This window comes from Dipteris shenzhenensis, chromosome 11, assembly GCF_047967505.1.
Source record: "Dipteris shenzhenensis isolate YYH24624 ecotype China chromosome 11, Dip_SZ_1.0, whole genome shotgun sequence".
Lineage (NCBI taxonomy): Eukaryota > Viridiplantae > Streptophyta > Polypodiopsida > Gleicheniales > Dipteridaceae > Dipteris > Dipteris shenzhenensis.
The window spans coordinates 42,730,189-42,789,208 of NC_141606.1; the positions used below are offsets into that span (position 1 = coordinate 42,730,189).

The 59,020-nt window shown below is 41.6% G+C and overlaps 2 protein-coding genes and 1 pseudogene across 2 annotated transcripts; 2 read left to right on the top strand and 1 right to left on the bottom strand.

Moving 5' to 3' along the window:
• Positions 1-19,367: 19,367 nt before the first annotated feature.
• On the top strand, positions 19,368-19,984 carry LOC147897029 (uncharacterized; annotated as a pseudogene).
• Positions 19,985-20,321: 337 nt separating this feature from the next.
• Positions 20,322-20,979, top strand: LOC147897030 (uncharacterized). The gene is made up of 2 exons (XM_087381200.1): positions 20,322-20,579; positions 20,695-20,979. The coding sequence occupies exons 1-2, from the start codon at positions 20,322-20,324 to the stop codon at positions 20,977-20,979; spliced, it is 543 nt and encodes a 180-aa protein (XP_087237326.1).
• Positions 20,980-22,828: 1,849 nt separating this feature from the next.
• Positions 22,829-24,619, bottom strand: LOC147897031 (putative polyamine oxidase 5). Its single transcript, XM_087381201.1, has one exon. The coding sequence runs from the start codon at positions 24,617-24,619 to the stop codon at positions 22,829-22,831; it is 1,791 nt and encodes a 596-aa protein (XP_087237327.1).
• Positions 24,620-59,020: the final 34,401 nt, after the last annotated feature.

The following is a 59,020-nucleotide window of genomic DNA, read 5'->3' on the forward strand; positions in this document are numbered from 1 at the left end:
ACTGTGACTAGAATGTCCACCACGATGATTTCCTCTGCCTCGAGAATTTCCTCAACTACTTCTGGATTGATCGCCTTGGTCGTACTGCTTCTTGCAGCAATCTCTTTCATAGTGTCCAAACTTGTGACCGTAGTTGCACTAAATGTTTGACACATTGGTGGATGAATTCCATCATCCTTGAAATCTTCCTCGGTTGGAATGATTTCCTCTTTGCTGATTCTGATGTTGCTGAGGATGATGCTGATGCTGATTTTGACTTTGATTTGGTGGATGATGACCACCTTTTTGGTATGATCTACCTTTGGCTTTGCCTTTGCCTCTGCTTCTGTCTGAAGCTATGAATTCCTGATCATTCGAATGACCTTTACGTGCTTGAATGGCTCGAGTCTTGAGTTCTTCACCAAGTAGAACTGACTGAAGTTCTTCCAATGTCGAAATTTGCCATTGGATGGCAATACTCTAGACTAAATTCTCATATCCCTCTCCTAGTCCATTCAGAATGACTTGAACCATTTCTGCGGGGGTTCATAATCTCTCCTGCTGCTGCAAGTTGATTGTTGTAGTCTTTTATGCAAAGTACATAAGCATGACCAGTTTCACTGCTATTGTGGAAATTCTAGTTGATCTAGTTTCTCAGGGTGAGAATCTTGGATGTGTTCTTGGACTCATAGAGTGCTGCAAACATATCCCATGCTTCTTTTGATGGCTTGACTATGTTGAGTTGTCCTAGCATGACATCTTGCACATTCTGCTTGATCAAGTGATAGGCATACTTGTTTTTCTTATCCCATTCTGCTTGAGCTTGGGAAATGGCAGGATCTGCTACTGGTGCAAAAACTATTTGTGTAGATGTAGATCCTGATGTAGATCCCGTTGCTAGTGCTGTGACAACAGATGGAGTAGAGCTACTTGTGGCTGGATCGTCCAATGGTCTAGGTGTAGACCCATCGACATACTCCCATTTGTCCTGAAACACAAGAATGGTCTCCATTCGGTATTTCCATGTACCGTAATTGGAGTTATCTAACTTAGCAGATGCCTCCAGATTGAGGTTGCTAGTGGACATGGTGCAGTTCAGTGAGCAGACTTCAGAGTTCAGAGGCATTGCAAATTGTTTCAGTGGGCAAATAACATTTGATTTCACACACACATGCCACCATTGTAAAGCCTATTTGGCTATCTCACGGCATCGTGCACATCATTTCAGCCTTGTAAAGCCTCTTGGCTATTCCCAGCATCATTGCCACAAGACTTGTAATACAGATCATATTTTATATACTTGCAATTCTATCTTCACCGACGGTACAGAGATTTCACTTGGCATAGTCAGTGTATTTGCAATTGATTCATACAGAGATCTTCACGACACTTTTGAGAACATTTATAGTCGAGAATTTTGGGCATGGCTTAGATTGGCAACTTGGGGAAATTCAAATCGTCCCCTCTATGGCGATCTAGTCTACTCTGATCTAGATCTAAACCAACCGTTGATTGATGAAAGAATAGAAAATAATTCCTTTTCTTTTGTTCTTTTTAAGTGCTGGGTCAGATGCATCGATGTAGAGGCAAATGTGCATGAAGGAAGTGGTTTTGTCGACAAGACTCAAATGTGAGTGTAACTTGCATCAAAATGTGCGCATGATGTGACGAGCACGTAGAGCACAAAAAAAACGAGCGACTTTCCTTTTTGGAGTGCCCTCAAATTCTTCCTGGATCAAGAGATACGACTTGATCTAGGTGGAGGGGTAAAAGGAGTGCAAATGGTGCTCAATGATGATGTGTCACTATGAGTCACATGCAATGATGATGTGGCATTGTGCCTAGCAAGAGGTGTGCTAGTGAAGCTCTGTGCTGAGGTGGTAGAAGTGGTCACATGCAGTGATTATCAAGCATTGTGTGTGCCTGCAGAGGTCAGTGCTGACTGGACGTGCTGACTGGACAGTTGAGGTGGCACAAATGATGGTCAGTAGATGATGTGGTAATGTTGACATGGCTGTGATGATGTGGCATTGATGACATGGCCAGATGATGTCGTAGTGGTGATGTGTTCTAATGACATGGTAGTGGTGACATGGCAAGCTGATTACCTTGATGACATGGCATGATAAGGTTGCTGATGTGGCCAATCGACTACCACATGTCAGCTGGATGATGTGGCAAGTGGATAAGTGCCACGTGGTTGATTTTTGACCACCCTTTCTTGAGTAACCCAACCTTGGGTTAACTTGATTAGGGTTCACTTAACCACAGTTACCTAACCAGAGTTAGGGGACCCAACCTTATCTGCCATGTGGTAGATAAGATGATGTGGCACTCGAGCCACGTGTGTCTAGGAGACACACCAAAATCTTTATGATTCTGAAGAAATCTAAAAAGATTTCGTCCGCCTATGGATTTTCGTCAATGTTGGTTGGATGTGAGGTCGGTGTGCAGCGTTGATGAAGGAGCCGATTGTCCGTAGGTCCTTGCTCGTTGTCATCCGTTGGAATCATGGTGGCTGCGCATTTGGAGATTTTGGGCTTTGAGCAGTTGAGATAGTCAGCGTTGCAGGCTCGTTGCTGGAGAGGCTCGTTGAGCGGTGCACATTGTCTCGATGATGGAGACTCTGTAGTTGGAGCTATGGCAGCCGATCGTGAGCCTTCAGTGGACTGCCTTAGAGGTGCTAGGAGCTGCTGCCATTCACTGAAAGAGTCAGTTGTTGATTTAGGTTGACGGCCACTGGGAGGTAGGAGTCGTAGGTATCTTGCCCGTGGAGATTGGTGCTGCTATTGATGGAGAGGTTTTGGCGTTGGGGCTGCAAACTGGCACTGTGGAGTGCTAATGAAGGTTCTCCAAGAGCCTTTGAAGTTTGCAAGCTATGGAGCTTTGGTGACAGGACAGGCTGCTTGCATGTTGCGCATTTGGAGCTGGGCTTACAGAGGATCACAGTTGCACTGGCTGCTTGCACTTATTACTCCTCATCATTGTGAGGTGATGGGTAGTGAAGCATTGGCTTGATGTGAGTGTTGGGAGTCTTGTGCTGACAATCATTGGAGAATGCTATGGGAGGCTTGTTGCAGTCCTAGAGTCTGCTGAAGCTTGCTGAAGCGGATTGCTAGAACCGTTGAGCATTGTGTGATGCAGAAGATCGATGGAAGGCCTTTGCTATCGTCCATCTACTGTAACTCTTTGTTGTGGGTGTTCGGTTGCTGCCTAGCAAAGAGGCTACGGATCCCATCATGCTAGACCCCAAGTTGTGCCATAATCACCTGGAAGCTCCTACTAATTGGCCTTCGCACGAACCGTGGGTAGGAGCTACTGCTACGAGAGCCTTTGGTAATGCTTACGGTATAGCATGTGCTGAAATCGAAGCTTTGCTTGCAGGAGCTTTGCTTGAAATCATGGCTATCGGTTGGCCACAAAGAGCTACAGATGAGCCGTGGCCCATGGATGGTAAGCAACCCGTAAAGATGCGCTGGCCTTTGCCTTGGTGCTGGGAGTAGTCACTTTGGAAGGAGTCGAATAGAGGTCGCAGGTGTTGTGAGCAGGCTTTTCTCAAAGCGAGAAGACTAGCATAGCTTTTTCTGAGGAGTCAAAGCTCTACTAATGACAAAAATGGAGTCTCTCAATGAACAAAGAAGACGACTCTCCCAGTGGGCAGTTCCCTCTTTCAAAATAAGAATCTCTCTCTCATAGCAACAAGATCTCACAAAATGAATTGAAATCCTCACAAGGAAATCTCAAGAAATGAACAGAAATCTCTTAAGGAATGACGGAAACTTTCTCTCAAACGGACGGAAATTTTCTCTCAATGGAAGTGGACTCTCACGGAGAACACTCAAGAGAACTCTCAATCTCACAATCTCTCTCACACTCTCAATCACAATGCCTCAGCGGGAGGCAAGGGAGCTCTGATACCATGACAAAATATGAAGAAGGAGAAGAGTGGAGATGAGGAGAGAGGGCATAGCTAGAGAGCACACCACAAATGACTAACTGTACACTAGATTTAGTTGAAAAAATAGAATATATACAAACCCTTTTAGGGTTAGGGTTAGGGGATCTAACCCTTTCCTTTATAGCACTCTATAAGGTTAGTGCTATGCACATATGATCACGTGATGGTGCTATGCACACATGATCACATGATGTTGAGCATGAACTCTCAACAGGATGTGCCTGTAATCTATCTAATATGTCTCTCTTTGCTCCACTATCCATTCCAGCTGTTTGTTGAGAAAAAAACATTGCCACATCGTGACAAACTTTTTTCCTCTTTCTTTCATCAATAGTGAGATTGGACTCTTGAAGCCTTGTTTTGTTGCATTGTTCCCTTTTTCTTCTCGCTTCATATTCCCTTATAACTATGTGCTGGTCTGAAGCACAATGGGTGCACATTGAGGATGCAAGGATGGAGCATCTGCACAAATCATTGTGGCTTCTTGAAATCATCTGCGTGCCCTCCATGTTAAAGAAAGTATGCAGTGAACAGTGCAACACAACAACAATTAACTAAGCAAGAGGATCACTGAACAGATCATATAACAATGTGTTTATAGAGAAATAAAACAACCAAAGAGAATGAGACAGATCGAGAGAGAGTGTGCAGGATATGGTTGCTTAAGAGCATCAATCAAGAGGCACTTGATAGGAACTAAACCCACAACCATGTTTCTTGTCTTCAGATAGCTGGCCAAGCAGAGAGCATTACCAGAATTTCAGAATCAGCACAACACACACATGGCTCAAAGCACCTTCCTCTTGTGCATGTGAAAGACAAACAAACAGAGCTCGGATGCAAGGAAGGAGAACAAGAGAGACAGAGAGAGAGTGACAAAGATAGAGACAGAGATAGAGAGGAGGTCATGGGGGGCAGAGACACGACATGGAGGTACAAGAAGACATGCAGCTGAATTCAATTATGGGCTATGTTTTTAAATTTTCATACACTGTACACTGCAAAGCACTATTAAAAGCACCAACATAGCAATGTCCCAGACACCACTTTTTGTACCACCTTATCATGCATCCAACCTTGGATATGAGGTGTAAGCTGCTTGGAGATTAGTTCCTCTTGGAGATGGGTATACAAGGTGAAAGGAATGCAAGTGCGGTGGAGTGAGGAAATGAAGTTCATGTAGGTTTAAAAACCAGTTAGTGCATCAAAAAATGAGTCCATTGGCACATCTATACTGTATATTAAACTCACCTGTAGACATGTTTCATAGTACAGATGCGTTACATAGTTTTGGGGTAAACATTTCAGGGGCTAGCTTCACTAACATTTTGGACTTTCATTTTGAGTTGTTATTATTTGAAGGATGTCTTCATCTTCAACAAGGACCTCGAGTGAGGATGAATCTCTCTGTCTCCACCATTGAAAAATGTGGTTGGAGCAAAAAATCAAATGTATGTGTGATCAATGTCAAAGGAACATGTATCGTGCATGTAGAATTACACTCAGTCACATCTCAAAGTACGGAGAATGGGATGCGACCATATCCATGGGAAGTGTTAAAGCATTGAGGTTGATTGAGATACATATGGGTGTTCAAGTGTTTGATATATGATACTTTTCTAATTTGATATAGGATGCAATGCCACACCCGCATATGTTGCCCTATGCTCATCGTGAGGAGGTGACGCGTCGTACGATATGAGGTGGGATCTTCAGGAGGGACCGTTATGGATCCATGGAGTAATGGTGATAGTAGACCTCCACCATTACCTCATGAGGTCATGGAGGAGGAGGTATTCGATGATATGGTGCAAGATTTATTTGCCCATCACTCCTCATGTAGGGATGATAGCATGGAGCAGGATGATCTTTTTACTCTAGCGTCGACACCAGTATTTGAGGGGTGTACATTCTTTGTTCTATGTTCCTCCCTTGAGTTACTAAACTTGCAGACCATTTATGGATGGAGCAATGTAGGTTTGAATATATTACTCAAGTAAGCTTTCTGTTTTGCAAATATGGTGAATTATGATAAGGGATCAATTGGAATACTTTTTCTCATTTACGGTCTCCACATGCAGGCTATTATCTAAAATGCTTCTAAGGGAGAATAAATTACCGACCTCAAGAGATATGGCGAGGAACTATGTGACATCTGTTGCATGGTTGGATTACAACAAGTGCATCCATGCATGTGTCAATGATTGCGTTCTGTTTTGTGGAGCACATAAGGAGGCTCGAGAGTGTCCTACTTGGCGAGGCAAGATATAGAGCATATCTCAAAACTTTGGATGTGCCTCAAAAGGTTTCGCGACATTTTCCCATAATCCCTTGCATCCAACATATGTTCAAGTGCAAATCCATCATGTCATGGCATTCCTCCCATCGATCAACCAATGGCAAGTGGCGATCTCCCACAAACACTCCTGTGTGGAAGTATATTGAAGACATGTGGCCAAGCTTCAAGGAAGAACCTAGGAACTTGAGACTTGGATTAGGTATGGATGGTGTGAACCCATTTCTCTCAAAAGTGCCTCTTATTGTATATGTTGGCTAGTAATATTGGTGAATTATATTCTTCCACCCTCTATGGCAATTAAGAAAGGACATGTTATGTTATCCCTTCTGATTTCAGGGAAACATCAAGTCAAAAACATGGATGTTTATCTAGAGTCTTTGATTGATGAGCTGGAGATACTTTGGATAGGTATCAAGGTGCATGATGTGAGTAGGCCTCCCTAGTCACAAGACTTTACATGCAAGGAAGTGTTGATGTGGATGATGCATGACTTCCCAGGCTATGGTGAGTGTTCATGTAAACATTGAACTTTTAATATGAGTAGGCAATCGATGTGGCATTGGGTACCCACCTTGCTTACGCAATTGTGTCTATTGTTTAGGTCTCACTACATTTGGTTACCATGCATGCTATGTTTGTGGTACTTTGCTAGTTGCTTCATGGCCAGAGGACTTGAAGAAAGGTCATTTATGAGAATCACCATCGATTTCTCCCACCTAATCATCCTAGATATGTCACCCCTTGGAATGAAGTCCCCCCACAGTCACTCAATGTAAGAGATTGGAAGCAAATTTGGGACCTTTCCATGATGACTCCTCCACATGGTATGAGTCAATAAGGGTTCGTAACTATTGTGTGCTATATTGAATGGAAATAAAGATTGCATGCTAACACCATATTTTGTTTAGATACTCCATCTTTTGTCGGCTACCATATGGGTCCCTCCTCAATATCAATCACTTGCTTGATCCCATGCATATCTTCAAGAATGTGGTGTCTACCATTTGGGAACATTTGATTGGGGCATAGATTCCTTGAAAATAAGGGAGGATCCACACACCATAGGGAGGATGTGTGAAGCTTGGCCACAAGAGAAGCCAAATGGGTGTGTCTTTTTACCCCATGCACCATGGACACTATCAAAGAAAGAGATGGCGGTGGTGAAGCGGGCTATCACTACAATTCATACCCCCCTAGATGCATGAGGTGTTTAAAGGGGGCCTTCACAAAGAGCAAGAAAAGAGGTGCAGAGCAATTATACGGCTTGAAATCTCATGATTAATGGCACAAGATGCTCCAAGTAAGTATGATTTGGCATAATCTCTTTTTCCTTCCAAATTTATGAGTGTAGAACTTTAGAAGCAACTAATCAACCATCACTCATGTGTTCAATTCATACTACCTACTAGCATTTCTCATAGTGCATCGAAGGATGTGAAGGATTATATTTACAAGATGGGCGAGCTTGTGAGGTACTTCACACTATACAAAATGTGAAGTGTATCAATGCGTGATGCAAGGTTTTCATATTGCTAATATGGTCCACTTTTTTCTGTCTAGGTATGTGAGCTCAAAGGAAACTCGATCCCACCACACTTGAGGATGCTTGAGTTATGTCAGTGGAGGTGGTTTTTTTAGTGGAGGAGACCTTTCCAAGTTCTATTCTCACTAGCCAACTACATCTCATAGTGCATTTGGTGGATGAGATTGCTATATACGGCACTATACATGCACGATGGTTGTTCTTCCTTGAGCGCTTCATGAAGACCTTGAAGGGTTTCATGAGGCAAAATGCAAGACCTGAAGGTAGCATGGCTAAGGGTTGGTTGGTACAAGAGTCACTTATATATATTTCTGAGTTTCTTGTGGATAGCTCTCTCCCACGACTATGGAGAGATGAAGAAGACCTAAGGATGACCTCTATTGTGCCTCAAGGGAAAGGACAGAGCAAAGTAATGGACAGGGAGTTGCTTAAGAATCTAAACCTCTATTGCATGCTTAAAAGTGATGTGATGAAAGATGGGTGACAAGATATGAGGATGCAAAGGCAAGAAAACAAGGAGAAAGGGCCCTCTTTCATACACACCACAGATCTCGTGTGCCATACCCTTAGCATCTAAGAGCACTTCCAAAGGATATTCATGTGGATTGGCTACTTAATGAAATGGAGAGAGCAGAGAGATACGAGGGGATGCATATCATAATGGAAGAATGGGAGTATGCTAGGGGATGCATGAGCAAGGTTAGTATATAGAATGTTATGCATAAGTTAAGAGCTTTCAACAATTTAGATTGCTTATTGTGCTAGATCATCATCACTATGGCACAATGAATGCTTTAGCTAGTATAGATCTCAAAGTTGGGGAAAGAACTAAACATAAACTTATTTGGCATGATGGACTTGATATTAGATGAAGTCATGTATATAAATACTACTTCATAATTAATTATCTTTAGAGGACTTTTCATTCTTTGGCATGAGATATGTACTTGTATATGAAGGTATTTTAATGCTCTATTTCATGTGGACATGCTCACTGTTTTTAGATATCATATGATATAAAGTGTTGGAAAATGTCATTTTGGAAATATAAGAAATTACTTTTTATAGAGTTTTTAGTACCAACACCGGTATATTTGTACTACTATTTTCATTAGAACTTTCATTGATATTGTCTATATATTAGTCGTTATATTTGTTAGTATTTAGATGATAAGCTATGAGTAATCTACTTTATCAGACACATATAACAAAGATAGTATCAAAGAAAATAATGACAAAAATACCAATAGTTTTCTCGTAGACATTTCTAATGGTCCATTATTTCATACTAAATATAATTCTAAGTGCTCCAAAAGTGTCAAAAGAGAGCATTAGAAATGGACCCATGATAAAATGTTGAGCATTTGTGGTTACGAAGAAGACAAAACGAAACAATAGAGTGATGACTAAGTTAAAATCAAATCCTATAAAGAATCAATCTTCAACATAATGTCCGATTGAAAGGGAAATGTTGTTGACACTATTTATATATTATTTATTGTTAAGTATTGTAACTATAAACTATATGTCCTCCTATCTCTAGTACTATTGGTGTGTCTAGGGAACTTGATGTCGCAATTAGATTAAGCTGAAAATATATTTTACAATCAGTAGCCCGTAGACGGGATCAAACATGACTGTCATATCAAGGGACGTCATATCAAGGGATGTTAGAAGATGCGAAGTGTGCTAGCTGCTTCCGTAGAGGCTACGGCTATACAATTTCAAAAGAAAGCAACTTGGCCCTCGCGATGGATCGATTTTCTATCAGGACCTATAACGTCATAAAGAGCCTCAAGCAACGAAGGTGATCTATATTCTGAGTTGCGTAGCTTCTTTGTAGCGAGCGGTAGCTCATCTTGCCGGTCGTCTGGTGAACAGTTTCGTAAACTCAAGATTGCATAACCTTCCACAATTAATATGCATTGTTCTGATTCAATGGGAAAAGAATAATCCTCCCAAACATCCTAAAAATGGTGACCTGACGTATGGGAAGCAATTATCTGCGAGGAAGACGGAACGGCAGACGATGATTGCAGCGAAAGCAAAATTGGTGAAGGAAACAGAATGGGCGCTAACCTAGATGGCGCCTTGCAAGAGAAGAGGTTGTCAAGCCTTGATTTGATAGATTGAGTCATCGTAATAGCGACAGGGAAATAAGTAATTAGCAATGCGTATAGACATCAAAGCTAGCCGACCCGACCAACCTGCACGAATAGAATATCCGAGCTGATCTAGGCAAGATGAGTGCAATGCACATACTTTCGTTGGCGATTTAATATATTATACTTTGAGATCTAGCCAAGTCGGGTCGCTCCACGTGAAGGACTAGATTGTTTGTCAGTTGGAACTTGATCCATGGAATTTGTCAAAGGGTCCATGCTGTCCAGGATTTGCAAGGAAACAGATTGATCAACCTCACATAAATCTCAGACCTGTACACAAAATTAAAGTAATTAGCCACTTCCGGTCGGGACGTTGAGTGGCAATCGCTTGATGTAGATAGCCACGATATCGCGTCTATCAATTTCTGATAATTTCAGAGGAATCAATTATGCTGATCTTTTGTTTAAGCTAGAAAGCGAACTATCAATTTCTGATAATTTCAGAGGAATCAATTATGCTGATCTTTTGTTTAAGCTAGAAAGCGAACGTTCCGTTGAAAACCCGGGTCGATGTCCCCAGCCCTGAAATTTGAAGGCCTGCCCTGAAGGACAAAATCTGTCATTGGCCTTCAAAAGCAAGGAAATAGGGGTAAATACATGTATTTGTATGCAAAAATTTGCAACCTTGTTCAATTGTTGGCCTTCATTTGCAACCTCAATATTTCCAATGGCCTTTCCTAGAATGCCTAAAGGGCTTTAAAGGTCGTTTGAAGGCTTCAAATTTCAGGGCTCGATGTCCCCACTCCAATTTCCGAACCTCGAATCGAAGAAATACCTAATTTGTTGAAAATCGAGATCATCCCGTATCAAAGATACTTGCATGATATGCACTCAAGGGCTCTGAATTCTTCCGTTCATGACAGTTAGGATCAGCCAAGAGGTATCAAACACACAAATTTTGATTGATTGTCAGGATTTTCCTTGAAACTATTCACTGTACTCAAAAAATATATATAATCGTTGATTCTACAAATAGCTCCTCGATTCCAGTGGTTCAATGAATGCCAAGCATGCACTTGTTTTGCTCGACTCAGTGATCCTTGTTCTATTGTCAATTGTAAATTGAATGCCAATGAGAACAAACTATTCTAATCACGCATAGCATAGCCACGGGTTTTCAATTTTATATGAAGAAAGAACAATGTTTTGATGAGAGCAAATACTATTTTATACTTTTAAAGAACTAAAAGAAACAAATAATGCTAGTAAGCATTCTTGAATAGCATAAGTAGTTATTATATACATGTATATCATTGCCTTTAGGCAAATTCAAGGGAGGACAAATACAAATCCCATCTTGTGTGATCTATCTCGAAGTCCCATCAATGGACATTGATACATGTGCCTTGATAAAGCAACATCGCTAACCGCTAACTGCATAGCATTTTTTAGACTTTTGGACTTGAAACCTAGGTACATGGCATAATAGAGCGTGTTTGTATTCGAAATGTCATTATGTTAGATCATGCCCTTGATTGCCTTTATTGTAACATTTAATAGTTGGGTTTATGTAGTAGGATGTAATAATGTCATGCCTTTTCCAAGTTTGATACAAGATAATAGGAAAAAGTTAGATTTTGAGTGGTCAACACCAATCATGGATAGTTGTTTCAACATTTGGAATAATCAATGAAAGAACTGATTGCTTGTTAAATGGTTTTAAATATTTGATTTTATGACTTCGGCACTACATTCAAGGAATTGTATTACAATGTATGAGAGAATAAGGGAATAAAAGATCTTTGAAAGCGTAAGCATAGCCAGAATCATTATGATTAAAGTTACAATGGAGGATTTTAACAAAGGCAACAAGTAATATTAGAGATAGAATCTAATTAATGTTATATGTAGTATATAGAAATTGAAAATGGCAAGTAATTATATATATAGATAGCATTAATAGCCATTCAAGTACATGGATGATTTGAACAAGGTATCAAATGGTATTAAAGACAAAATCTTCGTATGAAGGTACAACAAATAATTGATACATAATATATAGATATTGTCAACAATCTTTTAGTTAGATTGATTCTTTATACTCTTTAAACATGGTCATCAATCTACTATTCTTTGTTCTAACCACAAACTACTCTTTTGGCTCCTCTCTCTCTCTCTCTCTCTCTCTCTCTCTCTCTCTCTCTCATCCATCCACCCATATATCTAACTATCTAACACGTCTTTTTCATACCTTTTTTGTCTCTTTCATTTCCCCCCCCTTAATGCATGTTTTTGATTCCTTTCCTACTCTTTTCCTATTTTATATTGTAGCCATCTCCTTTTAATATAAACTCTCTTTCCTTAAAACATGGCCCTCTTGGATCGTAAATTGATTCATCAAAATCTTTAGCTAGTACTTTTTAGCTATTGCCGATAGTGGCAATAGAATCTATTAATTTTAGTATTAGTCTATAGAAACTAATTAAGTGTGTGTGTGTGTGTGTGTGAGAGAGAGAGAGAGAGAGAGAGAGAGAGAGAGAGAGAGAGAGAGAGAGAGAGGGGAGCGTGTTTAGTGTCACCATTTTTGGATGGTGTTATTGATAAACAAACTTTTTTCTCTAAGAATTGAATGTCTATATTTGCATTAATCTCAATACACCAATATAACTGTTGGTGACTCACATAATTGACAATCAGATTTTATGTATTTCACACAGCCATTACAAACAAAAATATTGATTTTGTGTCTTTTTTATAAAAACATTTGGGGTAGAATGGGGCTTTTGAAGGCCCCATTTTACCCCACTATAACATCGTATAGAAACACAATGGAGATGCATAACCAAAAATCCCTTGAAAGGGGGATACATGACCAAAAACCATTTAAACATGAGATAATATAAGTGAAAACCTCTTTGATCGAAGCAATGAGGAGGAAAATAATGTGAAACTCAAAAGCCTCTCTCATCCTCAATGATGCGTCTCTCATAATCCATGTCATATGGCAATGTAGGAGTTTGAGAGCCACATGGTTGATAGACTGAGGATGAGATGTTCTACCTACTAGAGAGAGAGAGAGAGAGAGAGAGAGAGAGAGAGTATATGGTAATTATTAAAAATGATCAAATAATTATTCAATATTTTGAGAGAACCAACACTTAAAAAATATAGTTATTTTTAAATATGGCTTGAAACCATTGCTCAAGTGTGTACTTCATGGTCAACAACTTTGTGTGTATTTTAGAATCACAAAGACTCTATAGACAAGTTGTGAGCTTTCTTAGTAATAATAAAACATTTTCTACCACATTATAGTGTTCAAGGTGTTGGTTTTTTCCTTATCTGATTTGGGAAGTTGCTTCTTTCTATGTTTATTAAAGTGTTTCTTATGGGATTTTCTCTGCCTCAAACTTTTTTTGTGACAAGACACTTTGAAAGGAGAATATTTATCTCTTTGTAACTATTGAATCCAAAGGAGAATATTTGATTTGTGTTAAGTGTAATAATTTTTAAAAAATATATTCAGGTATTGATCATGGTAACTTTTTAGAGAATATGATAGTATATAAGAAAAATAAAAAGGTGATTAATCACTAATTTTAGATACTTTTATATTAAAAATCTCTTGATGGCATGTTAATGATGCTTGAAGCCTTAACCCCCAAGAAATAGGCACCTTAAGTCCATTTGTGAAGGGAAACTTCTTGAAATATATAAAAAAAGGGCTTAAACAGAAGAGGTTGCGTGAGAATATTTCATCAATAGTGAAGAGTTTATCAGGAAGATTTGATTGCAAACATATTCATGAAGCAGACATTACATGGGGTTAAGCCCTCCAGTTGTGCTGGATTATAAATTGAGACTTGATGCATTTTTTAACTAAGATCGAGGGGTGTGTTTTCTCTATGGCCAAGGGGAAATCTCTTGGTCCAAATGGTATCCCCATAGAGTTTTACTAGCACTTTTGGCAGATTTGTGGAAGGGATATGATCGCGTTGATAAAATCATTGGAGACCACTATTGATGTTGAGCTATGTTTACAAGGTAAGGGCAAAAGCCATAGCAATAGGATAAAATTCATACCTAGTAGAATTATCAATACTGAACAGTATGGGTTTGTCTTTGGTAGAAACATTCATGATGTTGTTTTGAATCTATCGCTTGCAATAGATTATGGTATAATGTACGATGAAAAGTTTGTGTGACTAAATCTAGATCTAGAAAAGGCTTATGATAGAGTGAGTTGGAGCTTCATAATTGTTGTCATCAAGGAGCTCGGGTTTGGACAAGGGTTTTGTACATTATTATTTTCAAATGCTTATGCTAGATTATCACTAAATGGGTATTTGAAGGGTTCTAGGTCTAAGGCAAGGATGCCTGTTGGCTCCATTGCTCTTTACCATTTTTACGAAGCCTCTGCTGTGCCAACTAGATTATTATCAGAATCAAGGATTTATTAAGGGAACGCCTTTGCCAGATGGATCTCATTTGTGTGAGATTTGTGCACTCAGGTTTTCGCTGATGATAATACTAGTATGCTTGTGGGGAGGGAGGAGAACATAAGAAACTTCTTATCAATGTTTGAAAAAATCAGGTGAAAATGGGCCCTCTGACCTCGCCGTGCCCACATATGGTGTTAGATGGGATTCAAACTTTTTAAGACCATGAAAACCATAGGGTTTAGGATCTGTGCAAATTTTGAGCCCTATCAGACACATACACATGCAAATTCTAATGACCCATTCCTTATTTTGCTCCTTCAGTAATGCAACGAGGTGATGCTAGGATTAATCAGGGTAAACCAATTGCAATTTGGTTAGGTTGGGGTGAGCTGCCAGGGTGGATTGCACTATTTCCTTTTAAATGGATTATAGAGGGGGAAATTGAAGATATCTAGGATGCCCTATTGGTTTTGTAATTAATATGAAGTAAAAGGTTGAGTGGTGCATGGACAAATTGATGTAGAATAAATATGCTGTGTGGGAATGTTCTAAGTTAATTCGTTGCTAGCAGGATTATTGTTGTAAAGCTTATTATGATGTTTGTCTCTGTTTATGTAATCTTTGTCTCCCCGTTTTTGGCTGGTGCATTGAAGAAAATGGATAGAATCATAAGAAACTTTATTTGTGGCATGCCATTGACAAGAGTTACATGGTGACAAGAAAGTGTGAGGGAGGTCTAGGGCTGGAAGAGATTACAGAAGTGCAGGCTCTTAAAACTTCATTGCAATCAATCATGGGCAATAATTGTGAGATATTTATTAGCCACCATGAATGGACCTCGTAGTGCTTGTGCCCATGGCAAGATGTAGTGCTTTGCAGCATCCATGAAGTTAAAATCCTACAATTGGAATTACTTAGTAAGTTGGTTACAAAATGGAAAGTGTATTTTGCAGATGCCTCTTGGGAGGGAGATGTTCAAATGCAGGGTGGTGCCTGTCTAAGCAGATCTATACGGCCATAAGAGTAGGCATATAGAGGCTTGTTTGAGCCTCTTGTGGTTGCTAGTAATCAGGTTAAGAATCTTTGTGCCAAGGGTTTAGTAACCTTTAAAAGCATATGGGATCCAGGAGGACAAAGATGGGTTAATGAAGTATTGTTGGTGAGGCAGTATAGATTAAATGAAGTTTAGAAAGTGATAGTATTGCGGATTATAAGTAATGTGAAGATTAATTGCTCAGGGGGTGCACTACTTAGAAACCCTATGTATCACATGCGTTCAAGGGGTATTTAAAAAACTCCTCAACTTAAATTTTCCCCCCAATTAAAACACCCGTCTTTACTTATGAACTAAGTGATTTTTTTCTATAGTTCAATTAAAAAACCTCTTGTGTTATTGTATTTACATGCTAAAATTTTCCCAAAAGTTAAATTAAAATACCCCTCCTTTTAAATGCACGTGGTACACTAAAATTTTATGAGGTGAACCCCTCGAGATTAATTGGCCCAATAAAAATCAAGTTTGTGTTGGCAGAGGCAATTTGAGGGGCTTTATCAATGGAGCGGGCAAGATTTGAGTAGGTGCAATCAAAAAGATTTGGGTATGCCATGTAGAGGGTTCCTAGTCACTCAGATCTTCAAAAAGTGGCAAAGGGATGTGCTAAGGGATAAAATAAATGCAAGGAAAATAAGATTAAGCAGAGTTTGGAATGCTACACCGTCTTTCAAATTTAATTTGCTATTGTGGAGTGTATTGATTGGTAAGTTTCATGTGAAATAAGATTTCTAAGTGGAGTTTGAAGTATCACCTTTCTGTGTGTTTTGCAAGTCAAGGGAGGAGAATATTAAACGTGTTGTGGGAATGCCCTATTATGGAAGAAGATTGATCGTTGGTTTAGCGGCATGCAAATTGCATATACAATAAGGTGGAAGGTTGCTCTCTTAGGCGATAAGGGAGGAATGAATGATAGTTTGTAGAAAGTTGGTATCTGATCCGAGCTATCATCATTAGTTGCATATGGCGATTAAGAAATAGGTAGGTTTGTGAAAAGCATGTTGCTTTACGCATGTGGTCTCAAGAGGTAGAAGCTTCTTTGGGGATGGCATTTAAGGCTTGGAGGGTGGATTATCCACGAGTTGTAAGCACTAAAGTTGAGGAAAAAATGTCTCCCCTATAACTCTCTCTATTGAGACCGAATTTTCTTTTATAAAGAATATATATTGTGTATTTTTCGGGGAAAAAAGGGGTCTAAATTAATGGTGTCTAGTGGGAATACTACTTTCCTAAAAAAATTTGTTGCATGATTTTTAGGGTGCAATCCAAATTGAAAATACATATGGCGTGTACTCTTTTGAAAGATTATGAAGAGAGAAAGAGATCATAATTGTAGGCTTAGAGAATATACATCACAATGCAACCATTTGGTGTGATGCAAGTTCTTATTAGGACCACTTTGCACATAATAGTAGACAATAGTAAATAGTATCCCATTTCGTGGGATGAAAGTTCTTATATATATATATATATATTTTGATAAACTTGCCGATTTCTATTAATCAAAATGAGGGGGGGTTTGACCCTCAAAAAGCAATTGTGTCACCATGGCCTCCCAGCCTCTCCTCGCAGGTCGCATTGCCATCGCTATGGGTGGCTCTCGTCGTATCAGCCGCTCCATCTGCCTCGCCCTTTCCCGCCATGGCGCCTTCGTTGTTGTCTGCTACCAAGAGCTACGCTAGTGATGGAGAGAGGCATTGGAGGTTCTTTGTCACCGCTCGATATGGCAGCTCCCAGCCGGGAACCGAAGGCCCAACAAGACCCCCCTACATCCAAAGCCTATCAAGTCATTCCAACAGAGCAACAGACCACCTTGGTGAAGAAAACAACCACAGACTATGCCATTACTTCGATGTATGGGCGGGTCATCGGGTACTCCCCTTCACGAGCAGAGGTATGGGATTGGCTCCAGGAGACCTTGCTTCTGGAGAATAGTCACATAGAGGATGTTGCCCTCATGGCCCAGATCATCTTTTGGCTTCGACTTTCTGACCTGAGAGCCACAAGAGCCTTCCTAGACATCTCTCCAATTGCTGTGGATGGAAGGCTCATCATCAACCTAGTCCCTTAGTATGGGGGGCTTCAGTGCAGCTGATTTCGACGAGCGCTTCCACATACCTTACCATCCAGTCACGTTACAATTCCCAGGCCTTGCAGCGGAGCTACGTCCTATTGTCAGAGACCTGGGGGCACATTTTGGGTGGGTCATGCAAGATATGTTCATAGATGTGGTGGCTATCGTGGGAGTCCCTTGAGTTAGAGTGGCAGTCTTGGACCCACATAGTATCCCTTCAGAGCTAGAGATCGTGACGGATGCAAGCGTGGTGACACAGAGTCTTATAGTCACAGGTCTTCTTGGCCAATTCCTGAGATATGTCATGGTTTTGGACATCAGGCACGGACTTGCCCCCGTTTCATTGCCCCTGTTTCACTAGGACAGAGCCCCCTGTTGCCCCTAGCCTGGCCTACCGGTAGCATAGGACTCCACTTGCCAGACGACTACCCCACCAGGGGAGGAAGGATGGACAAAAGTGGAAGGGAGAAAGAAAAGGCCGAAAAAGAAGAAAAGGGACAAATAATTGCAGACGAATACTCCCCTGAGGGCAGTAGGTAGCAACAACTCGGAAAGGGGAAGGAGAAGGTCATTCAGATACCACAGTAGAATACTCCTCCTCCCCTCCGATGCCTCCTCCCCCCCCTCCTTCGAGACCCCCTCCCCCCCAATCTCAGAGGAGGCCGGGGCCCAGGGGACGATCTTGGCGTCACCCACGCCAGTAGCTAGCATCCAGTTGGAGAAGGGGGCCAGGAGCCACCACAGGTAGCCAACACACCCCCTGACCCGCAGGTTGCCAGCACCCCTCAGTCACGATCCTCTTCATCCTCATCAGCGACCCCACTCCCACAACTAGCCCCTAGAGCTTTACCTCTAGAGTTCTACTGCTGCGCAGGACCGTGGGACTACTTGCATCGGTTCATTTCCTGCTTGCCTGGACATCAGTATCTTCTTCCTCGAAAAGGGGGCGGAGGGTAAGGTGTCTGCCCTCTCCCCCCATGATGGCCCGAGCTACTCCTTCCCACTTACTAGTGATGGGACAGAGTAGTGGGCTAACGCTAGTACTGTATAGGAGACCATCCGCACACAGTCCCAGAAGCAGGTTCAGAGATGGATTGGTAGCAAAGCAGGTGATCTACTTTGGCAGCAGTGGTAGGAGGGGGATGTCCATTTGAGATGGCGCCACAACAGTAAGCGGTTCTGCTTGATGGTTATTGTTTGACCACAACTGAAGTGGATCTACCCTAAGGAGGTCCGCCATCCCTGGAGGACCTCAGAGGTAGTGAGCTTCTATGGCATATCATTGGCAGAGGTTTCGAGCTGGCTGGAGAGGACCTACCATCATGGGACGAAGGGACTTACCCCATTGCTGAAGCTTTTAGGGGATGGGACAGATGATCCGGCCTCTCCCTCTAAACCTTCACAGAAGCATCTTCGTCTACACACCGGACATCCACCGTCAACTTTGACATCGACTGCAAGTAGACAGCTATTCGTGGCCCACCACTCGTCCTCATGAGTATATGCATCATCTCTTGGAATGTCAATGGGTTCCATTCCTTTGAAACCCGTGGTCCCAGGAAAATGATTTTGAGACGAGCTTCAGCCACGGCTTTGGTTGGGCAGGTGGACGTGCTCCTGTTACAGGAACACAAGCTTTTGATCTCACAAACCAGCAGGTGCGGGAAGGTCCTCTCAAGACGTTCACACACCTACTGGGAGCCCTCGATTGGTGAGCAAGGGAGGAGTGGAGGTGTCAGTACCTCCATCGACGCTCTGCTCTTACAGCACATCTATGGTCATGGCACATTAGTCGAGCATTATGGGTGGGCTTGGACATTGAGGGTTCCAGGATTGGAATCCTCAATATTTATGGCCCGACTGATTTGAGGCGGAGAGCCGCCTTTTGGAGCACGTTGACAAGATCTTTTCGAGAGATGGATTCGTGGATTGTTGGAGGGGACTTCGACAACCTTGAGGCATTAGAGGACCAGCACGGCTGGGGCCCAGAGTTTCCCAGAATCGCTCATGCAAAGCAATCGGAGTGGGAGTCCTTTTTCTTTCCGACAGGAGGGAGGGACAGCTGGAGAGAGCCCTCTTTCAGTAGGTGGCCGGGGAGCTTGGACTTCTCGTGGGGTTACAGGAGGGAGGGTGGTAGACTCTTGGAGCGGTTGGATCGCTTCTATGCTAGTGACTGGGCGATAGGTAGAGGTGGAGCATCAGGGGTGGTACCAAGGACAACACTTTCCGATCATGCTCCTATCATTTTATCCATCGATACAGCTACCCACTCCCTAGCCCCCCGCTCTTGCAGGATCCCAGACTCCATCTATGCCAGGGCAAAGGTTCACAGTAGGATAGTGGACCTATGGGATCGGGAGTGGGACCTCGAGGGGGATTTGGCCGCTGCAGGTGTCACAGTCTTTGGCCGAGTCCAGCAGTATCTGTCAGGAGGAGGCGGTTTGGGTCAGGCAGTAGTGGTGGGCGAAGGAGAGGGGCCTCTAGAGAGACTTGGCCTCGATTTAGCGCATGTAGCAGACATCCCCAGGTTTAGAGGAGCTCAGGCTTCAGGAGATTAGGGCACGAGCCATTTGGAGGAGATCACACAGACACGATCAGAGTTCTCGTTCCACGCTTCCAAGTCCTTCTGGGCTAGGAAAGGTGACCGGATGTGCAGAGAGTTCTTTAGGACTCATGGTCAGAGATCAACAGGGGAGCAGATCCATTCTCTCAGGTCACAAGATGGCATCATCAGGGCAGGTCCAGAGGAGGTCATGGACATGGCGACGGACTACTACAGGACTTTATTTCAGCAGGAACCCGTAGACCCTCGAGCTCGCTGCTGTAGGTAGGAGGTGTGGAGGCACACACTGACCCTTTTGTAGCCGAGCATGGGAGAAGCCCTCCTAGCCCCGTTCACGATCACAGAGATGCAGGAGGCAGTGAGGGACATAGATGGGCAGAAATGCCTAGGTGAGGACGGGCTATATCCAGAGCCTTCTTCACCACATTTGGGGAGCAGATCCACCAGCCCCTCCTCGCAGCCTTTCAGCAGATTTTTTCCAGTGAGAGCAGATGCCAGAGAGCCTCGCGTCAGGACTGATTTGTCTCCTCCCCAAAGGGGGAGATGGACAGGAGATCCGACAGTGGTGCCCCATCACCCTCCTCCCCACAACCTACAAAATCCTCGCCAAGATGATCAGTGGTCGCATCCGCCCCCTCTTACCTCATTTGATCCATGACACACAGACCGGATTTGTCCAGGACCGTAGCATTCTGGACAATATATTCACGTTCTTAGAGGCGACAGAGTGGGCTCAACACAGTGGGCAGCACCTAGCCATAATACTCCTTGATTTTGAGAAGGCTTATGACAGGGTGGACTGGTCATTTCTGGAGGGCACACTACTTCGGCTAGGTCTCCCAGAGGCATGGATCAGAGGTATTGCAGCCCTCTACAGGTCAGAGCCTCCAGCTGTGTCATCATCAGAGGTCGGATGGGAGAGAGGCTCACTCTTGAGTGCTCGGTATGACAGGGGTGCCCGCTAGCGCCTTATCTTTTCCTTTTCTTCATAGAGGCCATGCCTCACTTCCTCCGAGGCCGCACAACTAGACTTCGAGGAATGCGCCTACCTATCAGGGATGATATAGAGCTCCTAGACTCCGAGTATGTAGATGATATGGCCCTTTATGTTTAGGATGATGTAGAGGCTCTGGAGAGAGTGAGGCTAGCTCTAGAGGTGTTTTGTCTAGTAGCAGGGGCGAAAATCAACTGGCATAAGTCAGTTAGTAGACTTTGGATATGGGAGGGTCGCACCCTGGCAGAGGTGGAGTGGGATCCAGGGGAGTGGCGTTGGCCACCGCTTGACTTGTCGGAGAGCTTAGTTCCTTTCTTTTCCTACAGCGCGCGCATTGGCAGGCGTGTGCTTGGGCCTTGCAGCGCAAGCCACCTACCCTGGCGCACAGATGGTATGCTCAGGGGGTCTCACTTGTCTTCCTTCGTGCTTTTTGGAAGACCCTCTGGGCAACCCGGTGCCCGAGGAAGATTTCCTACTTCCTCTGGATGGTAGTCCATAAGGGGCTACCGGTGGGGAGTTGGCTGCGTCAGATGGGACAGGACGGGCGGTGCCAGATTTGTTCGCAGGACAAGGAGTCCCTGAAGCACTGCGTTTGGGGTTGTACACATGCCCAGGCAATGTGCAAGGGAGCCATGGGGATCCTAGCGCAAGCTACACCTGAGCTAGGATCGATCACTTGGGGAGCCTTATATTGGTGCAACACAGAGATGGGGCATCACATGGCCTACGAGTTCTCGCCATAGGACCCGATTTTCCTCATTACCCAGGGTACATGGGCACACATGGAGAGCTTCCCCTGGCAGCTGATAGAGATAGATGCAGGTGCGATGACCTGACACCCAGTTTGGGAGATCATCGGGAGCATTGTGAGCTGGCACATTTGGACCTCCCGATGCTCACAGATACTCGGAGACTAGGCACCATCTGCGACACAGATCCTAGGTGACACCTGGAGCACGATCATACATACGCTCAAGGGTCAATGGGATTAGATCCAGGGAGACTCCTGGGCAGCGAAGGAAAAGAGACGTCGTTTCCTTCGAGACTGGGATCATTAGGAGCTCTTCTTCCAGCACACCGCTCAGAGTCTTCAGTGGCAATACTCGCTCCCACTGTGGCTGTTTATCCACACCCAACTGATTACGCCCTAAGAGGCTTGTACATCTGTTTTTGAGTTTCTCCAGGGTTGCATCCGTTTGGTGATAGCAGCCCACCGGCTGAAAGGCCTTCTTGTATTCTTGTCTTCAAAGTAATATAATGAGCACTACTTTTTGCACAAAAAAAAAAGGACCCTCATAAAGCTTGTCGCACTAGGTTAGAGGTGTTCTGCTCTTAGCGTAGGCTTGGGGAAAAAATAAAAACTCCCCTGTAGGCCAAATTTTGTACGGGGCTTTTTTGTGATGAAAGTTCTTATTAGAACCAGCTTACGCAAAGATGGAATTGTGTTGTTTAATGTATGTTACTAAATACTTATGTTACAGTTTACGAACATAACATTCGGTACTAGGTTAGAGGTGTTCTGCTCTTAGCGTAGGCTTGGGGAAAAAATAAAAACTCCCCTGTAGGCCAAATTTTGTACGGGGCTTTTTTGTGATGAAAGTTCTTATTAGAACCAGCTTACGCAAAGATGGAATTGTGTTGTTTAATGTATGTTACTAAATACTTATGTTACAGTTTACGAACATAACATTCGGTCCTGTTCACATCTAACGCGCAATATTACAAAGACACGACATGATACGCCAATACTTTACACGCAGACGAAACGTACGCTAAGCTAGTAGCCAAGCTGCAAGGCAGGGAGGCGAGTCCTCCAATCGTTATACTTTCTGTGCACTATGGTTTAAACCGTAATGCTGAAGCAATCGATTGGCTTCACGCACACCGCTGTGATGGGCTCCATGGGTGGTGGAGTAAAATTGCCTGTCCGTAGCTTCGCCTGCAAACATGAGTTGAAGGGGAGAAGCTACAGCGTCTCCTGCTTCGACATAGCAAGTTTTGGGCAATGGTTCCGCCAATGTTTCAAAATCCTCCCCGCAGGAACCCACGGCCACGTAGCTGTATGAACCGCGGAACAGTGGATTTCTTCCCCAGTTGCTTCTCATTACTCCTCCGAACATGGCGAGGAGTTTGGACGTCTCTTGCACATCCTCCTCACTGCTCCCCTCCGACTCGCTGGTGCTGCTTGACTCTCCTCCGTGATCATAGTTTGCAATGTCTCGCGACCTCACTTTGTCCATCCGGTTATGAGCTAGCCCAAACCTTGCAAGCGTCTTCGCCACCCCGTACATTACTTCCTCATCCGACTTCCCCTCCATCTCCAACGCTTCATCCCCCGCTAACCAGCACAGAAGAACGTCGGATCCTTTGTATATCGGTGCTACCGAGAAGGTTTTCCTCATCCACCAAGGACTTGCTTCTTCGCCTACGCTGTCACCCTTGTACATGAGCTGAATGTGAGTGCGCAGCTGCGGTTCTGCAGTTGGGTGCAGCAGGAGAAACAATTTATCCACCACACCGTAACCGAGTCGGGAAATTGCTTGCAGTTTGCACGGCGGAAGAGGAGGCTCAAAGAGCGAGCGGTTTCCGTCTTCAGAAGAAAGCTTAACTGACTCGAAATCGCAGATAGACCTAATTACAGGTTTGCCTTCCGGGCAAGCGCAAGCAAGGTCTTTTTTCGAGTCACCTACCGTCAAAGCGCCCGCCTTGAGCACACCGAGGGAGACTGTGATAATCACATGATCAGCTTCAAACATAGACCCGTCATCGCAGTGGATCAATACTGGAGCAGTAGAATCCCGCGAACGATTCCAGACAATTTGCGTGACTTTCTTCCCGAACTGAATCGTGCCAGCAGGCAAACAATTAGCTAGTTCATTCAGAACACTTACGTATCCCTTGCCGATTGTGATTTGTTCACCTGGGTACTGCCTATATTCCTTTTCTGCTTCCAGGTCGAGTTCATAAAGAGAGTTCGCAGCGGTGAAAACTCGCTCCATGTTTTCATTCATAGAGAAGGCCGCGTCCTGCAGGGACGTTAAGTTCCATCCTGCAGATTGAGGCTGCAAATTCATGTGCTGAACCTGTCCTTCACCAACTCTATCAGAGATAAGCTCGTCAATCTGCGGCTTATTGGCTACCTGAGACTGGAACGCGATGAAACCTTGTCTCAGAAACGTACCAATGCTTTGCGCTTTCTGGACATTGTCAGCCTCTCCTGTCCGGATTTCGGACATCATTTTCGAGTACAACTCCGTCATACGCTGAACCACGGAAGAATCCACGACGAAGCCTCCTTCAGCTACGACAACAGGCAGCCCAGGAAAGCCATCCTGGCGTTCCCAAGGGGTATCGCCTTTCAATGCACCGCTGAGCCGGGCGATACGGTGGACGGGGCTTCCTTGGATGCCATGAATCCAGGTAGCCCCGAGCTCGATGCAATCATTAGCGAAGAGGGAGGAGGAGATACGACCGCCAATGCGGTGGCTAGCTTCGAGGAGGGAGAGGTGGAAGGAGGAGGGGTGGGAGGTGTGCAAGCGGGAGGCAGCGGAGAGGCCAGCCATGCCTGCGCCGATGATGAGAACGCGGGGCCGTTGGGCAACAACACCCATATTGCCAAATTGCGCAGAAATACGAGAAGGCAGACGACGGAAGTTGGAAGTTTGCCTGTCGCATATTGGCTTATATAAACCCTCTCTCCATGCGTTCTTCTTTCTTTAATATACGCTTTTTTTTTCCCACCGTCCTTCTGACGCAGTCAACACTGGGAGGAGGGGAGAAGTTTGTGTGTTTTTAGCCACTATGTAGGGCATTGAATCCTAAGCTGTGAAAAGCAAGGTGCAAAAGCATTCCGTTTGTATTATCTAGGCTATCCTTGAGCCACGTGTACACAGTTTGATCTTCGATTGATTGTAGAGAATTTCCTCAAAAATCTCCTTCCAAAACTCTAAAATTGTACAAATTTGTGCTTTTCAATGTATCCCAAACTCCAAAGCCTATGCAAGTTTTTGAACTATATCGAATGGAGGAGGTAGCAAGGCTTTTTGAAGCCTTTTATCAACATACACGTCTCCCTACCTTGAACAAAAGGTTGTCTCCCTACCTTGAACAAAAGGTTGTTACAAGGCTTACGCAACATAGACCTGGGGCTTTAATTGCATTTAGAGCTCTGATCTCTCGGCAGAAAGGTCCCGCGTTTGTAGAATTCAGACAAACCGTTTATATTGAACCTAGATTGTAACATGTATGTAAACAACTCCAAAGCATTTAGGCTCTCCTTGAGCCACGTGTACAGTTATCAACCCTTGATCTTCGATTAATTGTAAGGGCTAGAGAGTTTTATAAAGAATCTCCTTCCAAAACTCTAAAATTGCACTAATTCATGCTTTTTAATGTATTCCAAACTCGAAAGCCTATGCAAGTTTTCGATCTATATCTAATCAAGAAGGTAGCGAGGCTTTTTGCAACCTTTTGATCAACATACACGTCTTCCTACCTTGAACAAAAGGTTGTTACAAGGCTTATGCAACAGAGACCTGGGGCTTCAATTGCGTTTAGAGCTGTGATCTCTCGGCAGAAAGGTCCTGTGTTTGTGGAATTCTGACAAACACCATTTATATTGAACTTGGAATGTGACATGTTAGTAAACAACTCCAAAGCATTTATCAAGCGATGTGCTTTTTCATGGACCCAGAGATCAACAAAGAGACGGCTTTGTCTAGTTCTCACAGTGCTTTAGAGGCTTCAACAATGATGACGTGCAGGGAGCTCAGGTCAGTTTCGGACATAGAATGCATGAGGGCACTTAACGACACTTCTGAGATGTCAAGGTATTGGCGATCTAAATGATCAGTTGGTTCGATTTAACAGCTTTTAGTGGAGTAACCCAGAGAGCCCCATGCATTCGATATATAGAGGATAGGCTGCACAACAACACAAAGCACCCATAGACGTGCACACAAGTACGTTTCCTTAACTAAGAAAAAACTTATGGGCGTGTCTATTTGCACGTCTACAAACCCGCATCTATAGACGCACCTATATAACAGACAAACGTGCCTATAGACGCTCTGTAGAACTTAAAAAAAACAACAAAAAGACGCGTACATAGACGCGCTTATAGATGTTCTACAGAATCTTTTTTTTAAATAAAAGTTGAACAAAATGCTGTGTATGTTGTGTATGCTATGTGGTTATAAGAATCCCATTTCCACATTGTGCAATTCAATTCTTACAGCCAACTGCATTTTAATTAGCACGATTCCAAGCATGCCTATAGCCGATGATTACAATTTCGAATAAAACATTACAACCCCAAAACATTTAGTTCACAAGGCATTCATTAATAGAACGTTGCAGAAGGAAATTGAAAGAAAAAAAAATAAAAGGAGTGTATATTTATTCATAACCCAAAAAGTGCTTGTATGTACATATAGCATGAAGCCAAGCCATGTCCTGTGGCTTCAAGTACAAAAAATAAGAGAAGTGTATATACAAGAGAGGCATGAAGCCAAGCCAATGGCTTCAAGTACAAAAAAGAGTAGCTAGCACTACTTCTATGACCAATCTAAGTTCTCTGCATCCTCACTCCCTTCTTTGCTCCCTTCATCCTCATCTTCTTCCTCTTGATCAGCCCTAGGGCCCTGCAAACGAGGGACAACATGTATCAATGTATGAAAAATCAAATATTTATTTACAATATTGACATTATTTAATAATTACTTTTAAATACCTAGGGGGCGCTCCAGTAGCTCGGATATACTGCTCCTCAGTAATCAACCCGTCATCATAGAAGTTCCTCCATATATCTCGTCTATGATGGTGGCGGTGGTAGGCTATCTTGATAGGAGTAGGGTAGCTACCCATGATATCAAGCTGCAAGATGACACAATTTGTGGAGGTGTTAGTACAAAGAAACAATCTCCTAATAAACCACATAAACACAATATAATTTGAGATCGATACTTACAAATTGGGCCTCCCATGATTCAACACCCCCTACTCCAAAATGCACATTTCCATATTGCTCCATTTGGATCCTTCGTGCCTCCACGTGCTGCAGACTGGGGTCCTCCTTCGCTGCCTTCATTGCTTTCCTCCACTCACGCTTGTGAGCGGTGTGGGGCTAGCCCCTTGGTGGTTGACCTCCCTCTCTCCTGGCAATCTCGGCGAGTGCTTGCCTCTTAAGTGAAGATCTTTTATTGGCAAATATCATAACAATTTTTGAATTTGCCCATTTATCTATGAACTGAACATTGGGGGGATTGGGATGCCTAGAGCAAACAGCAGCGATGGTCTCATCAGCCAACTTTTTAGATTGCTCTTTGTAGTGAATAAATCAATCTCTGTAGTTATTAGCAATTACAGAGCGCATGAAGGCCATGATGTCCTTCCCCCGTGCACCGAACAAGATGCCTCCTGACTGATTGATGTCATAGAAGATCGTACCATCGCCCTATGGCATGTTTGCATCATCTGAATCATCCTTGCCCCCACCATTACCCCCTCCAAAGCACTGTGCCATGTATCCCCCACTGCTCTCCTTGCTACTACACCTGCTTCCCTATCATGTCGACCTAGTACGCTAGCCACTCGTATCTGGAGAAGTGACTCTTGGAAGCACGGGAGTATGCTGGCGGCTCTGCGAGGTAGAAGGGCCTCTTGATTGCTGCAAGGGGGGAGAAGGAGCTCCAGACCACCGCAAGGGAGAAGGAGTGCTGATGATTGGGGAGAAGGGATTCTAGACCGCAGGGGAGAAGGGAGTGCTGATGATTGGGAAGAAGGGGCGCGGCTCTATAGCCTGCTGGGATGTCTCGACTCCACTGGAGTAATCTCAACCGGTGTGGGGTTGGGGTGGTTTGAAGTCTGCACTACCAACTCCTAGGGTGTGTTTAGAGTACCCGTCATGTATGTGTCTAACTCCCCAGGAGTGGGGGGTGCCCCAAAATGTTATATAACTCCCGAAAGATGGCATCTTGAAGATCAGGTGAGGCTAAAGAGCTTCCTAGCCACATGATGAATTGAAGAAAAGAAAAGAAGAAGATTATCATCGAGCATGCCCTCTTTCCATCATGCAAAAGAAAAAATAGAGTGACAGCCTGACATTGAGCAAGCATTTATAGACTCTTGCATTCTTTGAATTAGAGTGACAGAAGTCTGTATCTGCTTGCTCAATGTCAAGCTATTGAAGCATCATGTGGTGAAAAAGAGAGAAGGAAAGAGAGGAGAAAAGAGAGGAACAGAGAGGGGAAAAGAGAGGAAAAGAGAGGTAAAAAGAGAGGAGAAAAAAGAGAGAAAAAGAGAGGATAAAAGAGGGAAAAAGAGAGGGAAAAAGAGAGGAAAAGAGAGGTAAAAAGAGAGGAGAAAAAAGAGAGAAAAAGAGAGGAGAAAAGAGAGGAAAAGAGAGGTAAAAAGAGAGGAGAAAAAAGAGAGAAAAAGAGAGGATAAAAGAGAGAAAAAGAGAGAAGGAAAGAGAAGAGAAAAGAGAGAAAAAGAGAGGAGAAAAAAGAGAGAAAAAGAGAGGATAAAAGAGAGGAGAAAAAAGAGAGAAAAAGAGAGGAGATAAGAGAGAAAAAGAGAGGAAAAAAGAGAAGGAAAGAGGGGAGAAAAGAGAGGAAAAGAGATGACAAAAAAAGAGAGAAGGAAAAAGAGAGAAAAAGAGAGGATAAAAGAGAGAAAAAGAGAGAAGGAAAGAGAGGAGAAAAGAGAGAAAAAGAGAGTAAGAGAGAAAAAGAGAGGAAAAAAGAGAAGGAAAGAGAGGAAGAGAGATGAGAAAAAAGAGAGAAAAAGAGAGGAGATAAGAGAGGAAAGAGACGAAAAGAGAGGATAAAAGAGAGAGAAAAAGGAGATAAGAGGCAAAAAGAGAGGAAAAGAGAGAAGGAAAGAGAGGAGAAAATTGAGAGAAAAAGAGAGGGGAAAAGAGAGGAACAAAGAGGAGAAAAAAGAGAGAAAAAGAATGCTCCATCATGCACGCCCTCTTGCTTTATCCCACCCTCATGCTTCAGTCCAATTTTCCTCTTTCTTGGACCCGCCCTCATGCAATCACTTATTTCCATCATTCATGAAATCCCTTATTTCCTCACGAATGCTTAGGGCATTGAAAATTTGACTTAAAAATGCATGCAAAGGAGAAGGGAAAGAGAAGGAAGGGGAAGGGGAAGGGGAAGGGGAAGGGAAATGGGGAAGGGGAAGGGGAATGAGGAAGGGCAAGGGGAAAGGGAAGAACACACAAGAAAACATAAGAAAACTTTCGGAGTGCGTCTATAGATGCACCTATAGGCATAACTGCCTATTTTTCCAAAAATTAGACGCACTGTTAGACACGTCTATAGACTTGCTCTGACAGACGCCTTTTTAAAAGAAGATGAAAAGGACATGCGCTCGACCCCAAAAAAAACAAACTAGTATAAAATACATCCCTTCCCTACATACGACAAAGGACGAATCCAAGGAGAGCAACTTCCAAAGAAGACCAACTGCCAAGAGACTTACCTTGGATAGAGGTATGGAAGCTTCTTGTCCTTCTTCAAAGCTGCTTCTCCTTCTTCTTGTCCTTGTTCACCCTCTTCTCTTATATGCTTCGGGATGATTGTGTAAGCCTGGAGATGAGTATGGGTGCTTGGAGATGAGTGTGGATGCCTAGAGCTGTGTCTGTTAATAGGAAAGCAAGCCGCGCGATGCTAAAAGTATGTGAAGGAAAGCAAGCGTGCTAAAAGTAGGTTCGAAAATCAGCTTGCAGTCTAAAAGTGCGTCTATCAGTGCATTTACACTGTGTTTTAGATGCACCTATAAACGTGCTCTAAAGTATAGACGTGGTGTTAGACACGCTTTTAGATGCTACACAGAGTTTTGACATTTACAACTCATGCAAGAACATATTTTTTGGGTTGTTTATCTATAGGATGTCTTCATCTTCAACAAGTAGCTCCAGTGAGGATGAATCCCTCTGTATCTACCATCGCGAAATGTGGTTGGAGCAAAAAATCAAATGTATGTGTGATCGATGTGAAGAGAGTGGGAGAGAAGGAAGGAGTCTCACTTGCAGCTTTCTCACATACACAATGGGGGAATATACACAAAGGTGGAGGCTAAAAACAATTTTCCTCTTCTTAGTTGTGAAAGACAAAAGAACTCTAAGTACAAAAGAATAGGTGAACCCTATATGTGGGTCTCAAACCAAACTCAGCTAACTAAGGTGGCATACTAACTGAGCCACTAACTAGAGTACATAAAGATAGCTACCATCCAGCTATTATTCATGGGTGGTGTACCAACCACATCTGCAGCTAACAAGTCGGTGACATAAATGCACAACGGTCACCCTGCATATCACGAGTGGAGCTCGATATCTCAACATTCCCCCTCGAGCTCAATCCCAATTCGTACACACCAAGCATGTCTCTGAACTTGCGCAGCTTCTCTGCACCCAATGCCTTCATGAATATGTCAGCTACCTGATCCTTTGTGCTGACATAAACTATATCAATAAGACCTACTAGAACCTTCTCCCGCACATAGTGCTCAAATCTGGCCTGGTAATAGTCATATAAATCAAACTTCCTACTATGCGTCTGTACATAGTAGGGTCTTCTAGAAGCTCACCTGCATCTACGCTCAACTTCACATTCTGCTCCAAAGGAACTGAAATAGGCTTACAGCCTGTCATCCCATATTTGGACAGCATGTCCAATCCATACTGCCTCTCCAAGATCCCACTTGTGGATCTAATCACCTCAATGTCCAAGAAGTAATGCAGCTCTCCCAAATCCTTCATCTCAAACTTTTGCTTCAATAGCATTTTCACATGAAGGATATCTTCATCACTATCACCTGTGATGATCAAATCATCAACATAAATGACAAGCAGCATAATGCCTTTCTCTATTTTTCTCACATAAAGTGAGAAATCTGCCTTGGAAATCTGAAAGCCAATAGTGACAAGATACTATCCTATCTTGTCAGACCATGCTCTGGGTGCTTGCTTCAAGCCATACAAGGATTTCTTCAACCTACAAACAAACTTAGGATGAACAGCATGAACATAACCTAGTGGCTGCTCCATATAGACCTCTTCTTGCAAATCACCATGCAAGAAAGCATTCTTTACATCCATCTGATGTAAAGACCATCCCTTTGATGCAGCCATAGCAATGACTGCTCTTATGGTTGCCATCCTTGCAACTGGACTGAATGTTTCTTCATAATCAATGCCATATGTCTATGCATACCCCTTGACAAATAATCTTGCCTTGTATCTGTTCACAGAACCATCTGCATTGTGCTTCACCCTGTAAACCCACTTGCAGCCAATTGCATTCTTATCTTTAGGAAAAGGCACCAATTCCCATGTAGCATTTGCTTCCAAGGCATCCATTTCTTCATCCATGGCTTTCTCTCATTTTTCTTTTCCCATGGCTTGCTCAAAAGAAGTGGGTTCTGGTTCATGTATCACTTTGACCATATAGGCATAGTGAATGGCTGTAAATCCATCATATTTCAGCCTATCCATAGCATACCTAGCTCTAGTAGACTTGTGCGAAATAGGCTCACTACGAGGTGCTCTCAAAACATCCCTTGTCTTCCTTACTCTAGGTGTAACAACAGCAGGAATACCCAACTCATCATCAAGGCTCTGTTCTGAGCCACTGGATTCACCATCCACATAAGAGTGACCTACATTCACATCAACCATGGGCTGATCTACTTTCTCTTTTCCTTTTTGTGATACTTGCATACCACTATCTGCATTGCTTTGAGGAGATCCTCCTGATCTCAATCTGCCTATCCATGGCGAAGTATGTGAACCATTGCTAGAGGACACTACAGGTCCACTATTATTTGATGATTGTTGCTATGAATTTTGTGCAGCATTACCGTTTTATGCATCTACATCATCAATCACATTTATTGGTTTATACCAGCTGCTCAAGACTCATCAAAAACATCTCTGCTTACTGTAAACTTATGAGTAGAAGGGTTATAGCATCTATACCCTTTCTACTACAGAGAATAGCCAATAAAGATGCACTTCTCAGCTTTTGGATCCAACTTGGATCTCAACTCATCTGGCACATGAACATAGGCAATGCAACAAAAACTTTCAAATGAGAAATATTTGGTTTCCTACTAGTATACCTCTCATCTGGCATCATGCCATGTATTGCTACAGTGGGAGTCCTGTTCATTATGTAGACTGTTGTAGCAACTACTTTAGCCCAATAATAATCTGGCAGGTCTTTTTCGTTGAGCATGGCACAAGATACCTCTCCAATATGCCTGTTTTCTTTTCTGCAAGTCCATTTTGCTATGGGGTATGACTGCATGAATATTGCTGCTTTATGCCATGCTTCTGTAGGAAACTTGCAAACTCATTTGAGAGGTACTCTCCCCCTCCATCTAACCTTAGGCATTTTATTTACAGGCCTGTTTCTTTTTCAACCATAGCTTTAAAAGCTTTGAAATGCCCAAACACCACTTTTCTTTTTCATAAAATACACCCAAACTTTTCTGTTGTAGTCATCAATGAAAGTGACAAAATAATGACAGCCTCCAATAGATGTAGCTTTAGTAGTCCACACATCAGAGTGGATTAATTCCAATGGCCTCTTACTCTCTCGAACATGTCTAGGAAATGGTTTCCTTGCTTGTTTTCCAAATTGACAGGCTTCACATACCTTATGCATTTCTGCAACCTTGAACTTAGGCAATCCTACAACAATATTTTGGGCTTGCATTAATTTAAGTCGCTGTACATTAACATGACCAATGCGTTTATGCCAGATATCAATATCTACAACTATACCGATCCCATGTGCAAACATTGTTGCACTCAATTCAGGCATGTCCGCATCTAATGTAAACATCCTACCCTTCTTCTTTCCTTTTGCTATCAAGCGACCTTTATTTTTCATATCCTCAACAAAGCATCCATGAGGATTAAATTTGACCTGCAAGCCTTGCTCAACCATTTGACCAACAGAAACCACGTTCTTGGTGATATTTGGGACATGAAATACATCAGACAGGTATTTCTTTTTTACATTCTGCATCGACAAAGGAATTTTATGAATCTGCACAATAGGATGTGCAATATCATCACTAGTCTCCACAAATCCTGGTCTCTCCATTTTCCTTGCATATCCATTCTGCATGACTTGTCATGTGGTTTGATGCACCTGAGTCAACATACCACACATCATTGCTTTCTTCTGCACTTGTCATAGAATTGGTCATGTGCTGCACCATAAACAGATGCTCATTTCTGTCATCACCCTGTCTACTAGAGGATGCATAATTGCCTTGCTGCAATTTTTCAGTCATGATGCCATTCTGCTTTTTATAGTAGTCTTTAACCATATGACCCATTTTACCACAGTAGTAACATTCAATATTGTTGTTTGCATTTTGGCCTCTCTGCCATCCACCATGACCTCTTTGGCTCCCACTTCCTCTAAAGTTACCACATCCTCCCCAAATCGGCCGACTCTACCTTTGCCTCTACCTCTTCCAGCATTTGAGTAGAAGACAGCTTCTTTTGAGGTTCCTCCTGAAGAAGATGCACCACGATTTCTCTGCTCTTTAGAAATTAGAAGAGCAATCAACTCCTGAAAATCAGGAAAATTCTCATGGACGGCAATGGATGACCGAAATTGTGCATAATCCTTTCCTAGACCATTCAAGGTCACAGAAACTAAATCATCATCTTCCATTGGCGACCCAATAGAAGCAAGTGCATCTGCAATCTTCTTCACCTTCATGTGGTAGTCATTGATGCTCATATTTTCTCTCTGCACATTATGCAACTCCTGCTTGAGCTGCATTTTCCTGGCTTGCGTATTTGTGCTATACATTTTTGTCAAAGTATCCCATGCCTCCTTCGGCGTGCTTGCATCCTGAATATGCACAATCATAGAATCTGAAATAGTGATAGACAGCCAGTACATAACTTTTCTAGCTCTCTCATGCCAGCCTTTAAATGCCTACAACTCCTATTGATTGGGAACATTAGGAATAATTGGTTCTTGTTCAGCTCTAGTAATGAACTCCCTATAGGCTTTTCCCTTAAGGAAATTCATCATTCTAAACTTCCATGCTTGGAAGTTGTTCTTGTCAAGCTTTTTAGTGACAATCTATGAAAGAGCATTAGATGCCATTACAGAACACTACAAAATATTCTGTCACTACAAAAAAACACAACTTCTGCCTCACAAGGGAAAATCTGCAAAACTGACGAGAGTGGTATTTGACCACACAGTCACTTCCTAGTGACGATTATGCATCAACAGGAAATAAGAATGATTCTATCACTCCCAATATCTCTATGCACAAACATACGATGTAATTTCTACGATAACTTTTCACTGACCTGCAGAACAATGGCTGCACAGCAAAAACAAGGTACATTCCCCACTACAAGGCATAGGCCATTTTCCGACGGAAATACCGACGCTTTTTACATTAAAATTTTTTTTTTTTCACAGGCGCAAAGGTCGCTATAAAAGTCGTTAAAATCGTCGGAAAAGGAGCGTCGCTATAAACCGTCGCTATATAGCGACGCTGTTAATCGTCGCTATATAGCGACGATGTAAACGTCGCTATATAGCGACGATTAAAACGTCGCTATATAGCGACTTTGTTAATCGTCGCTATATAGCGACCCTGGTAAACGTCGCTATATAGCGACGATTAACAGAAGGTAAAAAAAATGGTTAGTGGGGCTAAACAGGGCCAAAAGGAAGCCCTGTTTAGCCCCACTAACCATTTTTTTTTTTTTGTAATTACAAAAGAAAGTTTTTTATAACAAAATTTCCCTTGCTTGCAGGGTGATACAAAATTGTTCTTGTGAACGATGAGGAAGAAATGCATATACATATACAACTGTGTTTGAAACAAAATTACCCTGTGAAAGGGTGATACAAAATGGCTCTAACGAAGCGCTCGAGGAAGAACAACCATCGTGCATGTACAATGCCGCATATAGAAATCTCATCTACCAAATGCACTATGAGATGTAGTTGGCTTGTGAGAATAGAATGTGGAAAGGTCTCCTCCACTAAACAAACCACTTCCACTGACATAACTCGAGCATTCTCAAGCATGGTGGGATCTATTTTCGTTGAGCTCACATACCTAGGAAGGAAAAAGTACGCCATATTAGCAATATGAAAACCTTGCATGGAGCATTGATACCACATTTTGTATCCTGTAAAGTACCTCACAAGCTCGCCCATCTTGTAAATACAATCCTTCACGTCCTTCGATGCACTACGAGAAATAATAATAGGTAGTATGAGCTAAATACATGAGCAATGGTTGATTAGTTGCTTCTAATTCACTCACAAATTTGGAAGGAAAAAGATATTATGCACATAAAATACTTACTTGGAGCATCTTGTGCCAATCATGAGATTTCAAGCCATATAATTGCTTTACACCTCTTTTCTTGCTCTTTGTGAAGGCCCCCTTCAAACACCTCATGCATCTAGTGGGAGTACGAATTGTAGTGATAGCTCGCTTCACCGCCACCATCTCTAGCTTTGATAACCTCCACGGTGCATGAGGTAAAAAGACACGCCCATTTGGCCTCTCTTGTGGCCAAGCTTCACACATCCTCCCTATGGTACGTAGATCCTCCCTTATGCCTGTGGAATCTTGTGTCCCATTCAAATGTTTCCAAATGGTAGATGCCACATTCTTGAAGATATGCATGGGATCAAGCAGGTGATTGATCTTGAGGTGGGACCAATATGGTAGTTTTGATAAAAGATGGAGTATTTAAACAAAAACTGGTGTTAGCATGTAATCTTTATTTTCATTCAATATAGCACACAATAGTTACAAACCCTTACCAGCTCATGCCAAGTGGTGGATGAGTCATGGAACCATCCCAAATTCTCATCCAATCTTGTGCAGTGAGTGACTGTGGGGGGATTCATTCCAAGGGGCGACATATCTAGGATGATCAGGTGGGAGAAATTGATGATGATTCTCATAGATGACCTTATTCAATGCATTTGCCCATGAGGCGACTGGCAAACGACCACAAACATGACATGCATGGTAACCGATGTAGTGAGACCTGAGTAATAAACGCAATTAAGAGTTCAAGGTGGGTTCAGGGTGCCACATCAATTGCCTACTCATAATTAATAGCTCAATGCTTACCTGAACACTCGCCATAGCCTGGGAAGTCATGCATAGTCCACATCAATACTGCTTTGTAGTTGAAGTCTCGTGACGAGGGAGGCCTACTCACATCACCTCGATACCTCTCCAAAGTATCTCTAGCTCATCAATCAAATGCTCCAAATAAACATCAAGATTTTTGACTTTATGTTTCTTTGGAATTAGAAGGGATAACATAACATGTCCTTTCTTAATCGCCATAGAGGGTGGGAGATTATAATTCACCAATATCACTGGCCAGACACTATAAGAGGTGCTTTTGAGACCAAATGGGTTCACACCATCCATACCCAATCCAAGTCTCAAGTTCCTAGGTTCTTCCTTCAAGCTTGACCATGTGTCTTCAATATGCTTCCACGCAGGAGTGTCTGCGGGAGTTCTCTACTTGCCATCGGTTGATCGATGGGAGGAATACCATGACATGAGCTCTTGCACTTGAACATATGTTGGATGCGATGGATTATGGGAAAATGTCGCAGAACCTTACAAGGCACATCCCAAGTTTTGAGATATGCTCTATATCTTGCCTCTCCACAAGTAGGACACTCTCTTGCATCCTTATGTGGTCCACAAAATAGAACGCAATCGTTGACGCATGCATGGATGCACTTGTAATATAATCCTCTGAGAGAGGTCACATGTTGCCTTGCCATATCTCTTGAGGTCGGTAATTTATTCTCCCTTGGAAGCATTTTACACAATAGCATGCACGTGAAGACCATAAATGAGAAAAAGCATTTAAGTAATTGACCCACTAGCATAATTCACCATGTTTGCAAAATAGACTTTAAAGCTTACTTTAGTAATGCATTCAAACTTGCATTGCTCCATCTATAGATGGTCTATAAGTTTAGTAACTCAAGGGAGGCATGTAGAATAGAGAATGTGCACCCCTCAAACAGTGGAGTCGATGTTGCAGTAAAAAGATCGTCTTGCTCCATGCTATCATCCCTACCTGAGGATTGATCGACATATAAATCCCGCACCATATCATCAAACACCTCCTCCTCCACGGCCTCATGAGGTAATGGCAGAGGGCTACTATCATCATCACTCCATGCATCCGTAATGGTCCCTCCTAAAGATCCCACTTCATATCGCCAACGCTTCACCTCCTCATGATGACCATATGGCAACATATGCTGGTGTGGCACTACATCCTGTATCAAATTAAAAAAGGATCATATATCAAACACATGAACACCCATAGGTATCTCAATCAACCTTAACTCTGTAACACTTACCATGTTTACGATCGCATCCCATTCTCCATACTTTGAGACATGATTGAGTGTAATTCTACATGCATGATACATGTTTCCTCGACATCGATTGTTGAGATATTGAGCTCCACTCGTGATATGCCAGGGTGATCGTTGTGCATTTATGTCACCAACTTGTTAGCTGCAGATGCGGTTGGTACACCACCCATGAATAATAGCTGGATGACAGCTATCTTTATGTACTCTAGTTAGTGGCTCAGCTAGTATGCCACCTTAGTTAGCTAAGTTTGGTTTCAGACCCACATATAGGATTCACCTATTCTTTTGTACTTAGAGTTCTTTTGGCTTTCACAACTAAGAAGAGAAAAACTATTTTCAGCCTCCACCTTTGTGTATATTCCACCATTGTGTATGTGAGAAAGCTACAAGTGAGACTCCTTCCTTCTGTCCCACTCTCTTCACATGGTATCAGAGCTCAGTTCATGGTAAGGAGCTCAATAAAGCAAACCAAGTTCACGGTGTCCTAGTAAGAGGATCAGTGTTGCTTTCCTTTTTTTTTCGAGTTTGGGAGCAAATCTCTACAGGTAGCACAGCCAGAAAGTGCAAGAGTGCACTGTCTCAGATTGGGATGCTCTTTGCGGTGTGGCAAGAGAGAGTATATGCTACGGTAAGGGCAAAGCCCTTGGTGAAATTATTTTTTTGATTCGAGGCCATTTCGGGGCCCGTTTTGATGGCGGAATTTTTTCACAGGCCCGGCCCGAGTGCCTGTGAAAAAATTCCGCCATCAAAACGGGCCCCGAAATGGCCTCGAATCAAAAAAATAATTTCACCAAGGGCTTTGCCCTTACCGTAGCATATACTCTCTCTTGCCACACCGCAAAGAGCATCCCAATCTGAGACAGTGCACTCTTGCACTTTCTGGCTGTGCTACCTGCAGAGATTTGCTCCCAAACTCGAAAAAAAAAGGAAAGCAACACTGATCCTCTTACTAGGACACCGTGAACTTGGTTTGCTTTCTTGAGCTCCTTACCATGAACTGAGCTCTGATACCATGTGAAGAGAGTGGGACAGAAGGAAGGAGTCTCACTTGTAGCTTTCTCACATACACAATGGTGGAATATACACAAAGGTGGAGGCTGAAAATAGTTTTTCTCTTCTTAGTTGTGAAAGCCAAAAGAACTCTAAGTACAAAAGAATAGGTGAATCCTATATGTGGGTCTGAAACCAAACTTAGCTAACTAAGGTGGCATACTAGCTGAGCCACTAACTAGAGTACATAAAGATAGCTGTCATCCAGCTATTATTCATGGGTGGTGTACCAACCGCATCTGCAGCTAACAAGTTGGTGACATAAATGCACAACGATCACCCTGGCATATCACGAGTGGAGCTCAATATCTCAACAATCGATGTCGAGGAAACATGTATCATGCATGTAGAATTACACTCAATCATGTCTCAAAGTATGGAGAATGGGATGCGATCGTAAACATGGTAAGTGTTACAGAGTTAAGGTTGATTGAGATACCTATGGGTGTTCATGTGTTTGATATATGATCCTTTTTTAATTTGATACAGGATGTAGTGCCACACCAGCATATGTTGCCATATGGTCATCGTGAGGAGGTGAAGCGTTGGCGATATGAAGTGGGATCTTTAGGAGGGACCATTACGGATGCATGGAGTGATGATGATAGTAGCCCTCTGCCATTACCTCATGAGGCCGTGGAGGAGGAGGTGTTTGATGATATGGTGCGGGATTTATATGTCGATCAATCCTCAGGTAGGGATGATAGCATGGAGCAAGACGATCTTTTTACTGCAACATCGACTCCACTGTTTGAGGGGTGCACATTCTCTATTCTACATGCCTCCCTTGAGTTACTAAACTTATAGACCATCTATAGATGGAGCAATGCAAGTTTGAATGCATTACTAAAGTAAGCTTTAAAGTCTATTTTGCAAACATGGTGAATTATGCTAGTGGGTCAATTACTTAAATGCTTTTTCTCATTTATGGTCTTCACGTGCATGCTATTGTGTAAAATGCTTCCAAGGGAGAATAAATTACCGACCTCAAGAGATATGGCAAGGCAACATGTGACCTCTCTCGGAGGATTATATTACAAGTGCATCCATGCATGCGTCAACGATTGCGTTCTATTTTGTGGACCACATAAGGATGCAAGAGAGTGTCCTACTTGTGGAGAGGCAAGATATAGAGCATATCTCAAAACTTGGGATGTGCCTTGTAAGGTTCTGCGACATTTTCCCATAATCCATCGCATCCAACATATGTTCAAGTGCAAATCCATTGCAGAGCTCATGTCATGGTATTCCTCCCATCGATCAACCGATGGCAAGTAGAGAACTCCCGCAGACACTCCTGCATGGAAGCATATTGAAGACACATGGTCAAGCTTGAAGGAAGAACCTAGGAACTTGAGACTTGGATTGGGTATGGATGGTGTGAACCCATTTGGTCTCAAAAGCACCTCTTATAGTGTCTGGCCAGTGATATTGGTGAATTATAATCTCCCACCCTCTATGGCGATTAAGAAAGGACATGTTATGTTATCCCTTCTAATTCCAAAGAAACATAAAGTCAAAAATCTTGATGTTTATTTGGAGCATTTGATTGATGAGCTAGAGATACTTTGGAGAGGTATCGAGGTGATGTGAGTAGGCCTCCCTCGTCACGAGACTTCAACTACAAAGCAGTATTGATGTGGACTATGCATGACTTCCCAGGCTATGGCGAGTGTTCAGGTAAGCATTGAACTATTAATTATGAGTAGGCAATTGATGTGGCACCCTGAACCCACCTTGAACTCTTAATTGCGTTTATTACTCAGGTCTCACTACATCGGTTACCATGCATGTCATGTTTGTGGTCGTTTGCCAGTCGCCTCATGGGCAAATGCATTGAATAAGGTCATCTATGAGAATCATCATCAATTTCTCCCACCTGATCATCCTAGATATGTCGCCCCTTGGAATGAATCCCCCCACAGTCACTCACTGCACAAGATTGGATGAGAATTTGGGATGGTTCCATGACTCATCCACCACTTGGCATGAGCTGGTAAGGGTTTGTAACTATTGTGTGCTATATTGAATGAAAATAAAGATTACATGCTAACACCAGTTTTTGTTTAAATACTCCATCTTTTATCAAAACTACCATATTGGTCCCACCTCAAGATCAATCACCTGCTTGATCCCATGCATATCTTCAAGAATGTGGCATCTACCATTTGGAAACATTTGAATGGGACACAAGATTCCACAGGCATAAGGGAGGATCTACGTACCATAGGGAGGATGTGTGAAGCTTGGCCACAAGAGAGGCCAAATGGGCGTGTCTTTTTACCTCATGCACCGTGGAGGTTATCAAAGCTAGAGATGGTGGCGGTGAAGCGAGCTATCACTACAATTCGTACTCCCACTAGATGCATGAGGTGTTTGAAGGGGGCCTTCACAAAGAGCAAGAAAAGAGGTGTAAAGCAATTATATGGCTTGAAATCTCATGATTGGCACAAGATGCTCCAAGTAAGTATTTTATGTGCATAATATCTTTTTCCTTCCAAATTTGTGAGTGAATTAGAAGCAACTAATCAACCATTGCTCATGTATTTAGCTCATACTACCTATTATTATTTCTCATAGTGCATCGAAGGACGTGAAGGATTGTATTTACAAGATGGGCGAGCTTGTGAGGTACTTTACAGGATACAAAATGTGGTATCAATGCTCCATGCAAGGTTTTCATATTGCTAATATGGTGTACTTTTTCCTTCCTAGGTATGTGAGCTCAACGAAAATAGATCCCACCATGCTTGAGAATGCTCGAGTTATGTCAGTAGAAGTGGTTTGTTTAGTGGAGGAGACCTTTCCACATTCTATTCTCACAAGCCAACTACATCTCATAGTGCATTTGGTAGATGAGATTTCTATATGCGGCATTGTACATGCACGATGGTTGTTCTTCCTCGAGCGCTTCATGATGACCTTGAAGGGTTTTGTGAGACAAAATGCAAGGCCCAAAGGTAGCATGGCCGAGGGTTGGTTGGTCAAGAGTCACTTGTATATATTTATGAGTTTCTTATTGATGTGGATAGCTCTCTCCCATGACTATGGAGAGATGATGAAGACCTAAGGATAACCTCTATTGTGCCTCAAGAGAAAGGAAAAAGCAAAGTAATAGACACGGAGTTGCTTAATAATATCAACTTTTATTGCATGCTTAATAGTGATGTGATGAAAAGATGGGTGACAAGATACGAGGATGCAAAGGCAAGGAGAAAGGGCCCTCTTTCATACACACAACAAATCTCATGTGCCATACCCTCAGCATCTAAGAGCACTTCTAAAGGATATTCATGTGGATTGGCTACTTGACGAAATGGAGAGAGCAGAGAGACATGAGGGGATGGATATCACAATGGAAGAATGGGAGTATGCTAGGGGATGCATGAGCAAGGTCAGACACAACGGATTGATGATAAGAGATACACACAAGATTGCAGCGTCATTGCTAGCTTTGAGAGAGCCAATGGAGCCATGGATGATTATTGTGGCATAATCCAAGATATTATTAAGCTTGACTTTCGATGCTTCTTTGTGTATGTTTCGGATGTCAAGTGGTTTAAGGACATGGTGGAAACAGGCCTTAATGCAACAATCAAACGCCATGCAAGTGGCTTTGTAACTATTGACTCCACAAAGTTTTGGCAAAGTAAGGACACACTACTACTACTGCAACAATGTGAACATGTATTGTATGCACATATAAAAATACTCACTTTTAAATATTTGATACCTTCGATGCAAGGAAAATAACATGATTGTATTTGTGTTTGAATTAGGTTGTCTATCACAACCAATGGTGGATACTAATAGGTGGTGGCATGTCATACCTATTACACCACGTTCCAAAGTGATGTATAGTACATTCAATGATATGGAGCGTATGGAAGATGATCATGGCCATGGAGGTGATGATTACCATGATATGAGAGAGGAGGATAATCATGAGATAGGAGATATAGATATTGAGGCCATTACCTGTGAGGATGAGCCTACCATTGGTGATGCTGATTTCGATGAGCACATGAGTAACACAAGTAGTACTGGGCTGAATGTATCTGTAGATCAACATTGGTTTGGATATTGAAGTAGATAGTTTGGCAAGGGTTGATCTCATTGAGGATGAGATCGAACCATAGCCCATCATTGATATTGGTAAAACTATTTTACATATTGTCTCATTCTCCTCACCTCACTTAATTTTTGTATATATGGGTTTGCCAAGGAGCATTGATTTTTTTATTAAAATTATGTGCTTTGGTAATCATGGGCAATGTTTGGAAAGCAATGATGCACATTTATCAGCCTACACCAAAATATCACTTTCTGTATTCTCTGTTTTGCATATATAAAGGCGTCTAAATCCACATCTAATTCACAATTCAAATGTGTGAATAGACGCGCAAATAGATGCCCTATCAGATGCGCGAATAGAGGCTCTTATAAACACACTCGTATTTTCACTATTCTAGTTGCGCCTATAAACATGCCTGCTATTTTGCGCATCTATCAAGCACGTCTATAGTTGCTTTGTCTTGTTGTGTTGGTATCGCTCTTTTGCTATTGTAATCAATAAGAAACATAGGCTGGCCATTAGAACTCTTCTCGGCAAGCAAAACTGACATCCCTCAATTTTCTTCTCAAACTCATTATGGGTCCCTGTATTTTGCCATCCCAAATATTGCTCGAGCAAAGGAAAGTAGCAGTTGCTTGGGAGGTCCAGTTTTTTGGAAGTCGTGATGCATCTCCGCAATGTGGGACTGTATAGTTATGATCTGAATGGCCCTTCCAAGAGCTGGCATGATGTATAGTAAACTAGACACTTTTGTGTGCACATTTTGGTGTCCATTCTTCTTCCATCAAGTTTCCACGTTGTTAATCGAGGAGGAAAATTGAAGAAGCATGCTAACACAAGCTTCTAAAGAAATAAATCAAAACTTTGCTTAGCTACTGGATGACAATCGAGATGCCCAACAAATGAAACTTGAGAGTAGGATATCTCAAATGTAATGTAAGTGTGCATGCGCCCACATCTGGCATTACTTGATACATGCCCTTTGGGAATTATGTCCCCTTGTCTTAGATATATGATAAACTGTTCGCGTTCCATCTTCATCCTCTTAAGTTTGGAAAATTTTAACATCACCCAAGGAAGAGATCTTCTGGCTTGGAGCAAAAGCAATTTCTGGGCAGAAGCGATTCATGGCGAGAATCTAGACCTCTTAGTTGTAAGACCTCATATGGTCTTATGATAGCTCACTCAAAGGAGTTTGAAGCTCCACAGTGCTTGTAGATTGATGAAGGCCACGAGGGTTTTATATTTATTGATGTGACTGGAACTCGATCCCATCACTTCAAGTGAGAGGAAGGCTGTCTAAGAACAAAGTAGACTTAACAAGAGAGTAGAATAAGAAGAGGGTCCAATCCAAACATGAAATCACAAGGTGAGCTACAAAAAAGGCAGAGGTGCAAGCAAATCTTTATAGGCAAGAGCAGAGGGCATGGATTCTTCTATTAAATGAGAACATTTTGCTATTGGAAAGGAATATATCCATTGTTTGCTACTGAAAAGAAATCTGTCCAAGTCTAAGGGGCATTGCTACTAAAAACAAATCTGTCCAACATATACGACGATAATTTGAATTTTGCCTGGCATCTCATTCGTGGTGATTTTACTAGTGTTGAACTACGATTACGACTATTCATGACATTTAGGTAATATAGCAATATCTTACCCATTCACGAGACTTATTCTTCGTGCTAATATTCTTGGCATTTATATTCTCAGCACCTAGGGAAGGGCCTGTTCCCTTGGATTTCAACTCTTTGGGGAAAGAATCATGGCGCCTCCCCGCCCACACTATGTGTGGTTATAACAATTGTATATTATATATTATCTTACAAATATTTTTAATTGCTCATCCATTCAAAATTTCTTGTCAACATTCCTATCTTTTGATGCATGTTCTCCATGTGAGGGAGCAAGGAAATGCAAGCTGGATGCCAGATCAAAAGAGACCAACACCTTTATTCATATGATTATAGTCCATGTGACAATATTGTATAGACTGCAATGAGGATCAGCTATGAGCTCTTGTGAGCATCGCCTTATTCATGTATTTGTTGGGCTTCAACTCCCAAATCACACAAACAATATGGCCATTGCCAAGACATAATACATCACCACCCTTGACATTTGCAGGGAGGTCAAATCCTAAAGGACCCTATGTCGTGTCTCATATCCACATTTTTACATATTCGTTTTTTTCCTTTAAAAGTTTGATAAAATGCTAGGATTCATGTTCAATTTTGACTTAGTGATTATGTGCTCCATGAGAGAAAGGCTACCTACCACAACCTAGTTATCAAAAAGATGGGAGAAAAGCCTAGAAGTGCTTTTGTCATATAATTTATAACAAGCACATGATTGTCAGCATTGTCTGTGTCTTCAAGAAATAATGGAGAGGTTTGGTGCTTGCAGTGTCATCAGTGCAGAGATTTTGAGGTAAGATTCTCTCCTAGTCCTCGATATTTTTTGTTTATAGTTTTGAGGTGGCAAGACAATTGAATGATTAGACTAGCTCCATGGGAACGATGCTGATTGATCTATCTATTTGTCTATCACTCCACCGTCATGTTAGCTACAGTCAAGATATTGCAATGTGGTTGTTGGAAACTGGTCATCCTCTAGGATTTGGTGTTAAGCAGTTTCAAGTAGCCAAGATCAATTTGTGTTTATTAAGCAGGTGCTAGCACATAGGCGTAACAAGGCCCCTTGAAGAGATGAAGGCCATCATGGCATAGCATTGGCATATGAAGCTTAGGAGAGCCTTGTGACGACCTTACGGCGCTCTGCTCTCACAAGCCTGAAATCTTGACTTACTACAGTGTTCAAACTCCCGTTCTCCTGAGAGGCATGGGTACGTTGGCTACATGGAGAGAGAATGTCATGTGCTCTACTTCGGATTCCCTCTAATATTAGTTGTCTTTTTGTACTGTCCATAGTCTACTGAACAATTTGAGAACATTGAAATCATCTCGCTCAAGGACACACACAGATCCTCTCAGGCTCACATTGTATTTTTGAGATATTCTCTCTAAGATCAAAGAAATTGCCAAAAGACGATGAGAATTTTAATTTTGCCTATCGTACTACTCGTAGTGATTTATCGGTGTTCGACTACGATTACGACTATTGACATTTAGGTAATATGCCAGTTTCTGATCGACTTATCTTTGGTGCTAATATTCTCAGCATTTATATTCTCGATGTTTATATTCTTGACGTTATCTCAAAACCCAAGGAAGGGCCTATTCCCTCGGATTATAACTCTTTGGGAAAGGAAGTATGATGCCTCCCCTCCCACACTGTGTGATTATAGTAATTATATATTATATATTATCATATAAATCTTTTCAATTACTTGTCCATTCAAAATTTCTTGTTTTCAATCGGAATTCTTACAACATTTCTCTCATTTAATGCATGTTATCAATGAGAGGGAGCCTGAAGGAAATCCAAGATGGATGCAAGATTGAAGGATGATGAAACCTTTATTCATATGGTTGTAGTCCATGTGATAATATTGTATAGACTTCAACGAGGATCAATTATTGTATCACCCTATCCATGTATTTGTTGGGCTTTAGCATCCAAAATATGAACATCATGAAATCAATAATAAATCCCCACCCTTGACATTTGCAGGGAGGATCGGGTCCTAACGGACTCTGTGCTGTGTCTCATGTCTACCATTTTACTCATTCATTTTTTTCCTTAAAATTTTGACAAAATACTAGGATTCAGCTTCAATTACAAGTTATTAGTTATGTGCTCCATGACGGAAGGCTACTTACCATAAATCTAGTTTTAGCAACCCATACAAAAACCTTGAACTTCAAATTTTAGAGTTTTTGCAGGTTTTCCCACTAAAATGGCCTCAAAATGTACAAATTAAAAAGCCTCCTTTTCTAAATTTTGGACTTCAAATTGAAAATTTGGAGGTCACATTATATTAAACCTGGTTTTTTGTGAACACTAAGGGGAGGGGTGAGAAAGGGAAGACTTGAGGGACATGCCTAGGGGAAGCATTTCCATAGAGTAGAGGTCCTCAAGTGGGGAGGCTAAGAGAATAGCGACAGGTAGCTCATCTTTCCAAGTGACAAGTTAGGGAGGAAGAGAGGGATAGCAACAAGCATCTCATCTTCGTAGTGATAAGTCAAGAATCTAATTTTCCCAGGCATCTTCTATGAATGATGGCAACTACTTCTTTGATATGGACCTCTGGCGCACGTGGGTGGGAATTTCGTAAAAGAAGAGTTGTCAAGATCGTATGGTGGGTGTTCATCTTTAGCCTTTATAGGACTTTCACGGGGGGGCTGCGACCAAATTCTAAAAACTTTTCGTTAAGGAAAGTCAAATTACTCCCACTTGGAGGGCCACAAGGAGGGGTTAGGGGATTAGCCCTAGGTGAGGGTTTTAGTTGTGAGAGCTGACTTGAGTATGAGTTATGGGTGGTTTAGCAAGCATGAGGTGAAATTCCTTGTGAAAGTATCATGATCATTTCACGACTGAGATCAAATCACTATCAACCTCGGCAATTTACCATGGACCCAATGATCTCTACCCCAACTCCAGAAATCTCCTCCTCCCCCCCCCTTGTGCCCCACTCTCCTTGCCCCCCCTTCCTCAAGCCTTTCATGTTGCAACATAACTTACCTACTATGCTGAATGTAGCTTCTATTTTTTGGTTGCGAGGCTCGGGGGGTGCACTACTAAGAAACCCTATGTATCACGTGTGTTCAAAGGGTATTAAAAAAGCCCCTCAACTAAAATTTCTCCCACAATAAAAACACCCCTCTTTACGTATGAACTAAGTTATTTTTTTCAAAGTTTGATTAAGAAACCCCTCCTGTTATTGTAATTCTATCTTCTTTACCTGATAGGCATTAGTCGCATCAAAACTCAGACCTGCTTGCTAGCATATCTACATCACCTTCATGTATGCATACACTCCTCGCATTTATTGGTGCTTCTCCTTCAACCGTTTCATCAACCTCAGCGCTCACATCTTGTTGATTTGAATAATTTCTTATTAGGGTCGGATTAACCACTTTCTTCACTTTCTCTAAATATGATTTGCATAATGGAAGAACATCAGATGGAGTGCATGTGCAAGCTCCATTGTCACTGCCTATTCGAGAAAATGTTGTTTGATGTGAGTAGAACCGCCTGTGAACTTGTGTCCACAAGATTTACGCTATAAGAAAGAAACCAAGCCATGTACTTTTCGTATCTCCATCACATATGACCAAATCTTGCCATGCACCATGCTTTTGAAGTCTCGGGGGGGTCACTCATCATATGTAACCCTATCACGTGAGTTCAACAAAAGGATATTTTTTATTTCTAAAATTTATAGAAATAAATATACATAAGGGACTATTTAAAATAGTTTTGGAAAAAATTTACAGATTTGTATAGAAAAGGGGTACATTTTATCAATGAAAAATTTACACAGATAAGGGATTTTAGAAATATGCCTTGAACGCACGTGGTATAGAGGGTTTATACATAGTGACCCCCCCGAGTTTGAAGTTGCCAAAAACAAAATGCAAAAAAACTAATTTGAGTATACAAAAGAAACATACTGCAATACACATTTTATAAAAGCCAACACATATCCTTTAAAAAACACGTTCAAGCATACAATATACTAATTGTCAATCAATCACGCTGTATTAAAAGAATATAAAATATTCATTTAAAAGAAACTATAAGAATAAGTAATAAAATTTAAAACATTGATTCATTTCTATTGAAAGAATATACTCAAATTAAAAATTATTTATTCACATTCTATTGAAAGAATATTACATATTCATTTAAAAGAAAGTGAAATAATTGAGTAATAAAAAGAGATATGGATTCATTTTTTTAAAAAGAATACAGTAAAATTGAAAATCATTCATTCACATTTTATTGAAAGAATATTAAATATTCATTCAAAAGAAAGTGTAAGAATGAGATAACTCTTCTAATAACTTTTAAAACTTTCAATTCATACACTTTAAAGCTCTTTGTATTCTTTCACATTCTATGGAAAGAATATTAAATATTCATTCATTGAAAGTGTGAGAATACAAACACAAAATAAAATCATATTTCTCATAAGAGATCTAGGAAACTCAACAAGGAGATCCTAGAATCCCACATACAAAAATTCTCACAAGAGATCTAAGGAACTCAACAAGGAGATCCTAGAACTCCCACAAACAAATTTCATAATTTCATAGACATGAAAACAAGACCATTTCTCACAAGGGATCTAAGGAACTCAACAAGGAGATCCTAGAACTCCCACATACAAGAATCCTCACAAGAGATCTAAGGAACTCAACAAGGAGATCCTAGAACTCCCACAAACAAATTTCATAGTTTCATAGACACAAAAACAAGCCCATTTCTCACAAGAGATCTAAGGAGCTCATCAAGGAGATCCTAGAACTCCCACAAACAAATTTCATAATTCCATAAACACAAAAACAAGCCCATTTCTCACAAGAGGTCTAAGGAACTCAGCAAGGAGATCCTATAACTCCCATGTACAAAAATCTATCTACATGAGATCTAAGAAACTCAACAAGGAGATCCTAGAACTCCCACAAACAAATTTCATAGACACAAAAACAAACACATTTCTCACAAGAGATCTAAGGAACTCAACAAGGAGATCCTCAAACTCCCACAAATAAATTTATCTCATAAGAGATCTAAGGAACTCAACAAGGAGATCTTAGAACTCCCACAAAAAAATTTCAAACATATAAATATCTAAAATATTTTTATCACAAGAGATCGAAGGAACTCAATAAAGAGAACCTAGAACTCCCACAAATAAAAGAACAAAGACCAAAACCCAAAACCTCACAAGAGATCTCAGGAACTCAAAATGAGATCCTAAACCTCCTTAACAAAGAATCCATCTTATTTTGGACCTTCTAGATTGCTTTCACAACCTTGAGGACCTTTCTTCTTCTTTTCCTTGTTTGATCTCTTATGCTCGACTAGGGAACCAAACATGAGATAAGAGTCATTGGCAAACAATGAGCTTATATGTAGAGAGCCTTCTTGCTATAGAGAGGCTATGATGCATGAGGATCAGTGCAAATGGGAGTATGCTACACAATCAGAGATGAGTTCACTCATAAATAATAAGACTTGGGACTTGGTTTCTTTGCCACATGGAAAGAAAGCATTGCCATATAAATGGGTCTACAAGATGAAGGTCATAGGTGGTAATGTGCCTAAGTACAAGGCCCATTTGGTTGCTAAAGGGTTTAAGCAAGAGAAGGGTGTGGACTTTGATGAGATATTCTCTCTGGTTGTGAAGATGACCACACTTAGATGTGTACTTGGACTTGTGGCAATAGAGGATATGGAGCTTATGTAGATGGATGTCAAGACAACTTGCTTGCATGGGGATTTGCATGAGGAAATTTACATGATACATCCGGAAGGCTTTGAAGAAAAGGGCAAAGAGCATTTGGTTTGCAAGCTGAAAAAGAGTCTCTATGGCCTTAAGCAAGTGCCTAGAGAATGGTATCACAAGTTTGATGCTTTCACTCAGTCCTAGGGTTTCAAAAGAAGTGAGATTGATCATTGTCTCTACACTAAAAGGGCTTAGGATAATAGCCTAATACTCCTAGCACTTTATGTGGATGATATTTTATGTGGATGATATGTTATTGGCTAGCAAGAACACTTATGAGCTTGATGCATTTAAGGCCAAGTTGCATGAGGCCTTTGACATGAAGGATTTGGGACCTGCAGGTCATATTCTTGGTATGCGCATCACATGTGACCAGAGTAGGAAACTCCTTTGGCTTTCACAGAAGGAGTACGCTACAAAAGTGTTGCAGCATTTCAATATGGAGGGGGGGAAGGCAGTAAGTACTCCATTGCCTCCGTATGTGAAATTGAGTCAGGTAGATAGTCCCAAATTATATGAGAAGAGGGCCATGATGGCCAAGGTTCCTTATGTGTCAACGGTTTGGAGTCTTATGTATGCTATGATAGCTACTAGACCAGACATTGCATTTGCAATGGGAGTTGTTAGCCGGTATATGGCTAATCCAGGAAAGAGGCATTGGGAGGCAGTTAAGTGCATCATGAGGTACATGAAGGGTACCAAGGAGGTGTGTATCTACTTTGGCAAAGGAGAGATGCGTGTATTTGGTTACACAGATTCTGACTATGCAGGGCATGTGGATAGCAGGAGATCCACTTTTGGTTATGTGTTCACCTTTGCAGGTGGTGCAATGTCATAAATGTCTTGTGCACAGAAGTGCATTGCTTTGTCTACCATAGAGGCCAAGTATGTTGCAACCATAGAGGGTTGCAAGGAGGCTATATGGCTTGATCAGCTAGTGCGAGACTTGGGAATTCATACAGGTGTACCAACATTGCATAGTGATTCCATGAGTGCTATTTAGCTAGCATGAAATCCAGTCTTTCATGCAAAGACCAAACACATTGAGGTCAGGTACCATTTTATCAGGGAGGTATTTGAGGACAAGCGCATAGAGCTTGTCAAGGTTCATACAGATGATAACCCTGCAGATATGCTGACAAAGAGTCTACCTAGTCAACAGTTTGAGTATTGTCGTGTATTAATGGGCATTGGATAGTATGCTCATTGGTTGTTCTCCCTTAAAGGCACATTGGCCTTTAAGTGGGAGGTTGTGGGGGTTAAAGGCCACTATACCTTAACCCCAATTATGTACAATACTCAAACACATATATATATGGATGAAATAGAAGATTATGCTGTTTTGCACCCACCAAAACCTTTGTCTCTCAAGCTCCCTCTCACCCTCTCAGCTTCTGTTGTGTCCTCACTAATCATATCAAAATAGAAAAGGTCAATACATAAATATATTTTTATTTTAGTGAGTAAAAGTGCTAAAGGACATCTTCCTAATATCATTATTTATAATGTGTTCTATCAACGTTGTAGTGGTGCTAATAATATAATAGTGGTTTCATACCAGTAAATACCACTTCATACCAATAGAAAGTAAGCGCTTCTTTCCATCTTGTATTTTATTTTTAATAATGGTATTACTAATATAATAGTAGTTCTAGGAGTGAAATACCAGCATTACAATAAGTGTAATAGTACTTTTCATCACATATACCAGTTGATACCGACAAACAAAAAGCACTACCTTCCAACATCTTTTTTTGATATAGTACTTCAAAATATATTGTTATTTTATGAATAAAAGTGCTAGCTACTACCTAAACCATGAGATATTTGGATGACATCATGAGGACATGTTCCTAACCTCACTACTTTGCTAATATGTTTTATCTGTGTTGGTAGTGGTGTTAATAATATAAAAGTGGTTTCATACCAGGAGAGATACTGCTTCAAACCAATAGAAAATCAACATTTCTTTACTAGTGGTAATCCATGTAGTAGTTATGAGTGGTAGTGAATGCATTCATAGTGGCAAAAAATGGATGGTTATTTTTAAAACTACACAGTGAAAAATTTTAGTTGTTGATAATTTGATGAGATTATTGGAGGTGGTGGCCTTCACTCCTTGCATGGACCATGGAGCGTTGTATATGGCTGGCTATTTGCACTTGAGACACGTGTACATTTGGGATTATTAATTCCATATGCAATGGTAACATTAAATATTCATGACATATATTAGCTTGTAGTATACCTGCTCTAATATCCTAACCAGTCCATTTTGGGGAGTGATGAAAGACAAATTGATGTAATGGGGTGTACCTAGGGTACAAGGTTTGTGTGAGTTTGTGTGTAACCACATGGTGGTTAGTGTAACCAGGGGTAGAAGGTTCTAGTAGGTGTGATTGAGAGAATCATGGACCTGATTGAGAGATACTAGGAGAAATTTGTGGATCTAGATGCTTACTGAGCTCACATAAGATGTCACTCTTGGATATAACTTGTTCCTATATATTGGGCATATCTCTCATGAATAAACACTCTCTTTTTCATCATCTTGGTATCTCCATCTTGTCTCCATGCTACTCCAACATGTGGTATCAGAGCCATGGAAGCCACCATAGCCCGGGAATCTTAGCTAGGTCATGCTGCCATGTGGCATCATCGCTACCAAACTCACCTTCTTCCTCATCTTCTTCTTCCCCAATCCGTGCTGATCTTGTCAAGCTCCATACACACACTCAGGGTGACATTTCTCCAAGCCCTCTTGGCCAGAGATATCTCTCATATAGGTAACCTTTGAGCCCAGAGCACTTCCAACATCTTGCCTCTACTGCCCACCATTGCAAATTCTCTACCTACGACCTCTTCACAAAACTCATCATCTGTGGGTTACATATTGACATATGATTCTAGTATTGCTTTAGCAATATTACGAGCTGCTCATCAATTATGAGCTCAAATTGAGCTAAAATTATGGAGAAATCGTCGATTCTTAGTTCAAAATTCCTTAGATAATGTTGGCCCACTTGAAGCAAATCAGTGCGCATTCTTCCTGGAGGACTTTGCCTGGTATATAAGCTCTCTCTCCCTTGCAAAATCCCTCTCAGATTTGCTCTCCATCATCTTAATTTTGGCCTCCATCAACCCTCTATCTTTGCAGGTAGATTTTTCCCTCTTCTGGTCAAAATCAGCTGACCAGTCACTCTCAACAATTGGGGCATTTGGACTTTTTCAGGAAGTTTTGACTATGTTTTCTCTACTTGACTATAAGAAATTAGTCATGGAGCACTCGGGTGTCATTGTAATGTGCATTTATGGGGATGAGGTGTTGACCAAGTTTGACCACTATAATGGTGCTTACTTGATATTTGAAGCAAGATGATTACATTACCTAGCATAATGAATGAAGTGTATTTACATATGGATGATTGCATTATGCCATACATTCATGAGCTTCTATGTACAAGATTAGACACTGCCCTTGTTTTACTAACAAGTGGTAGGACGCTCTTCATATTTGATTTATGTGAAGGCATATGGGATGCATGTGATCACGTACTCAAAGTCAACTTGCTTGAAGATACTCATTTGGTAGCATACCTCATTAAGAGAGAAGGTATGAAGAACAAGTATGCAAGAAAGATCAAAGGGCAAAGGAGTTACAAAAAGAGCTACACCAAGAACCTCTCCAATGACAATATACCTCACACTATGATGGCTTGGAAGAGAAGGAGGAAAAGGACAAGATATGCCATCAAAGGGGGAATTTCCCCACATCTTCAAAGTAGATTTTTTTGTATGTGTGTGGTCAATAATGGTTCTCTGCCATGGATAGTCCATCCTTAAATGATTGTTAGTTCTTTGTTTGAGGTTTTACCTTGTTGGACCCATGGGGATTTCCATACATAGTCATTGTCCAATCCTCTAGTTGTAAACCAAGAGTCCTAGGCGTGAGTCGCACGTTGGGGCCATGTGTCTTGCCACATGATGGTGGGCAAGCCATGCAGCATCCCATGTACTACTGCTAAGGGATGAGGTCATCAATTTGTGGGGGGGAATGAAGGACAAATTGATGTAATGGGGTGTACCTAGGGGTACAAGGTTTGTGTGAGTTTGTGTGTAACCACACATTGGTGGTTAGTGTGACCAGGTTAGGTAGTAGAAGGTTCTAATAGGTGTGGTTGAGAGAATCATGGACTTGATTGAGAGATATTGGGAGAAATTTATGGATCTAGATGCTCTACTGAGCTCACATATGATGTCACTCTTGGATGTAACTTGTGCCTATATATTGGGCATATCTCTCATGAATAAACACTCTCTTTTTCATCATCTTGGTATCTCCATCTTGTCTCCATGCTACTCCAACAAGTGACAAGAGGATAATGTGGCTAGGAGGTAGCGAGCAATACCCTTGTATTCAGTGCAAATCTTGGGGTTACACATGTGGCCCAAAAATGGTATGAGAGTAGTGCAAGAGAATTGGTAAGTTGTCAGTGCATTTTTTGAGATGGCAAGCAGGAGACATGTGTTACAGAAGTCTCACGATCCATGGTAGCATTGAAGTGTAGTTGGACTACCTAACAATGGATGGTGGTTCCTGAGTGCTTTCATGACAGTGTCTCCCCATGGAGTTTGGTAGGTAGCTACCCATGGACTTCGGTGGTAGTATCTGGTATTTGTTTGGTTGGCTCGACCTTATTTTTGGTTGTGGTCACCTTGGTTTAGTTGGCCCCATCCTTGGCTTGGTTCTGGGTCGCCATGGTTTGATCAACTTGGACATGTTGTGTAGCTCGGGATTTTCCCACAGTGGGGGTGTTGGAGTTGGTGGACTTCACTCCTCGTTTGGGCCATGGAGTGGCTCTTGGCTACTCGTGCTTGAGACACATGTACATTGAGGATTATTAATACATTAAGCAGTGGTGACACACCAAATATTCATGAGATAGATTAGCTTGTAGAAACCTCGGGGATGTCACTATATGAAAACCCTATATAGCACGTGCATTTGTGCAGTATATATTAATTCCCTACTTACATATATTCAGTGTAGATATACCCCTTATGTGCCCCTTTCCATAGTTAAAACAACCCTTATGTATTGAAGTTTTCACTTTTTACATTAGAAAACCCCTTATGTATGTATATTTTCTATTAACTCCATGAGATTAACAAACCCCATATGCTAAATTCGTGTGCTATCTTACACAATTTTGAGTGGCCTCTCTAGCGTAGAATCCCACCTCTCATATCTTGTTCAGCCCCTTTGGAGAGTGAGGAGGGTAGCATCGCTAGGAGGTAGGAAGTGGGGAATCCCAAATCTTAAGGCTGCATATGCAGCCCAACACCCATTTATAGTGAAAATCTGTAACCTTTTGATGGTGCAACATGAGCTTTTCTTGATTTCAAGAAATCTTATCCAGATATTAGAACCCAACAATGCTCCTTTGAGCATTTCAAACATTTTTTTGTTGAAAAATTAAAAGACTGATATACATTTTGTTGCATTGACAACATGTCCAAATGGTCTTCCTTAAGGACTTAATCAATTCCATGTGTTGTTATACCAATGGTGTACATGCAACAATTTTGTTTTGCAATTGTGAAATATGTGTAAGGGACAATCATGGATCTAGTTTTGTTGAGCTTATGATCATAAATATAGTGGTGTTACATCCATTTGGGAGAGTGTGTTGTGTGACAAGCCTTCAAGAAGCATTCCATCACTTAAAATGCTTCATGTGGGATTATCATAATTGTGGGCCAAAAAAAATGAAATCTTGCCCACACGATAAGGTTGACTCTACCGACCATGTTTTTATTAAATTTTTTGAGCGGGTTAATGCAAATGTTGGTGATCAGGGAAAAACAAAGAGAAGAAAATTACTTTCAATCAAGAAAATGAGTTGCAATGCTTTGTTATAGATGTCTCAAGATCACCTAAAGAAGTCTATGAAGAACAAGTTCATAATCAATTGAAAAGGTGAAGAATTTAGAGTGTATGAAAGGGTTTCTTGAAGATGTTACAGTGTCTATGGTTTGCAAAAAACTACTCATTTGAGGAGCAAAATGAGATACAATCAATGCATTGGCATTCAAAAAAAGTCACTATACTTATTCAAATAATATATGTTTTTAGAAGAGGTGAAGTTGAGAAAACCATCCATTTCTACATATCTAATGGCAAGGTGCATCAGACTCTATTTGTTCAACACTATTTTAACCTACATCATAGTTGGTGGGAGAGACAAGATTTATCACTAAAACAATATTAGGTTTGGTCAAATGGTGCGCCTTCTTAGTTTAAGGCAACATGGCATGTTTTTGTTTGTTGCATGGTATCCTTCCATAACTAGCCTAATGGAACCGTTTTGGCTCTAGGCATGGAAGGGGGGAGCATGATGGAGCAAGGGATGTTGTGGAGAGTGACTTGAAACATGAGCAATTGAAGGTAAATTTAGATAAGCTAGCTTGTGCCGCAAAGGTTCTGAGTTTCCTTTGATCAAAACTCTCAAATGGAACTCAAGCCTCCTACCCATCAAAAGAAAGGAAAATATCAAGGGTGCTTTGGGTGTTCAAAGAGGAGACATGGATAGATCTATAACATGGGACTGTGGTTCTATTCCAATGGCTTGATTGCTACACTTATCTCTAGATTCTTAAAGTAGGAATGGACAGAGGTCAAAACATGAAAATCGTCATGCTACTAATGCTCTTGGAAAAGATGTTGCAGTTACAAAGCTTATGTGGCAAGTTTGGAATATCAAATTATTGTCCCTAGAGAGGGCATGGAAATTGAAGAAAATGTTGTGATAATCTTGCATATGAAGGACATCATGATACACTTAGTGAGAGTGGCTTGGTCCCAAAATTATTAATGTGGTTTAGTGGCTCTATGAGGTTGGAACAACATGCAGCCTCTTAGCTGATACCCTCTCTTATTCATGGAATTTTGGTCACTCTATGTGCTAAGGATTTCCTCTCAATTCCTTGCTTTTTTCCATTGCTACGTATCCATTATTGATGCATATAGATGGCCTAGATTTGCAGTAGTTTTTGCATGGTATTGGTTTTCCTAGAGGTGTATCTTTTGTTGCATAGGCCTATGTAGACGACTCCTTCATTCAAAGAACTTGAACTCCATTTGGCATCTTATGTAGGCACTTGATTTGTTTGGTCTTTGAGTTGGACGAAAAGTGAATTTCACTAAATCCAAACTCTTGCCCTTATATCAGTGTGACTGGCATCACCTTTTATGGCCTAGCCTCTTTTTGCTCCTTGATTAGATAGTGCACCATTTAGATTACCCCATTGGTTGGCATATTTCTTTGCCACAAGAGAGACTTTAGGTTTTGCAAAAGCTCTTTCATAAGATTGATTACTAGAAAATGTTTACTTGGCCATTGCACATTCATCCTTAGATAGTACACTCTATTCTCATGGCATATGTGATATTTCATTTGCCGCTTGTTCCTTGGTATTTTCCAGGCATTGAAACATTTATGTCTAAGGATAAGGAATGTCTTTGGAGCGCCTAAAGATGATTATAAGGCGTTCCACCTCTTCAAATACAATAATTATGGTTTTCCTTTTGTAGTAGTGCAAGATTCATGATTGTTTGTAAGATAATTGGAAGGGATCTCTTTTTTTGGTGATAGTAGAGATATATTTCAGAAAAGGAGATTACAAATGGCCACCTGGCAAGCATGCACTCTTCAATCCACCCCTCCTAAAACCATGGGTCTCTCTCTCTCTCTCTCTCTCTCTCTCTCTCTCTCTCTCTCCCTCTCTCTCCCTCTCTCTCTCATAAAAATTGTGAGTGACAAATGGCCACATATCCATCATGTGATGTCCATTCTTTCCCTCTTGAGGAACTTGAAGCCAACCAAATCTAGAATATTACAAAGCTATTAGGTGGTGCATATAAGAGGACATTCGCCCCTAATCCATCAAAAAATCATGAAGAGGGATAGTGGTGCCACCAATGAAATGGCATAACTTCTTGCCTTTGTGATTCTTCTTTACATAAGCAGGAAGATTAATCTTTTGAATCACATGACCTCTCTCTCTCTCTCTCTCTCTCTCTCTCTCTCTCTCTCGATTGTGAGCTACAAATGGCCACATAGCCATCCTATGATGTCCATTCTTTCCCTCCCAAGGAATGTGAAGCCAACCAAATCTAGAATATTACAAAGCTATCAGGTGGTGCCTATAAGAGGACGTCCACTCTTGATCCATCAGAAAATGATGAAGAGGGATAGTGGTGCCACCAATGAAATGCCATAACTTCTTGCCTTTGTGATTCTTCTTTACATAAGCAAGAAGGTTAACTTTTGAATCACATGACCTCTCTCTCTCTCTCTCTCTCTCTCTCTCTCTCTCTTTCTCTCTCTGCTTCCTAGTTTGTCTTGATCTCAAACCTAAAGGCTATGGGATGGTGGCAAACTGAACTAAGTATTTCCATTCTCTCCTTGTGTATTTTGAGTAAGTCATGCTCGTGGTGGAGAGGCGATGCATATTTAGACATCTTTGAACATGACAATTCTCCATCTGAGGGCCATGAACATGGTTCTTTGAACAATATTTTTAAATAGGGAAATTTGTTTAGAAGCCACTATTTGTTTTTTGAATGAAAGAGTTTTGAAATTGTGTGATGGATTCTACAAAGCTGATACAAGGTGTTCTTGTCAAATTTTGAGAGCATTCGCCTTGTCAAAATTCTTGATTTAGGTGGTTTAGTTTGCTATTTTGTCTTGCAAAAGATATGTAGTTCACTATTTTGGTGCTCTACATATAATTGGTAAATTTATGCTTTCTTTATTTTTCCACATTCATTGTTGCACATGCGAAATGGTATAGGTCAAGGGCCTATGCATGTAGACACTCATGCCATCATTAGGCAATATAAATCTGTAAAGAAGAATAAGAACAAAACAAATTGAAGAGGTAGTCATAATACATGATGGGTGATGCTATTGAGGGATAGACAAGACGGAAGTTTTGCACTACAATGGTGAGGTTCTTTCAT

Bases quoted from the DNA above. Each gene is read 5' to 3' on its own strand.
- LOC147897030 (XM_087381200.1), top strand. From the start codon at position 20,322: ATGGGAGAAGCCCTCCTAGCCCCGTTCACGATCACAGAGATGCAGGAG. The intron at 20,580-20,694 runs GTGCCCCATCAC...GGATTTGTCCAG, and splicing joins GGACAGGAGATCCGACAGTG to GACCGTAGCATTCTGGACAA.
- LOC147897031 (XM_087381201.1), bottom strand. From the start codon at position 24,619: ATGGGTGTTGTTGCCCAACGGCCCCGCGTTCTCATCATCGGCGCAGGC.